Here is a 72089-nt window from a genome sequence, read left to right on the forward strand (position 1 = left end):
GCATATAGAGTCATGAGCTCTTAACCCAAAGTGATTCATGTCATCCACAAATTTTAGCTTTTCATATCATCAAGAGCCCCAAGCTCATGACCCAGAGTCATTCATGTTAACCACAACCTTGAGCTGTTCATAGAATCTAGAGCCCCCAGCTCCTAAATCGGAGTCGTTCATGTCATCCACAACCTTGAGCGTTTTATAGAATTTAAAGCCCTAAGCACATGACCTAGAGTCGTTCATGTCCACCACAACCTTGAGCTATTCATAGAATCCAAATCCCTAAGCACACCACCTAGAGTCATTCATGTCATTCACAACCCTAAGTTGGTCATAACATTTAGAGCCTTAAGTTCACAACCTAAAGGTGTTCATCTCATACACAACCATGAGCTGTTCGTAGCATCTAGAGCCTTAAGCTCACGACCTGAATTCGTTTAAGTCATCCACAACCCTGAGCTGTTCATAGCATCTAAAGGTTTGGCCTCACAACCCAAAGTCATTTAGGTCAATCACAACCCTGATTTGTTCATAGGATCTAAAGCCTAAAGCTCTCAACCTAGAGTCGTTCATGTCATCCATATCCTCAAGCCTTTCATTACAATAAGAGGTCTGGGCTCACGACCCAAAATTATTCATGTCATACACAACCCTGAGCTGTTCATAGCATCTAGAGCCCTAACGTTACTACCCAAAGTCGTTCATGTCATAGCATTTAGAGTGTTGTGCTCATGGCCTTGAATCGTTTAGGTCAACAATAGCCATTGGCTATTCATAACATCTAGAGCCTAAAGCTCTCAACCCGGAGTGGTTCATGTCATCCACAACCTTGAGCTTTTCATAGCATCAAGAGCCCTATGCTCATGAGTAGGAGTCATTCATGTTAACCATAGCCCTGAGTTGTTCATAGCAATTAGAGCCTTGAGCTCAGGACCCGAATTTGTTCATGTCATCCACAGCCCTAAGTTATTCAGAGCATCTAGAGCCCTGAGCTCTCGACCCAAAGTCATTTAAGTCAACCACAATCCTACGCATTTCATAACAATAAGAGCCCCAAGCTGATGACCTAGAGTTGTTCATGTGAACCACAGTCCTGAGTTGTTTATGTGAACCACTGTCCTGAGTTGTTCATACCATATAGAGCCCTAAGCTCATGACACTAATTTGTTCATGTCAACCACAATTCTGAGTTGTTCATCGCATCTAGAGCCCTGAGTTCTTGACTTGGAGTCATTTATGTTAGCCATAAGCTTGAGCTTTTTATAGTATCAAGAGCCCTAAACTCATGACCCGGAGTCATTAATGTCATCAACAACCCCAAGCTTTCATCACTTCAAGAGACATGAGCTCACAACCTGGAGTTGTCCATGTCCATCATAGCCTTGAGTTGTTCCTAGCATCTATAGCCTTGAGCATATGACCTAAAGTCGTTCATGTCATTCACAACCTTGAGTTTTTCAAACCATATAGAGCCCTAACTTTATAACTCGAAGTCGTGCTTGTCATCCACAACCTTGAGTTGTTGATGGCATCTAGAGCCTTGAGGTCACGACCTGGAGTAGTTCACGTCAACCACAACCCTATGTTTTTCCCACATCCAGTGAAATATGGATATAAATCAATCATTGTAGTGAAGTGAGCCTCAGGGAAGAAGAAGATCTTTGAACGCTTGAACGTGGTGAACTCTTGGTGACTGCGAACTCTGTTCTTGCTAATAAAGTCATATCATATTTTAATAGAAGTAGTTGATCACGGCAAGAGGAAATAAATGATTTATTAGCGATTTCAACTGCCTTCGATTTAGTTGTTATAAAAAAAACTTTTTAAAAAAAATTTGCCAAACATATTTTCTGAATTAAAAAAAGATTTTTTTCTAAAAAAGATAAGATTATTTTCAAAAACAATTTTCAAACTAGGGCTTCAATTTTCTTAAAATGATACATCATTCTAGTCTTACACTTTTAACTTGTTAGTTTATGATACATATGACCCGTATTCTACTATGATTTGTAGTAAAGAAGCTAAATTCTTTATAAAAAAATGAAAGCTACTATCTTACTTTGGGATAGAGTTTGAGCTTCAAGCCCTAATAATCACCAACCTTTTAAGCTCCTTTTCATATATGCCTTGAAGCTTATTGTGTGGCTATTGGTCAGTTTAGTTTTTCCTCTTCTTTTTAGGAAGTGCTTTAATAAAGATCCATTTCAAAGTTATTTTTAGCATATACTTGGGACATACTTTAATTGAGTCAATGCTATACTTTTTATCTTATAGTGGACTACAACTTTTTTAGGAAATGGTAACTTTGAGATAGAGGGCTTGAGTCTTGTCCCAATTGGATCCTTCCTATAAGTACCATGTCAAGTAACAACCTAAACCTGAATCAAGTGGGATTTTCAGGGTAATCCATTGTTTTCCCTTCAAGGACAAAAAAATATCCACATGCTTTTCATTACCTATGAAAGTGGAGTTAAGAGAGGATATGACAAAATAAAATGATGGTAAACAATGAATTCCAAATATAAAAAATGATATTGGCTTTAGTATTATTGGTCAATTCTCAATCAAAATAAATTTGCATGAACTTAATTATGATTAAGTTTCATTTATAAAGAAATTAAACTAACATCGAGTTCTTAATTAAAATATTCACTTCCACTTAACTATGGTTAAGTTTCATTTATAAAGAACTAAACTAAGGTTAGGTACTTAATCATAATATTTTCTTGATCTTAGTTCTCAGATAGAATATTTATTTGAACTTAACTAATATCAAGTTTAATTTACAAATAATTTAACTAGGATTAAGTTCTCAATTAAAATATTTACCTGAAATGAACTATGATTAAATTATAATTTATGAAGAGCTTAAAGGTTGAGTTCCTCAATCAAAAAATGCATTTGAACATAAACTATGGTTGATTAAATTTTATTTACAAAGAATTATTAGGTTAAGTTATTTGAAATTAAAATGTTGATATTTATGTTTTAATTCTTAAATTACATTCGAATATTAAAACTTTAAACACCAAGTAAAATTTCAACCCTCAATGACATATGACCTCATTACAAAGGCAAATTCTTAAAGCAAAACAATTGTTTTACCATTTTTTTTCTTGAAACTAGTTCATACTGCCATTGGTTAGTGACTTGGATGGATAGTCATACATAAAGTATTTTGAATAGTTGATTTAAAACTTTCCACAATCACCACTACATGAAAAACCAATAATCAAAATTAAGATTGTTAATTAAAAATTATTATACAATACATGATGGTAAAATGACAAGATAAATGTTTGAATATTTGTTTACTTACTCATATTCTTGTTGATGAACATCATGCAACCGTTCAATGTCCCACTATTGGTCATCTTTAGATCACCATTCTCCCCAAACATACCATGAGTAGATAATACACACAAAAAGAACCTAGCTTAAAGTGTGATAATGCCCTTCAATTGATTATTGCAGTTAATAATTATTGGTTAGTCATAATAATATAGTTTCCATGAGAATTGTATTTATTCCAATTCATGATGAACAATAATAGAGATAATTAAAAAATTGCAAATATGCAATTTATTACTTTGAACACACTTCACTACCTAAATTCTCATATTTTTAAAAATATCAAGTAACAAACATCATTGCATAATATTATCCTACAAATCATAGGCATTATATATTATCGATCATTCATTTGAAACATATGTTGATAACCTCAAATTATGTCGTTCTTATGTCCTGGATCTCATAGGGTGCATATATTTATCCCTAGACATCTTTAAATCTATTGTAGCGGAAACATATGACTATAAAAACCATTATTAACTATTGATTTAACTATACAATATTCATACCTATGATTTGGATGTTCCCAAATCAAAATCCAAATGATGAAGAAGAAGCTTGAAGAGTCTAGAGGTTTTGTACATTCAATCTTTTGCTTGATAACTCAAACCATGATCTTGACACTTTAAAGTGTAGGCAATGGAATGAAGTTTTGGCTCTTTCCCTCTCTAAAGATGGAAGATGACTAACTAAAAGTCATTAAAAAGCTATAACCCATAAGGGGGCATTTATAGGGTTGTTCACAAAACTTAAATTACTTGAGCCTATTAAGGCTTGAGTCAATTAATTTAACTCAAAAAGGGTCATAATTGATTAATTAACCACATAGGACCATCTAATTAATCAATTAGCCCAAACTAAAAACCTTGTTTATTATCCCCTATACAACCTTGCATAATTACCAAAACATCTTTATACACAATAATGAACTTAAAGCCAATCCAACTCTCATAAATCATGTCATCATGACATATAAGCTTAAAGTGGGGACCACTAAGACCCATAGGAGTACTAGCTCCCTCATAATCAAATTTTGAGGTTGATTCAACATTTCATTAAAGAAAATCAACTGCACTCCAATATCCTATGTAAATAACAATGAGATAAAACTTAGTTCTATAACCCACTATCCATTGCATGTAGACTTCCATGAACTAATGTTCGTAATCTAACAATTAATGTTATCACTTATCAAGATAACATTTCCAATCCTTGAGTTATAGATACCACTTATTATATGATCAATTGACATACTCTAACTTCAAGGAGCATATGTCAAATTCCACTAAAGAAATTATTGTGGTCGCACCAACCTCCATTAAAATTGACCTAATCTATAAGAATATATGACCACTTTGGGTCTCATCCATAGGTCAAAGTCTCTTGTTAATTTAAACACAGACTTAATATCCTCTCAAATTTGAGAGTCCATGCAGTATAGTAGCTTGGTGAATTATGACATTTCATAACCTTGTATCATGATTCATCATAGCTCATGTCTAGTGTGCATCATATACTATAGTGCAGTTACCATGAGAACCCTATCCGACGACCAAGATAAGTCATTCCTCTAATTAGGGGGTAGTGCACTACATTCTCTATTGGATTGTTCAAATTCATGAATCAATTGTGGATAACTTATCTACTTATAAAGAATCTATGACTTGTATTTTCTGTGCAATTCCTAATGTACCAAAGTCATGTACAATGTAAGAGACATGTGTTGAATACTCAAATCAATGTCAATACACTAAAGGGATAATAAGAAGATAATTAAGTTTAACTTTGTTATATCATGGTTTGTTTTTAGGGGCTCTATCCTAGCAGTTTCATACTTCACCAACTGTATGCCTATCGAATTATCAATAGAGTTGTTAATCCAAGTGATAATTTTTGAATTGTTTATTTCTCAAACATCTAACCGTTCTGCATATTTGTCATCCTTTCAATTCATAGGTTTGTATAAAGTGTCAATAATATAACCCCATATTTTTTTTTTGCCTTTTTAAAAAAAATTTCATCACATACCTCCAATATGAATAATTTTTTCCATTCAATTTCATACTAATAGATTGAAAGGAATCATCTCATTCACCAGTCATGACAAATAAACAATAAATAACCACACCAAACAAAAGAAAGCAAATACGAACCCATGAAAACAAATACGAAATTAAATACTAAGATCAAGTAGGAAAAGAGCAATGTGATCACTCATTACAACAGCCCACGATCAAACATGATGAGAAAAGAATTCCATGATCAAATAGACATGAAAGCAATGTATAAGATTAAGCTTTCTTTCATGAGATCACAAATCAAAAGTCCCATTAAAAATATCAATTTTGCTCTGATATCATGTTGAAAAAAAAAAAAAAAAAGATTGAAAGAGAAAAAAAGAGAATAGAAAAGAAAATCTAAAATTTCTTGTTATGAATTCTCTTTAAAAATAAGTATAACACCATTAGAATTTAAATAGACCTAATAAAAGAAAATAAAGACTAATTTACCTTTACTTCTAAAAAGAAATAAAATTATCTTATATAGTAACTAAATATATAATTCTAATATAGTAACTAATTATATTAATAACTTTTAACAAGATCCATCAATATTAATGATATATTGTTCAATTCGTAAGAAAAATGGCACCTACATCAAATAGTTAGTATGGCTCAACTCTAGAAGTGATTGACACCGATATTTGAGACCTAGACATTCTACAACATATAGGATTTGGTCTTCCTCTGATATTAAAGACTCCGCTAAAGCAAGGGTGGATAAGTCCCAAGGGATTGAGGAATTTGCAGATGTGGTTGCCATTGATGAACAATGAGTTTGATCTTTGATACCAACATCAAAAGAAGAATTTTGGGAATTTTCTGAATGTTTTATTATTACTCAAATTATACAACTTTTATATAGAAAAAAAATATAATGTATATATGTTAAAAGAAATTAGAAACTCATAGGTAGCTTCTTGAAAGTTTCAGCTCTTCCTTCTAGTACTACCACATGTCTCATGTCCTATGCATCTTCTATACATGCTACCAAGGAGAACTTCCTACAACTTTGCGTCTCATGTGTTTGCCAGGTAAATTTTGTGTGGGACTTGAACAAACCTCCGACGTCAAAGGGGAAAAATGTGTTTTTATGTGCACATAAAAAAATAAAAAAGAGAAATCTTCTAAAAATAATTAAAATCTTACATACTCTCGACTCAAAAGTAGTATCCATATCATTAAAAGTTTTATTTATTTATTTTATTTTTTATAATTTTGATTTAAAAAAGCCTGAAATCTTAATTATTTTGTGTTCAAGGTATTGATTTTGTATTTTACAAATCCAAATTCCTCTTTTGATTTTTTTACCTAAGTGTGAACCAAACCACGCTTTTCCCCAAAGAAAAATGAGATCCATAATAAAAAGAACGATAATAAGGAAAAGTTTCAACAACTTCATATAAAATCAATTAACATAGCAATATTGTCAAATGATCAAATGAATAATTGTTGAAAAATATTTAAAGAAAAATTAAATTTCATCATTTTGTTCTATTTCAATAAGCCCAAAATCCTTAGACTCGGCTCACTTGCACCCCAATTTGATAAAAAGTATTGACTTAGCTCCCCCAATTGTAGACAACTATTATCTTGTACCACAGCAGAACTATCAACTTTAGCCCAATAGTAACATGGGCCTCCGAAGTTTGTGCAATGGCATGGGCTCAGTCACTGGGCTTGATGGGCCTACTGGGCTTTCTAGTTGAGACTTTTTGGAATGGGCCAAGTCCAAGTCAATATAGTCCATGATTATGTTATATACAATATATTTTAAACCATGTTGAATATTTGTTTGAATAGTTTATAACACTACTACAATACAAAAGTGTTATTTGGAAAAGCATATATTAGTTAATTTTTAGTTAAATGATGAATGCAAAATTTTTATGATTTAAAAAAAATATTAATTTCACCGACCTCCCTTCAGGTTTTAACTAAATACAACCAGCTCTCCCTAATTTAAACATTAGTTAAATATCTCCCTCATTTTGAATTAGACGGGAGGGAGGTGACTAAAAACAATAAATGAGAAAGGGAAGAAAAATATTCGATAAAATTTCAAACCAATAGAAATTATAAGCATTTAGTCAAAACCTCGAAGGAGGTCAATGAAATCAATCCTAATTTTTTATTGAACCCAAAAAGATCTAATCAAAACCTAAAATTGGATTAAAAAACCTTGTTAATCCAATATAAAAAATAGGTAAAGTTTTGATTAACTTTAATTTATTCTAATCAATTTCCAAAGAACAAGAGTGACCCATTATTTAAATTGATACAATTCTCCATATCATGGATTCTCTTTGACCAAGCATGATCTGAATCCAGCTGAGAAAATTGATCTAGAAAAAAAAAAAAAAGTTCTTTAGGGGTTTTTTGTACCATATCAAATGTAAAAGGCAAATAAATTTTTAATCCACATCACTACTCCTTGTTAAAGTTGAAAAAATATATTCAAATCCTCTTTTCTTAAATGCAGAGGGAAAGCCCAATAGAAAATCATCGAGTTCCACACAATTCATGTGAAGTCCTAAAAAACTAAGTGAAAAGGACCACAAGGCCACTATTAGGAACACTAAAATGCCAAAAAGTGACATCTCAATCAGCCCAAGAAAAAAAAAGGGGTAATAGTAAAACATAGATGGTGATTGGTGAGGATATATTTTAAAGTAGGATTATGGAATGGTGAAATAGCTAATGTGGCAACTCAAAGGGTTGGACAAAGTGAGGCTTTTGTTAGTATTTGTTAATGGGAATTTGATGGTAGTGGTAACTTAGTCATCACCTAGCTTTTACAAAAAATTTAAGAACCCTACTCATCTATCTTGTCTACAAGTGTGTGTCAGTTTTCCACCTTTCAAGGCATTGGCCTAAAACCCCAAGTTGTAAAATAAACCTCATTCTGCTATTGTGCCTTCTTCCTCATCCATAATGACATGGAAAAGAGATCCAAGTTAGAACATCTCCCCTCAACCCCCAAAGGGCATTTCTGTAATTTGAATGATAATAAAGGGGTATTTTGGAGTTGGAACATGAATTATAATATCAACTAATTTACCTCCTTGAACCAAGTATCAACAAACTAATATTTGTCCTCATGTCCAATGCAAGGGTTTTTAGTTTATTATTATTATTATTTTTATAAAACTCTATATAGCTATGAAATTTATTTTAAAAAATATAACATTGAAAGCTTAAAGATATGATATCACTTAATAAGCAATCATTTAAAAAAAAAGACGAGGTTTAAATGTAAGATTAATTTGTCCTCATGTCCAATGCAAGGGTTTTTAGTTTTTATTTATTTATTTATTTTATTTTATTTTATAAAACTCTATATAGCTATGAAATTTAATTTAAAAAACATAACATTTTATATCCACGTCAAAATCGTCAAACAAAAATGATTATTTTACTATAAATTTATAGATTGTGTTTATACTTATTTTTTTTAATAAAAATAATTTTACTTGAAAAAAAAAATGAAAGATGAAAGATATGATATCTGTTAACAAGCAATCGTTTAAAAAAAGACAGGTTTGAATGTAAGATTAATTTTTAAAATGATGTTTTTTACATGTGAATTTAAATAAAAAAAATTATGATTTTAATTTTTTTTTTATTTTTATAAATATGTCATAAAAATATATATATTTTTTTAAATTCTTAATTTAAATAGTATTATTTAATTTAAGTAGACTATTTTAAGTGGAAATGTGTATCCAATTAATCAATATGATTGTGAAAACAATATATATACTTATCTATTGGCCTTGGAGGGTTGGGTCTAAATTCCACAGCGAAACACTATGTCTCCCTCGTTTGGATGAAAACTACTGAAGCTGAGTTGGCTTGTTTCGGGAGAATTCAGAACCACTGGGGAATTTCTTCCCATGCTTTTGGTGCATGGAGCTCTGGATCCTTTTCACAGAATCGTCAGAAAACTAAAGATGTTCATGGTGATGCATCTTCCATTATTACTTACCTCATAACGTGGATACCCCACCAAGAAAATCCACTCAAATTCTCACTCATTTCAGACCTGATTTCTTTCCTTTTCCCCCCCACAGGAGACTTGGCTTGAATCATACGGGGGGTCTCTAGTATCTATAAATCAAGCCTAGTTGTGTAAATGGTGTTTTTCCTCAGTAGTATACAGAAAAGTGTTGTACCTTTTGATTGTATGATAAGATAAGTCTAACAGAAGTTCCATTAGAGCTTCACTGTAATAAGGTCTTCCTCAGACGGTGCTGATGATTTTGCAGGTTTATCATATATACCATATATACATGTGTAGTTATTGGAGAGTATGAGAAATGAATCGAATATGGATAATTAACTAAAGGGCAAATGAAATATAAATTTGGTATGTTAGTGCAATGACCTAACTGAAAAGATATGTCATTGAAAGACAAATGCTCCTATCTCTATCACCACAGACTTGAGAAGTCTATGTCTACCATTAGGAACTAAATCATTATTAATTAAGAATGAAAGCAAGATGATTTTGTTTCACTTTATGCTTCAAACTGTATCCAGAACCAGATTTGCTGACCAAACATGGGCATGCGTGACTCGAATGCACTCAATTCCAATATGGAATTGGTCTTGTTGAGACTTCTGTACACATGGAACGACACAGTCATCGGCCTCTCTGCGCTGGACCTACCCCTTTTCTATATGGAAATGGAGGACGCAACTATGGGAAAACTAGTGGCTTTAAGTGACGGAAAACATGGTGGATATATGGCCCAGATGGGGTATCCCAGCTCCTGTTTGTAGTGGCCTCAGACGCCGATATTTACCAGAATGAAGGTCATACACTCAATGATTAAGTCCTTTATAAGATGATCATTATTTCCATGACATGCACAATCCACCAAATGGAAAACAAAAACCTGATAATTTGTTAGGTAGATTTCGAACTTTCCATGTATAAGATGGATTGATAAGTGAATTTGAATATTGAGTAGCAGGTTAAAATGGGGTACTCATTAATAGTGGTAAAGCAGTAGAAAACTTTAAAATGCAGACGAAGATACAAGAAAGTTGTGAGCTTAGTTGGGTCACGACGTAAGACCAACCAATGAATTTCTACAAGTGTGCTTGTGAGCCTGGACTAAAACGCCTACTTGTCTGCCTTAATCAATTCAAATGATGCAAGAAGTTCGTTCAGTCCATGGAATTCAATCCATTTATTGTATTCTATTTCTGTCCAGCATGATGTTGATATATAGAAAATGTAGCGGTGGAATCTGACTCCTTGACGTTGACAAATAGGGGTAAATAAATTGAGAGAAAAGCAGCAAATTGGAGGCATGGCTGCAGATGATAAGCCATCTCCGGCACACAATTAAAAATTGACACCAACTTTTCTTGAGCACAATAGTGTATGCATGCGTAAGACTATCGAAATTGGCTTCATGGGGCTGCTTTAGATAAGTCAGTGCATCAACAAAATACGCACAATTGCGTTTCACAGTCATGGTTAGGTGACCATATTGAACCATTAATTTGAACACTCACACCTTCACCTGCCTGTTTTTTTGTTTTCCAATATAGCTGGTTTCATACGTCGGGATACCTAACTCTAAAAAAAATGATTATACTGACAGCTTGGGCACACCAAATTAGCTTTGGTGCAAGCTTTGGCGACTTTGCCCGACTAATTGGACTATATGGGGGTCAAGCACTTGTCAGTTCTTCCATGCAGTGGTGCCTCTACCCCACTCCTCTCTCCAATTGCCGTCCATCACGAGCTTGTCTTCTTTCTTTCTCTTTTTCAGCTTTTATTCTTTCTGGGGAAGGGGTTATTGGCTCATGCTTAACAGTTGTATTCCTTTTAACATGCATTTAATTTTTCTTTTTGTTCGCCTTTAAACTGTTAGTGTACAAAAGGGATGGATCTGATTTAGGACTAAATATTGGAGTTCAATAGAATATATGAACATCTGTCATGAGCTGTAAGTTCCCCGATGATTCGATCAAGTGTGTCCTGCCAAAACTAAAAGTGCTACTACAACAAGACATGGCGTTCAAACCTAATTTGCACAAAGTAGATTTAGTACGTCCCAATATTATATATACACCTCAAAATTATGGAAAATGGTTGGTTACTTTTATCATTTCTCTTAGCATATTAATTTTGTGACCAAGTGATGAAGCAGAAGAGGGTTGAAGATCGGCCTTATACAGATTAATTAGCAAATTAACTTCATTACGTAAACCCCCACAGAATCTAGCGGTGACAGTAGAGCAGGAGGTTGGCGGACTCAATTCAACCTCGTGCAAACACACATCCCCCACCATGCATTTCCCAGAAACATCTCAACTACTCTTTCTAAGGTGTTGGCCTACTTGCCATGGAGGCTGAGGGTTCATCATGATGGTGTCGATATTATCATGGCCCTCTTGTTGGATTTGAAGCAAGTCAGCCGCCTCTTATTTTGTTTCTTCCTACGGAGTTTGATCGGTAGGAAAATTGGATTAATTAATTTGTCGTTAGAAAACGCTTGTAATTTCATTGTCAACAGAGACTTGGAATTGAATTAGAATCATGTATTCTGGTCAGTTTTCTTGCTTTTACTTGTTGGAATGACATGGCCAAAAACACTGCTTGTCATAGACTTATCAATATGGGCTGCGCATGACTATTAGGAGATCCTTTTTCAGCGTACATATATATGCTTAAGTCCCTCTCAAGTAAGACAGTTGAGCATTTAGCTGATATGTATCTGTTGGTCCAACTAACTCTACATATCCCAATCTTTGATCTACTTTTAATTAATTTCGTTTGGTTGCCAAGAAAATTATTAAAGCAAAAGTGTGACAAAATTAGGAATATTGGCTTGATATGGTTAAAATTCCGAATTAGGTGCCTTTCTACATAATTGAAGTCTAAATAGAGATTAGACATAGTGAATCTTTTGAGAGGTCTAGGATGACTAGCATATAATTTACGTTTCTGGTGGATAATTCGAATGTTGTGATTATGTGGAAAACCCTAAAATCGACGCGGGACATGTGTTCCCATTGATAACTAGGGAATCAAATACGCAAAAGAACATACTGTATAGTACCGTATTGCGGTTGACGGGAGAAAAGGAATTCATACGAAAGAGAAATGGATGAGTCCGATGATCCAATCCAAAGTTTTGCATGGTGACTAATATGTTAGAGTAAATACCTTTTAGAATATGGTGTGAGGAATATTTGCTTGGCTTTCCAGTTGGAGAGGGAGAAAAGTAAGCTGGCACATTAGGATATAGAAGAGAGATGTCTTAGCAACTTGAGTGGCATAAAGTCTATAAAAAAGCAGCATTATTTGCTCATAATTCAACATTCACTTGAAGTGGTGATCCTTAGAATGCAGATGTTTCCACTAAGGAGAGAAAACTCTCGAGGGAAATGGGAACAACTAGGGAATATTCTTATCTCTTTATAATAATTGAGCAACAAACATAAAGGTGTCGGATGCAAAAACCTAATCATATGATGAAATAATTCATGATTTATTCCATAAGGCGACTTTAACTTCACTTATTACTAGAATCATCTTCTTATTCTTCTCTAAGAGATTATACCCCATGGATACTTTGAAAAACCTTTCCAATATAAAGAGCATACGAACAAAATTTATGTTTACTTGTGCGGGTCGTCCATCTCAATAACATATATATTAATTATATTAGCACTTCAAAAGATTAAGTATGAAACAATTAAAGGAGACGTGTCAAGTGAAGAAGCATTATGGAACTCGACCTACATTAATCCTAGAATTAACAAACCTTAGATATTTCTTTTGCATTACAGACTATAAAGTGGGAACAAAGATTTGTGTGACAGACTCCAAATAATTAAGGTAAAGTAAGGTTACAATGTTGTGTAATAAATGAAGGACCACATGGGATTTGTGCATGCAATGAACTCAGAAAGATAGAAAGAAAAAAGCCACCAAATCGTATCATCAAAAACATGGGCATAAAGTAATATCTGAAATAAGATTATTGCTGTGCACTAGGAACCAAATTTCATGGGTAAGACTCGCGAGTCTGTTTTTGTGCCAAAGAGGCCAATCCAGGAACGGTGTCAAATCTGTCAAATCATGACCAACCCAGTGAGAGACAATATGGATATTAGGGAGGGACCCCATTTGAGAGAATTCACAATTCACACATTAAACTTTTGACACAAGAGAAAGTAAATTAATTAAAAACAACCTCTCCAATCCCAAGGTGCTTCTTATACGGCATTTGAAAGGATTTTGCCATGTGGGTCTTCTCCAAAATCTCCACCGTTCGTACCACCCTCGCCTCTTCTATATATTCTTCCACCCCCCTCCTCTTTTTCAGTCCAAGGACCCTCCTCTCCTCTCCTCTTCCTCCAATATCGACTTCCTCTTCTTTCATCTTCATCTTTGCACTCTCATTTTTCTCATCAATGGCAAGCTTAGAGGTGTCCAAGGAGGTTAGTGTTGAATTTAATTGCCCAAGTGTTTGAGACGCACATACATATATGTAGCTTGCTAGCCAGCTTCTTCCATTTCTTCTCTTCCCACTGAGAAGTGATCAGCACATGCATTTCTGCAATATGATATCAGTCCTGATTTTTTTATGAAAAAAAAAGCTGAATATATCAATTTTTGGCTTGAATTTGCTTATTATTTATCTTTTCAGGTGAAGTTCAAAGCAGGAGAAGAAGCATGCACTCTTGATGGAACAGTGGATTGCCGTGGCAACCCTGCAATCCGATCAAGGAGTGGAAAATGGTTTGCAGGAATCATCATACTCTGTAAGCTCCACAACATCTCACCAAAGACATAAAAACATAAAGTAAAATAAAGAAAAAAAATATCCATAAATAAATACATAACTGGCTTTGATTTTCTTTTTCTTTCCATATGTCACTCTTTCTATTATATATATATTTATACGCACTATGTAGACTCCATTCCGTAGATGATCCATATCCAACCTAGGCTTCCTAGCTACAAAGTTAAGTCTAGTATATTATATATATATATATATATATATATGAATTATAACGCTTTGAGACCCTCAAATAATTTTGACTTCTTGGTTATGAAGTCTTTTAAGTATAGAAGAAATAAAAAAGTGCCATTACACAAGCTTTCTGGCTTATGATTTCTCTTACCGGAGAAATGGGTCCCAACAAGCAAGGCTCTTAGTCTTAAGGAACATACTCTTGCCTCATTTTTTGCTTAGCTTTAACGCACTAAAAGAATATACATACATGTAGATATATAGTGATTGAATTAATGGAAGGTTTTATTCATTTTCTGGGTGGCTCGTGGAAGCTGTTGATCCACTAGAGAGAGTGAGATTCAATTACTATTTGTTTGTTCAACTGGAATAAAAAAACGCCTTTAACAGATAGGAAGGAGACGTGTGTGACGTGCCCTTTTGCAGTAAAAACAAAACCCTTTGTTTGCATTCTTAGGTGAAGGACATGAGGGAGATGTATAAGACAGCTGGTTTTTAGGGAGGGAAAGTTGCAGAGTGAGGGAAGCATGCACATAAAGAAGAAGACGTGACTGACACGTAATCAGAGAGTTCCCACTGCATGGCATGGGTCTGTGCCACGTGGCACGTTAGTCTTGAAAACTCACCTGCATGGATTTTTTATTTTTCATTTATTTGGAACACTTTGGCATCAGATTATCAGTCCCAATGCGTTCCACCTAATGGGTCTTTGGAAATAAAGTTTTATAAGACAAAGAAATCAAAATGGAACTTAATTTATGGAATTTATTCATAATAATATTTTGTTTGGGTCCGGTGAAATCTAGGGTTGTTTTCAAGTGGGCTTAGTTTAGGGGGCTGGGTGTCCTTGTAAGGCACATGATGTTTGGAGTCAAGAGGTAATATCTAAGATCAGACGTGATGGGACGAGTTGATACACTTATTTGTCCCACAAAACAGAAAAAAATATACATCTTCTTGTTCATATATGCTCCTGTTGTAAAGTCCTGGCTTTTGTTCTATTAAAGTAAATCAGAAACTTTTCCAAAAGAAATTCAGGAAAGAAGAAAAAAAAAAGTTTGGCAATCTTTCACCTTAAGTTTAAAGTGGCCATATGAATTAGCAAAATGACTAAAGGGTAGATTTTGTGGATTTCCAATTCTACATGTGAAACATTCTTTGTTATTTGGGAACAATAATACTTATAATATTCTCTATTTTGTTCTTAAGGAATCTCTCATAGAATCAAAGGTTGAAAAAAACACCCCGTTTTCTTCCTTCTTCTTATCATATTACCCACAAGTTGGGCTATAATGACATAAAAAAGTGGTCACTTGGATAGAATATTAGTGGAAGAGGAAAAAGAGGAACCTTTTCCTTCCCTAAGGTTCATCTGTTTGACGAAATGGATGGCCAAAAAATCCACTGCAACAGTGGGGGTGTGTCCTAATTGATGTGCTCGCTTCACAGTTCATGAAAACATAGTGCATTTTTTTGGAGTCCTTTTCCACAGTTGTATAGAGATGGTTCCTGAAAATTTATCTTGCCCTGGTGTGCTTATCAAGTTGCCAATATGTATACCTCATATACCACATGAATGGTAGCTTATGAGTCCTACTTGGATAGGGACTGCCAATTTGATACAGTTCTGATCATATCTTTTAGGACTGCACACATGGAAAGGGAATGGAATCAGTTATCAATAGGACAATTTTATTCTTTTCCATATAGATTGGTTATAGCTTTCAATCTCATTTTAACTCAAAAGGGATTGATTCACTGAAAAAGAAACAAAGGAAAAAAGAAAAAAGAAACTTCTCGGTACATTGAATGCCTAGGGTGTCTGTATTTTGAAGCAACTTGAAGGGAAGAATAACCTTTTTATGGTCCTCTATTATGATCTCTAATGACCCATTTGTGAGGATTCTTTCATTTTTCAGAAGGAAAAAGGAGGGAGGTGACCTTGAAAGTTTCAACTATGGAATATACAAACACATTTACCATTAATTAACACCTAGTAAATTGGATTTTACAACTTCTAGGACTTGAGAAATAATGTATGAATCCCCATGATTAATGCATTCAAAGAAAATGCAGTTAGTTTGATGTGAATTGCTAAAAGTTTCCAAGAAAATCAAGGCTCTAACTGCATGGTTTCCATTTTTTTTGTTGATTTAATCAGTGAATCAAGGTCTGGCAACTCTAGCATTCTTCGGGGTTGGGGTGAACTTGGTGCTGTTCCTGACCAGGGTCTTACAACAAAACAATGCTGATGCTGCTAACAATGTCAGCAAATGGACTGGGACTGTCTACATTTTCTCTCTTGTTGGGGCATTCCTTAGTGATTCTTACTGGGGAAGATACAAAACTTGTGCAATCTTTCAGGTCATCTTTGTCATAGTAAGTATAGCCTCCCATTGTCACTCTTTTCTTTTCCTACTTCTTTCAGTTTAACTTAAATGAAAATCTGTCCCAGAATTTTGTGCAATCCATTGCGAAGTAACTGGTGTATTCTAATTGTTCTTATGTGCATTTTGTGACAGGGTTTGGTGTCATTATCTCTGTCATCATACATTTTCTTGGTCAAACCTGAAGGCTGTGGAAATGAAGACTCTCCATGTCCGTCCCATTCAAGCTTGGAGATAGGGTTATTTTACCTATCTATCTACTTGGTTGCCCTAGGAAATGGAGGGTATCAACCTAATATTGCTACACTTGGGGCTGATCAGTTTGATGAGGAAGACCCCAAGGAGGGACACTCAAAAGTGGCCTTTTTCAGCTACTTCTACCTAGCATTGAACCTGGGTTCCCTATTCTCAAACACCATATTGAGTTACTTAGAGGATGAAGGGATGTGGGCTCTGGGGTTCTGGGTGTCTGCAGGCTCTGCCTTTCTAGCACTGATTCTCTTTCTGGGTGGAACCCCAAGGTACAGACACTTCAAGCCCAGTGGCAACCCTCTCTCCAGGTTTTGCCAAGTGATGGTTGCCGCAATGAGGAAATTCAGGGTCGAGATGCCCCCAAGTGCAGAAGACCTATACGAAGGAGATGGAAAGGAGTGCTCCAACAACAGCATCAGAAGGATACTCCACACAGATGGATTCAAGTAAGAAGATATCTCATTATAATTGATCTGATAGAAGATGTATGACTATTAATAAACTTAAACATACAATGCCTAACTTGTGTTCGTGATCTGTACGTTGTAGGTTCTTGGATCGAGCTGCATTTATCTCATCTAAGGATTCCGACAACCAGGAGCAGGGCTTTTACAACCAGTGGCGACTCTGCCCCATCACACAAGTTGAAGAAGTGAAATGCATACTGAGACTAATCCCAATATGGCTGTGCACCATAATCTACTCAGTGGTCTTTACCCAGATGGCCTCACTCTTTGTGGAGCAGGGTGCTGCCATGAAAACTACAGTCTCAAACTTCCGAATCCCTCCTGCAAGCATGTCTAGCTTTGACATCCTGAGCGTGGCAGCTTTCATCTTTCTCTACAGGAGAGTTCTTGATCCACTGGTGGGCAGAATTAGAAAGACAGACACTAAAGGGCTTACTGAGCTACAAAGAATGGGAATTGGACTGATTATAGCTATAATAGCAATGATCGCAGCTGGAATTGTGGAGTGCTACAGACTGAAGTATGCCCAAAAAGACTGCACAAACTGTGAAGGGTCGAGCTCCTTGAGCATCTTTTGGCAAGTCCCACAGTATGCATTCATAGGAGCTTCGGAAGTGTTCATGTACGTGGGGCAGCTGGAGTTCTTCAACGCGCAGACACCTGATGGGCTAAAGAGCTTTGGAAGTGCTCTGTGCATGACATCAATCTCACTGGGGAACTATGTGAGTAGCCTGCTTGTGACAATGGTGATGAAGATCTCAACCGAAGATCACATGCCTGGATGGATCCCGGGAAATCTGAACAAGGGTCACCTGGACAGGTTTTACTTCCTCCTAGCCACCTTGACAGCATTAGATTTGGTGGTGTATGTAGCATGTGCAAAGTGGTACAAATGTATCAAGATGGAAGACAGAGCAAATGAGTATGGAGTCTGATGTAAATGATACAGAAAGGCTCATGTTATGGCATTATATGGTACCAGAATATATAAATAAGAGGAGGAGATGGGGTTGCAACAGATGCTGTGTACAGGCTCTCTGTTTTAAGAAAAGGTGCTGTTAAGAGTGAGCCCCTTCAGTTCTTCTTCTGGCTGCTGCATTTTGTTAGAGTTAGCTTGCCCAGAAGTGGGTCTGAAGATGGGTTACCACTTCTGATTTTAGGGCTTTCAGATCTTCCCATCTCATCTCCATTTGTTGGTTCTATTTCTACTAAATTTGGTTCAAATGTGAAAGAGTTGGTTCTCTTTGCTTCTCCTATTGTACCTTAAATCACAATTCTGTATATGGGGGTTGCTCTCAATAAAACAATCCAGTTCCTCTCAACTTCGTTTTGCTACTAGGCATTTTAAAGATCCATCCCCAGCCCAAGTTCCATGAAGGCTCGGTTCTATTCAGCTTGATCGCTCTTATTGCTTGGCCAACCTAGAGTTAGCTCATAATCCAAAATCTTATTCAACACTTGAGAGAATGGAGGAATTCACAGGATGGTTGAGATTTTAGACAAAGCCTTCTTGGCAAACGGAGGAAATACAGAAGATTGCTAGCATACGTTAATTGTTTTTATTTTTTAAAACGAAAACATTTGCAAGAGTTAAGAAAGCCAATTTTGTTTCCAATACCAACCTGGCTCCTTAACTTTGGGTTTTTTGGGCAGGAATTAAAGGTACCATGGTAGCACCTTGCTCCAGAAGGAAAGAGGCCACTTGCATAAAAACAATCAATATGGGTTACTTGAGATGATAATGACAATAACAAATATGTATCCAAGGGAGAAATATATCCAATAATTGGGATTCAAGACTTGGATGCTGATGACCCAGAACAAAACTCTCCTTGAGTCCGTACCATATTGACAGATCCATCACACCAGGAAAAAGTAGCCCAAACTGAGATCATAGTCACAAATATTCAGAGCTCTGATGGGAGAATAGGTGGGTTTAAGTATGCTGGCACCAAAGCTGTGATTAGGTGTAATTGGTTACAAATGAACTTTACAAACCTTGCGTTTGGCTTGGCCGCCATCATTCTCCTTTCCAGTTAAAGAAAATTGCCACTGATAACCAATATCTGGAGGCAAATTTGGTATCAATCAATCAAGAGGAATATGCTAAAGAACCTTGATCCTTAATCAGTAATGAAAACCGAGAGTAGGGAGTTTCTATCTGAGTTGACAACCTTCAACTCCATCCCAACTTTGGGAGGTAAGCATAGAGGACGTCCATCTCTGAATTCTCCTAGGAACAACCAGACCAATAAGAAACTGCTCAAGGTTTTGACTAAATATTCAAGGCTGAAGCCACCCAATCCACTTTCAGGCTAGCAACAGTTCAGAAATTTTATTGGATGGAGACGCCAAAGTTCAAGTAGTTGATTTTTCCTAAATTCCAAAAAAATAATGGCAACTCTACAAGATACTTCATGGGATTCCACTCAAGCTCAAGATCATAGTTGGATGTTCAATTGGTGTGTCTTATAAAAGTTTATGGCTCTAACTTCTAATGTTTTCATCCATCCACTGCTTGTTTCTAAGATTTGCATAGGAATAGTTCATAAGCACTAAGATAGAGCTCTGTGTTAAATTAACAAAACAACCATGCAGGTAATCCCAAATCCTTTGCCACAATGACCGGATGATTTATTATCACTTCCCCATCAAAATACAAAATAAATAATTGCGTACTCCTATTGGAACTTTATTATTCAAATGATTATTCTATCAAAAACATCTCAAATAAATACCAAACTTTCCTCAAACTCATTAGAACATCATCCAATTTCACAATTTTACAGAAGAAACCGAAACACCTGATTGTTACTAATTAAATCAAAACCAAAAGTTGCATTGAGATACCAGCTACTCCAATTACTAAAAAGAGGAGAAAAACAAAAAAACGAAAAACGAAACCTCTTCATAAGTACAAAATCAACCTTGGACCTTACGAACTTGGATGTGGTGAGTAGATTCAACACGCCAGATTGGTTGTGCTCCACTTTGAACAAGAGTCACATGCTCTCCCTCCTTCATTAGGCCCTTGTTCTACACATGAAAAATTTGGAGACACTTAACAACATGAAGTAATGATCTGAGCATAAAGAGAATGAAAAAAATAAGAAAAACACTAACCACTAGTATGCTGAGGGCTCGAGAGAAGGTCTCCTCAGCATCATCTGAAAACTGCATAAATATAGGCATCACACCATGATAAAGCACCAACCTCTGCTTAACTCTTTCTCTGCCAAAATTCATGTCACAAAATTTTAAGAAAAAAGAAGGAATTTCTAATTCAGCACCAGTTACCTTCTTCTCCAATATACAGCAACCAATTTTTTTTTTTTTTTCTCTATCTTATATATATTTTTACCATGTACGTATGTATGGCATTCCCTGAAGCTGAAACTAAGAAAGAACCTAAATAAAACTAAAAAGCCATACAAGCTCCATAGTGGAGATGAATTTTCCCAGTAGAACACCAACAATGTAGGACAACTACCGGAATTCTAATTTCAAAAATAAAACATCATCAACCTGGTGATTAAAGAAAACAATTAAAACACCATCTTCATATTCAGTTTGTCCTTAAGCAATATTCCTATACTCAGTACATCTACCAATCAATTAAGAGAAACAGCCATCAGTTATCTCAGTATTAAAGTTTTTACCATGGCTTCTATAAAGTTCAAGCAACTACCTTAATTTCAAAAACTTTAGTTCACTTTTAATTGATGCCTGAAATACTCTTAATTCTAGACCTTTTTCACATGACAAAATATAATATTTTTTCAGGAAATAACTTAGCATGTAAGAATTTAGACTTTCCACCACCAGCAAACAAGAAGAAGATACTTAAAGCAGCTAGGCAATGCAAGTAGCAAGCAAACTACAAGAAAGTGTAATATCAAACCTCTTCCAAGAAACTACCAGCAGTCATTATGTATCTTCCAATGATCCCAAGGTATTTTTTTAATCTCTTCACATGTGAGACATGTAAGGGCATGTATAGTCATCTTGAACTTTTTTAACTCAGAGTGCTTCTTACTCTTATGGGGGAGCATAAGAATTTGGCAATTCCTTGAGCCAAAAATAAAAGGTTCATATAACTCATTCTTAGCCACAGCAAAGGTAATCTTCAGATAAAACATACACATGATAAGCATCATAATTTATTGCCCCACAAAATTTATCTCAAGTATCAAATATGAATTTCAATTTCAGATTGAACAAATCAAGAGGGTCCCTACAAAATATGAATCAGGAGCATGAAATAAGCCAAACTATCCTCTAGAGTCCAACATGGCATGTAAATAGCTATTTTATTGTCACTGCAACACAACTTCCAAACCACTACTTAAGTAAGAGTACACATGCATATTTCAAATTCTGTCTGGATCAAACTACACACATATTTAGTATTAATATCATAAATGCAAAGATACACCTGCATGATAACCATTCCAGAGCAAAAACATCTGGAAATAAGTCTGTATTTTTACCAACATAAATGCCATTATCCAAGTTACAGAACATATAAGAAATCAAAATCAAATCATTTAATAATACTAATAATAATAATAATAATAATAATAATAATAATAATAATAATAATAATGATTATTATTATTATTATTATAATCCATGTAATGTTATTTGGACTTACTCATTAGTGAAGGCAAAGATTGTTGAGGAAGGCCGATAATGGCTTAAAGTTATAGCCATGGATCCAGTTCTTGTAAAGACAATGATGGGAGTATTAAGAGTGTTAGCCATAGTGGTGGCATGGAAAGCAAACATTGTACCCATATGACTCTGTAAAAGAATACCAAGAAAGTAATCAGATGTGATGGACTTAGATATGGAATATAATACACAGTGGTTAGGACCATATCAATCAGACCTGGACCAGACATCAACTTATCATAATGGATGAGTCAATGTTCATCAGGTTCAATTACACGTTAACCCCCTATTGGTCCAGTCCAGGTAACAAGAGAGAAAAATAAAAAATAAATAACCAAATAAAAGCTTCAGCAAATAACACACATGAGGTTGACATGGTGGTTGGGATCCCACAAATGCATTAAAGATTAAAGGTTTGATTTCCCAACCCTCAGCCACACTTTTAATACTGTTACAAATGAACAGTTTATGGTGCAACCTGGACTGGTTTGAAGGTTAACCAGTGCAATGGTCCCAGAATCCAATCCAACTATGATTTCACCAATTAGAAGAGACAGTTTATAAATCATTGTTTCAATTTCCACAGAGCCCAGCATCATGTGTTCAAAATATATAAATGATGTTCTGGGACTAAATGGACATTCCAAACCTCATAACATTAAGGAAACATGCTATGGCTTGTTATCATAACCAATACTTGCCTTGTAGGGTATAGTTTGACTTGGAGGAGTTGTGCTGGTTGATAGACTAGACTCAGTCCTCAATGCCACAGTATGCATTACTTTAACAGCTTTCAACGGATACCTTGAGAAATTGTTACAATTTGATACATTTGATATAACAGTTAGGAAACAAACATACATCAAGTAAGACATTCAAAAGAAGAAGTCCTAAGTGTGTACTTCAAAGTACAACAAGAAACTGAACCAGTTAGGCCGTTGTTCAGCATGAGCATGCAATGCTATAACAACAATAGCAATTCAACCAAAACAAATAGGAAGTAAATGCAGAGAATGGACAACTGGATGCCTAATGTTGGTTCATTTTAAATCAAGGAAAACTGAGAGGAAAAAAAATCATGGCTTTTTTAATATTAGATAATTAATTGACTTTTTATTTCTTCCAAACATAAAGATCATCATGCAATTGTACAATGAGAAATTTTGATCAAGGAACCCAACTTTACTCGAAGGCCTCAGAATCTTTTGTTACAGCTAAGTGGAAGGTAAATTCTCCAGTCTAAACCCAATAACAAGGTTTGTTTTTGGGATTTTTGTTTCCTTTTCCTCTTCACAGAAAAAAAAATCTATTTTGGAAAGCAAGAAAAAGCTTCTTCCATCAACCTGTACTGCCAAACTTTGATTTACAAATTTGGATCTAACGAAGACTATTTGGGATGTTTTAGCATCTTAAACAATTCAAGTAGATGGCTAATCTAGAAAATGTTTAGGTATTAATTTCTGCTTACATGAACTATAAATCCAGACCTAACTGTAGAAAAGAAAGAATCACAGAGGCATGTACCAGACCTATGGAAAAGTTAAAAGAGGAGGGATGGACTTTGGTGAATAGATGCTTTTGCATAAAGGCAAGGAGGAATCTGGTGAGCACATCCTACTTCATTGTACCAACGCAAGAATTTTATGGCAGATGGTCTTCTCCTTGTTAGGAATTTCATGGGTGCTACATTCATCAATTAAAACCATATTACTAAGTTGGCATAGACTTCTAATTGGGAAGAAGAGGAAGATAGCATAGAAAGTTGCTCCTTTGTATTTGTTTTGGATTATTTGGAAAGAGAAATAGGAGGGCTTTTGACAATGCTGTATGATCAGATCGAGAGCTTAAATCCAATTTTATGTGTAATTTTGTGGAGTGGGTTAAATGGGGTTTAAAGGATGGATCCATATCTTAATTGGTTAGGTAACAAGTACGGGAAGGGAATGTCTTTGTTTTCTCTGTTCTTGTTTGTTGCCCTGTAAAGTAATTGTATATATCCTGTGTACTTAGTGAGTCTTTTTTTTTCTGGTGCTATTTAATATATTACTTTTTTGCCTAGAAAAAAAAAAAAACACAATGTATTTACACCCTCTTATGCCTTTGATAACCAAACATAAATAAGTTAGTCTAGGATAAACAACAAAAAGATTTCAATTCCAGATACAAAACCAAAGTGGAAATCAGTCACATGATTGGCTTCTCTTTAATCAAAGTGAGAACAATCCCCAAAAATAACAGGGCATGTTTAGTTCAGTTTTTTGAGAACTGTTTTCTATTCTCAAAAACAAGCAGACAAAAACATAAATATATTAGTCTGTTTTCAATTTTTAGAAAATTGTTCTTACAGAAACAAGTTAAAAAATGGGCCTTTTCAAACAACAGTAAATTGATGTTTTTATTATTTTCAGAAATCTTTTCTTAAAGTTAATAAAAACCATAAACAGTAAATGGGTTGATGACTTTATAACATTTGGCAACATTGACAAGATTAGTTAACCAAAAAAAATTACAAAAAATATTTTATATTCTTTTTTTCAAAAACCATTATTAGAAACTGTTTTCAGAAAAATGAATCAAGCATGTTCAATGTTTCTGCTCACACCCTATTTCTCATAGAATCATTACGCACTTTAATAACACACCACAAATGCAACTTTAAGTAAAAGAAAAATAAAATCTGGATTTTTATGCAACCTTCCAAATAAGAGAAAAATAAAATCCAGATTTTCATTTAACGAAACATTAGACTGTTTTAACTAAGAAACTAAAGAAAAAAGTTAGTACTGCTAGCATAAACAAATTCAAATTTGGTATTGATGCGACTAAATGCTAGCCAGGGCGACTTACTTTCCATGGGCAGTTTCTCCAGAAAGCATAACTGCATCAGCACCTTCTCTTACAGCAATTGCAATATCAGAAACTTCGGCCCTTGTTGGTGTAGGATGATTAATCATGCTCTCCAACATGTTTGTTGCTACAATAACAGGCTTCTGCATGCTGTGACACCTTCTAATGATGTCCTCCTATTTAAAAGTTAACATGAGATTTAGTTTGTTTAATTGGAAAAGGGAATCAGGAAAAGAAATGAACTCACACTGATTGAAAAGGCTGATCACCATTTAAATGAAAAGGATTAAATCCATATTTATTGAAGAAAAAACACAATGTAAGCTGAATGATGTTTGTATATTCATCTAATTTTGAAAAGGCTGATCACAATTTAAAGGAAAAAGATTAAATCTATATTTTATTGAAGAAAAAACACAATGTAAGCTGAATGATGCTGGTATATTAATCTAATTTCCCAGAAAATGGCATAACTATAGAAGGAGCCTTTTTTAATCATTTTTGTTGAACTACCAATTTTCCTAAAAGGCTACGCTTGTAGGATTTAGGTTCATAATATATATCATACTCTCCAACACCATTCCTCACATGTAGGCATGATCTCCCATCAAACAAGGATTAGAAACAAGAGAGAAAAATTCTTTTCTTATTTCTTCTAAGGTCTTGATACAAGGCTATTAATTGAACAAAGTTTTTGACTCTAGAATCTAAACAAGGATACAAGGAATATAACAAGAAAACAAATTAATACTGACAAAATTTTAGGATCTATATAATATTGTACAACTATACGATACTTAACTATGGAAACTATATTACATGGTCAACATCCTAAACCCAATATTTCCAACAATTTTGAAGAACTCAAGAACTGTATCAACAAAGTACCATTATTTTTCTGCCACAAGAATGGTAATTGGGGCCTTTCCAATATGATTTCCAAAATCTACTATTCCAAATATTGGTTAGAGCCTTAGTTAATGAAATAGAATATTATTCTAGTCTTGGTTTCTGAACCTCACAAATCCAAAAAAGAATGAGGTAAAATAATATGCTTCTGCAGGTTGAGGATGGCAAATATGGGCAGTAAGAGCAGTTCAACCTACAATGCTTTCGCCAGGCTAATTATGATTAACCGTGTAGTTTGACAACACAAGATTTTTCACATGAGAAGCAAAGATTTGCTGAGCCTACATTTCAACATCTTCATCTTTTATTTATAAGCATCTTGAACTGATATCCTATTTGTTTTGAGATTATTGTAGGATTCTAAATACTAATTTTCTAAATTTCTAATATTTTATATTACCTTTAGGACCTATTTTAAATTTCAGTTACTTTTCAGTCGCTTCCTATCATGGCTTTAAATGTTGAAGCAGTTTCACAATGGTTACTATTAATTAATTTTTTCAGAATATCACAAAAAAAAGGGCTAAATGTAAAAGAAAAGGTTATTTTTGCTTCACTTCCATATGTGTATGTGCACACATGTATGGGCATGCAAACAACAAAACTACTATGGTCTAATGTATGCAGATCTGTTCATATAAAATGTTTAACTTTTTAGACAATGTGTTATTAACAGAAACTTTAAATTCTAACTTCCTCAACATTAAGGGTTTGGTTTCTAGAAAATAGAGAGGAAAAGTAGAAGGAAAGAAAAAATAAAGGAAAATAAAAAATAGATTTGAAGTTAATAAATTATTTTTCTATGGTTCTTCAAACTCATTTCACTTATTTTCCTTTATTATGTAAAGATTAAATAATTTTAAAATACATAAATTTCTAACTAATTTTAATTATATTTGATTTTATTTCGTTTTTTTTTTATAGGAATTTTATTTTATTTCGTATTTTCCATAGTAGATTTTTAATTATTTTCATTAGAACCAATCATAGTTGTTGATTTTTTCTTTTTAAATGCAAAGCATTTACATGTGATGAAAGTTAGCTTTAGATTTATAGTTCAAATCATAATTTTTAGTGAAGACATTTTATGCATATGCTAATCATCTATAAATTTTTCATCTGGATGTAAACAAGCCTTTGAACATGGTCCTGTGTGACTTGTCCCTTGGACTGGCTCCATTTTATTGAATCAGTGAATATCCAATCCAGCTACCTCGGCATTTGCTTGACAACACTGATAGTCATTCCTCAAACAACTTGGTTTAGGTGACTCGACAAGTTCAAAAGGGCAAATGATGGACTAACATTATTTAACTGATTCAACATGAGGGAAGTTAAATAGCAAAGGAATATCCAAACAGAAAAGGATTATAAATAAATAAATAAGAAATAGAAATAAAACGGCCAAAGTGGTTCAAAAGACCATATGACATAAATGAGCAATTAGAAAACATTCTCACTGCTTTTAGAAGCCATTCTTCCTTAAGGTTGGTTCTAATTACATCCTAATTCAAACTTTTGAGGATAACAATATGTATAAAATATAGGAGTGTAAAGGGGAATTTGTCTACATATTATTAGCATCAAGTTACCTGCAATAAAGGGACTTCCTCAATTGGAAGTTCAGCTCCAAGATCCCCACGTGCAACCATTGCCTATACAATCAAAACAACCAATTAAGATTCAGTTGACCATGATGACCCAAAAAATAAAGGTGAGTTGCAGCAATTTTCCCAAAAAGATAAGTACCCTAACCCAAATTCTTGCATCTTACTACAATTAATTAATTCAAGGCATTTCCAATGCACAACATAGAAGGAATGCATCATAATTAGCCACTCAATGTGTGTAGGAAGCAATGTTTTAAAAGGTTAAAGGCAATCTTGAGGCATTTTGGCCAAATGAGATGAAGTGTAAGTTTCAAGGCGGTGTTGGGATTGAGCCTAAGAAAGCATGATATGTTGTAACAAATAGAGATTTATTTATAAATTTAGTTATTTATGTTTCTTGGTTTCCCATCTATTATCCTATATGTATTAATTGGTCATTTAAGCATACACGCTCAAATCACTTGCATTGTGCATGACTTGGGGGAATTAGGAGTTGCACAAAAGATTCGTGTCATCGGTTCCTTGTAAAGTGATGAGTGGTCCATAGTCAGTTCATGGATTTACTCATGGATTTAGACAATCTATCGAAAACTATAGTGCACTACCTCCTAATTGGAGGGATAACTTGTCTTGGTCATTAAGATGGTTTTTCAATGGTGAGTGTAGTAGTGTATGATGCACACTAGACCGAACCTAGGATGAATTATATCATAAAGCTATCAATTGTCATGATTCACCAAACTACTATATTGCATGGACTCTCAACCTTGAGAGGATATTAAGTCTATGCCAAAGTTAATAGGAGGTTTTGACCTATGGATGAAACCCTAAGATGGTCTCATATCCCTATTGATTGGATCACTATTGATAGAGGTTGGTAGCAACAAATATTCTCAATAGAGACACCATAATATCTCATGGGATTGAGACAGTGTATCTTCTTGGATGATCCAAAGCACATGTGATCTAGAAGACTATGGTCATATCATTTCCTTTAGTGGAAATTGACATATGCTCCTTAGAGTTAAAGTATGTCAATTGATCATATAATAAATAGAATCTATAACTCAAAGATTGGAAAGGTAATTTTGATAGGTGATAGCACTACCTTATTACATTATGGATACCAATTCATAAGTTTGTATGCAATGGATGGTAGGTTATGGCTCGAGGTTCGTCAAGTTGTTATTTGCATAGGGTATTAAAGTATTGTTGATTCTCTGTAGTGGGATATTGAATCAACTTCACAATTGGATTCTAAGGGGGCCAGTACTCCTATGGGTCCCAGTGGCCTCCGCTTTGAGCTCATATACCATGTTGGCACAAGTTAAGAGGGTTAGATTCACTTTTATGCATAAGGTCATTTTAGTAATTACGTAAGGTTGCACAACGGATTGTAAATAAGGTCTTTGGATTGGACTAATTGATTAATTAGATGGACTTATGTGATTAATTAATCAATTAGGACCCATTTTTAGCTAGATTAAGCGACTCAAGCTATGTGAGCTTAAGTCACTTCAGCCCACTAGGAGAATCCTATAAATAAGGATTAAGGTTTCCAATTGATTGTCGTCTTCCACTTCCAAAAAGAGAGAGAGAGAGAGCCAAGGCATCGTCCCTCCCAAAGTCCACTCTTTGGAGTGCCAAAGTCGTGGTTCGAGTCATTAGGCAAAAGACTTTGGGTGTACGAGACCTTCAGATTCTTCAAGGATCATTTTCACTACAAGGATTTGATCTGAGAACATCTAAATCATAGGTAAAGTTTTCTATAGCACTATTCATCTAGATCCTGTTAATAAAAATTGAATTTTTATGCTTGTGTTGTTAAAATTTAGAGTCGTAGGGAGTTTTCATGTACTTAACCTAACCCTAGAATAAGGAACGGAGAAATCTGGGGTTCTCTACAAGCAAAATAAGGTGTAAACCTCAATTTAAATAATAATAAAAAGAAGAAATTTTAAAAAATCAAAGAAATACTAATAAAATCACATAAAAATTAAATAATAAGAAAGTCATGCAATGTATAGTAATCAAATCAATTGTATATTATTTTCAATAGCTTCTAATTTAGTCTTTTTTTTTCTTTGTCTTTTCTAAAATCCAACTCTCTCTCATGCATTTGTCAAATAATCAAATCCTCTAATGAATTATAATTATATTGAATTGCTACATTATCCTCTCCATCAATGTTAATATCAATCCATTTTTCTTCTTTATCCATTAATTATAGTGATCCTTTTTTCTTTATCCATCAATAATAAGATAATGATTATATACAAGTTTGGTCACTACAATGACCAACAATTCTTTTATTTCTTCTTCCCAATCTCTTCATGATTGGTAGTCAACTAAGCTCTTATTTTTTAAAAGGTAACCTTAATCTTGGATGCAAAACAAAACTTATAAATTTACACCAAAACCCCATAAAAGCACAAGTCATTACGACCAATCAATATTGAGGCTTAAGCATCTTAAAAATGTATACAAAAAGCCTATAAAGGCCCTAAACCCATTAAAGCCTTTTCAGTATTACAGGCTTAAGCCTTAGTAGCCTCAAGGCTATAAGCCTCAATCGGGTGAGGCTTAAGCCTTGGCTACCCTCTATTAAGGCTATAGCCTCAAGGCTAATTTGCATAGCCTCACCTTGAGGCTCTCTTCAAAGAGTAAGCCTTAATAGCCTTTTACAACATTGGTAGAAAGAGAGTGGGGGTTGGGGGAGATGAACAAATATCAAAATGAAATTACACATGATTTTAAAATTCTTATTGTTAAACCCTCAATAACTTTTAGCAAAATCCTAGCTTTTTCAACACTATTGGACAGGATAAATTCATCACATCCATCATATTTCTAAGAATTGTCCAAGTCATTCAATGCCCTAGATAAGAGCTCTATTTTAAGTCTCCTAGAATGAATTTGAGGTAATGGATCAGACACTTGACAATATATAATTAACTCGATAGTTGGAAGGATGACAAGCATAAGGGGAACATATTGTCCAATCATTGGTGTTGTGAAAAATCTAGGTATGTGTACATAGGGATAAGAAGTCCTATACCAGAGGCAATTTTTACTTTAGTGACGGTGTTAGTATAAAGTTGAACTAAGACCAAGACTCATGCATCATGTGGTAGTTTTTTTCCCACTTTTACATTAAAATATTAAATTATTGTGCTTATCTGAAAAGAGTTATGTTGAATCAACCACTTCATTTTTTAATGCCTGAAAATAAGTACTTGCCTACCTAAGCTGATCAGATCCAAGTAACTAGGCTATACTGCCAAGTCAAACCCAATCATGCATCCAAACTTCAGCTGAGCTCAAACATCAATCATGATTAACTGAGCCAAGTCACTATTGTATAACCTAGCCTGGCTCAGCTCATTTACACCCTCACCCCTGGAGAAAGAGGAGATGCTTCCAGAAGACTCACTGAGATAAACAAACAGATTATTAAACTCTCCGGAATTGTACCCATAATACAATTATACACCAAACTGGAAAGGGCAATTTTTCTGTTCTTTTGATAGGTAACTAAGAGGAGTTTGATATAATTGCAAATAAGGAATTTTTCTGTTCTTCTAACCAGAAGATTCTCATCAGTATCTTCTTTTCTATCAGCAACCAACCAAGGAAAACTTCATCTTTGCAAGGAGAATGGGCTTCCCAAACAAACTTACAGGGAGGCCCAAGCTCAACAGAAAAAATGCTCAGCTATCCCTTGGCTGAAAAGATTTCTGAGGAAACTGAACTTCCAAAAGGTGATCATCTTCTGGAGTCCACAATTCTGCAGCATGGCTCCTTCAAGGAAAAAAGATAGCTACATTTATTTATATATTTATTTGTTGATAGGTAAAGATAGGTATGTGTAAATTAATAATAGGAAAAAGTACACCAAAGTACACAAGATGTATACAAGGAGCACCTAAAGGAAGGCCTCAAAAAAGATGAAACAAAAAAACCACCTTGACTCTTAACAAGACCCCACTCAATCTACAAAATCAAACAAAGGCACTGAGCCTTCACTTATGTATATGCTAACCCAAGTTGAAAGATTACAAAGGAACAAAAATTTTATCTTCTAATCAGTCTATTCCTTATTTTCAAAAGCTCTTTGATTTCATTCTTGTCAAATTGTACAAAAAATGCAAGGGGGGGACGACTTTCCACACCTTTTTCCTTTCCTTCTATACAAAGGAACTTGCTAACTTAACGAGGTATCTTTCACTAAATAAGGGAGCACCCAAACTCCTTTGAACAAGGAAAAAAAGAGATGCCCAAAAAGCCTTGCTTTGGTGTGGTGAAGTAGAATATGATCAATAAACTCCCCCTTAAGTTTGCAAAGAAAATATTTATTTGCAAGCGGAGCCCTCTCTTCTAGAGATTATCTAAAGTCAACTTTTCCCCAACTAGCTTCCCATGCAAACAAGCTTACTTTGGACAGGACCCACAAATTCCATATCTCCAACAAAAAATCTAGTATCAGGGAAGAATTTTGAGTATACCTCAAGAATAGTTTTCCGAGGGCTCCTCCAAGTATCCATAATTGTAAAGGTCATCTTCCAAACATTAAACCTTAAGGCAAAATCTGCTCTTGGTAACAGTTCACTAAAGAGAACTTTTTTTCTTTAAGGACCTCTAAAGCCGTCTTCCAAAAGGAGCTCATTCATGAGAGGCACATTACCCAATCCCAATCACACTTTAATCTCAACCTTACACTCTACCTCTCATTTAATCAAGTGATCATTCTTAATTCCACCCCAAATCCCCTTCCAAATAAAATTGCTCCTGATTTTCTGCAACTTATTAGCAACTCCTACAGGCACTCAAATCCACGGGTGACAATGAATCATGTCATGTCAAGTTCGTATCATGTCAAGGTAAAAAATAGTGAAAATTTACTTAACCCAAATACGACCCATTTAATGATAGTGTTAGAATGACCTAACATGAGAAGGATCCACTTATTATTTGGGTAACACCACACAATCCGTTTAACTTGTTTAATAAATGGATTAAGTTGACCTATGAATGAGTTAACATAAATGACCTATTAACACGATTCTAACCTATTTAACTTATTAACACAAGTCTAACTCGTTAAACCTATTTAAAATTTTAAATTTATAAATTTATTATTTTAAAATATTTTTTAGTTACTTTAAATTTTAGGTTTTAATTTTATAAAAATCTTAATTAATTTAATTATATAAAAATACTATATCTTGTACAAAAAGTCTAGATTTACCATGTCTTTCAAAATCAGTTTTCAGAAATTTTAATATTTAAGGTAGTAAAAATTTATTGGTACCTTAATTTTTTTTAAACAATTTTTAAAACCATTACTTTTTCAATGTAAATTTGTAAAATTTTTTGCATTTAATATTAAAGTTATTATTATTTTTTTAATTATAAAACCAAAAAACATGAAGTGTATCCAAATAGAAACTTAATGTTACACTTGTTTATAATTTTATTTAACGTTTTAATTATAAAATATTTTTAATCTCCATAATGAAATATATAAAATATTATTTAGTTATTTAATTTTTTTAACTATATGACATTTATAATTAAAAAATCATTTTTTAAATTTTTCATAATTTTGAAATATATTAAATTAATAAATTTATATGGGTTAAAAGATTATAAATGGGTTGTATCTTAAACAGGTCACTTTGGCACGACTAAGCAAACAAGTCATTTTGATAAGAATAAGAAAATAGGTCAAACAAGTTAAGTAGTCAAACCCAAACATGACTCATTTATTAAATGAGTTATATAGGTTGAAAAGATCACAACACGAACACGATTATACCTAACACAAACCCACTAAAATTCGTGTAGTTTTCAAGTTATGTTATTGTGTCATGTCAAATTTGTCGTCCCTACTCAAAATGGATATGGAGATAATCTTTTTATAGAATTATATCGTTGTCTTTTTGTTACTTCATCCAGCACCCATAGAAAATTTTTGGTTGCTTTGACAATGAAAGAATTTCCAGATATCCAACATTTGGGGATAAAATTTGATTTGACAACTACACCCACACCCACATGTGCACCTATGTACTATAGCTCCAAATCATTAGATTGTTCTTTTGATTGAGCATATGCAAGCTTGGGAACAAACTCTCCAGCAAAAGGAAGAGCTTTTACTTTAAACGACTTCTTTCAGCATCTTACTCATCCATAAAGCTTATTTTTATTCTTTTTCTTTTTCGCGGCCGAGGGGGGTGGGGAGGGGGGTGGGGGGGTGTTGGGGAGGGACACTCTCTTCTATGTGCATAAATTGTTCCTTTGCTTATCCGTGGTTCTTTGCTTTAAGGAAATCTTTCCATCATCTGTACTTCTCCTGCTTTCCAATGAATGTCATTTTCCCACAAAAGATAAAGCAATGTGGCATTGAGGAGTCAAAAGGAGAGGGGGGGGAAAGAAATATAACATTTCCTATTTGTCCTGTCTAACAATAAATACGTGAAGCATAAAAGATCCATGAGGTGACTCTTTATGAATACTGAAAACTAACCCCATCAGAAGCAGAAATAATGGAATGAAGATTTGGTATGGAATCTGCACTTTCAATTTTCACAATCACATGAATATCTGCACCACAGCCTGCAGAAGAGATTTAACATAGTACAAAAGAAAAGTAAGATTACCCATTTAAAATTAGATCTCGCGGAACAGATGAAAATGGAACAAGCACTTTACTTCTGAGGTAATCTTTCAACTCATGGACCACTTCAGCATCTTTCACAAAGGAAACAGCATAGAAATCAACTTGGTTGTCCACTCCAAACTTGATATCTTCCCAGTCTTTGTCTGTTGAAATGACATGAGTAATGGGAAAAGATTGGATATTTTTTACAATTCAAATAACACGTAAGTAGACAAATAAAAGTAAAAGAAACATCATATCAACTTCGTGGAAAATAGAAACAGAAAATCACCTATTAGAAAAAACATAAGAACAAAAGATAACCTGTTATTGAAGGCAGAGTTGCACTTTTTCCACGCACATTCAAGTGACGCCTTGATTTCAGCTCACCACCATCAATTACTTGGCACTTAACCAAATCCTTAGACTTTGATTTCACAACTAATGACATCATTCCACCTAGCACAAAATCAGAAAATAATTCATTAAATCTTGTTTACAAATAAGCAATATGGCCAGTATGAATTTTTTTTTTATAAGCAAATTGCTTGAAGAAAACACAGGTTAGGAAACAACAACATTAATGATTGTTCAGAACAATAGAAGGAAGAAAATTCTATCACCAGTGAATTGGATTTACAAGTACAGCACATTTGTCAAGTTTGTAGTAATTTACTTGATCAAAAAAATATGAATATACAATTACCTAGGCAAAACCTGATGTAAGTGTAACAAACTTCAATTTATTAAATGACAAGAATTGGCCTATTGTAGAAGGGATGTTCAGGAAATGCAGACAGACAATTTATTACATCTATCATGATCACACTCGAGCAATATTAATCAATTTCCTATTACGGAAATTACTCAATTCAACTCTAATCAAATAAGCCCCCTCCCAAATATTTGGATCAGCAACAACACCAGTCAGTTCTCAGATATGGCTAGTTTTGCATAAAAATAACATTAGAATCATTCAACAAATACAAAGAACTAATAAAATAATCATCCAGAAATAGATCTAAATCTAGCCAAGGAAATTAATAACTCGAGGAAATGGCAGGTACCCCTAAGACATATTTATCCCTTTATTCTGTAATTCTGATCAATTAAGAAGTTCTTCCGCTTTGTTATTGGGTTTTTGAAATTTACTAAGTCCCTGCTATATATGCATGAACACCTTCTATCAGAAACGGCTAAGTTCTGCATATGAGTGCACTCATGCACCAATGTAATGCTACTTTGAGGCATTTATAGTTACCATCAACAAGAAGTATATCTCCAACCTCCACGTCATTCACAAAGTCATCATAATTTACACTGACAGTGTTTTCTGAGCTGACTCCTCTTTTAATAGTGAAGTTGAATTCTTGTCCCTCCTTAAGCATGATTGGTTTAGGGACATCTCCACTTCTGACCTCAGGACCCTGGGAAGAACGTAGAAGCATGATATTACAATTATTACTCCAGGAACAGAAATAAGAAACAATATTGATGAGAAAGAAAGTTGAAAAGATAAAAATGAGTTCATAGAAGAAGGAACAGTTATCAAAGACAGTTTGTTCAAATAAAGAATAGTGCATGGCAATCACTATTAAAATTCATCTGGTCATTAGTTTTTTTATGAGTATTAATTAGTCATGGTTTATAAATAAAGACAAAGTACTTCGTTCTATGCCCTAAAATTACATATAACATGTTAAGCAACATTAGAAGCGGAAATATTTATCAACTTAAAAGATACATAAAATAAGATAAAAATAAAAAGAAAAGAAAAGAAAAGAAAGAAAGTCAACAAATCTTTTTCTTACTTCTATTAAAGCATGAGTAATTCTCATACAGTACTTGACTATTTGTAATCGCCAGTATCAATTAAACTTTCTTACTTGTATGTTTAGGAGCTTCAACAATTGAATCGTACAAACTTAAGCTGTAAAAGTATCATTTATGCCTCCTAGTCTGCATATTGAATCATAAACTTTTACTTAATAATTTTAATTGAATATAGTTGTTTCTATTTTCCATTCATAATGAGTGTGTACCAATGATTTTTTAATATCTGCCAAATGTTAAAGTAATACACATTCTTTAAAATGTATGCAATTGTAATCCCTTTTCAATCTCAAATTAATAATCATTATTGAAGAGGAAAAAGAAAGTTGACAAAGAATTAGAAACATTTATTGGCAACCAGCATACCTTGGTGTCCAGCATTATGGCTATAACCTTGTCTTCAAATTGAGCATTGTATTCTTTGACCAGATCAATGGTTTTCTTGTGCGATGCATGGTCCCCATGTGACATATTCAAACGTGCAACATTCATTCCAGTTTCTGCCAGTTTCCATATCATTTCTCGTGAACTAGTGGAGGGACCAATAGTACATACTATCTTCGTTTTCCGTCGAGGATTCGACATTATCCTCTGATTTCCCAGAGTGGAATCACTAGATTGAAGTTCAAAAGGAGTCTTCACCGTATCCTAAAAAAATATGAAATTTCCAAATTATAGATTGCAAAATATGATGAATATCATAAAAATATAAAAGGACAACACAATAAACATGATCCTTAACACTCTTAAAACAGATATACTCTCACCATAAAGTCATAAACTGTATTTTGATATGATATGTTCTTTTCATGGGCGTTGGAACCCAGGATGTAACCAAACAAAATCCTTCTATATGTAAATATCCATGAAACAATAATGACACAATCTGATTGTGATGCAACAACAAATCAAATGGGATTTGTTTTAGACATTCTTTATATTTAAACTTTAAAAAGAAAAAAAAAAAAAGGTTTGGTATTTGGTTTAATTAACAACAAACTAGGTAGTCAATGATAGCAATCATCAAAGAAAAAAGGAAAATAGTAATAACAAGGTAAAAATGTTGAGTTTTAGAAAGAAATTACCTAGTATTAGAGTCACAAATTACAGATTCATTTATTGATTTTGATACACTACAATAGCAAGTAACTGTAACATACTGATCATGCTATTGCAGCAAGTTACAGTAGTTCTATTGTACAGAGGACCGTGTACTTCTTGGAAGGATTTGTCATCCTTCTTTGTACTTAATATTCCAATGCAATAAAATTGTTGTTTTCAATTAATAAAATAATAATAAAGATTTTTTTGCCTTTTTTGTTTAACTAATGGTTAGAGTTGGTTTAATTAAGGACTAGGATTGATCAATGTTAGGGATTTCTAATTTATAAAAGATGCTGTAAGAGTAATGAATTTTTTGCCTTTTTTGTTTAACTAATGGTTAGAGTTGGTTTAATTCAGGACTAGGATTGATCAATGTTAGGGATTTCTAATTTATAAAAGAGGCTGTAAGAGTGATGAATTTTGAATTGAGAATTTGATGACCTAAGGCTTCATGTTGGAGACGCCCTGGATTTTTCTTCTCTCTCTCTCTTTCTAAATCCTCTTCTACCAAATTCTGCATTGGCCTTCAACCAATATCAATCTTATCAGCATTGCCAATTATAGTGGATTCTTATATTCCTGCTTTAACTATTGGTTTTTCATCCTAATATCTTAAAACATTTTTGCATTACTGATAGGGTTTGATTTTAATATAGTAGTTGAGAAACATCAAGTGAAGCCTGTCTTTGAATATTAATCTACTAAGTGGACTAATCAGATTGAGAGGCCAAAAACCCTTTTTTTTTTTTTTGACAAGTAAGAGAGTGTATTAATAAACGCTAAAAGCACACAAGAGTACATGGGTTGTATACAAAGAGCATTAAACAAAAAACAAGAAAGAGGGTACACACAAAAAAACACTCCCTCGTCCAAGCCCCAACCAATCTATGAAATCAACCAAATGTGTATATCCTCCGCCTATATACATCCTAACCCACATAGAGAAATTATTAAGTAAAATATTGTTTAGCCTTTGATCTAACAATTCCTCACATTCAAAGACTCTCCTAATTCTTTCCTTCCAAATCATCTAGCAAATACAAGGAAGAATAGCTCTCCAAGCCTTAATATGTCTTCTATCTATAAAAGAACCATGTCATTCTAGGAAAGTCTCCCCAATCAACTCAAGATAAAACCCACCGAATAGTAAAAATGGAGAATGCCACCTGCCATAAAATTCTCGCCTAGTCACAATGAAGGAGGATATGATCAATGGACTCTGACTCCTCTTACACAATGCACATTTGTTGGCCAACATCCACCCTTTTCTTTGAAACTAATCCAAAGTCAAAACCTTCCCCAACAAGCCTCACAAGTGAAGAAACTCACCATCGAAGGAATCTACGAGTTCCATATTATCTTTAAAGGGAAAGGGGTGGTATAATTTGTCTCCAACAAAAAGGAAAGCCCTCTTCCAAAGAAGACCTTCGTTATCTTCCTTTCAAACTACTCTCTCCCCCTCCTCCCTCTTCACTATCTATTCTTGGAGTTTAGAAACAAACCGCTCCATGACACCTAAATCTCAATCATTAAGGTTCCTAACAAAATGAAAGTTCTAATTACCTCCTTCCCCACGTTGCTCCAAAAAATCAGCTACCCATGTCTCCTTCGAATCAAATAGGGCAAACAAGGATGGGAAAGTCTCACATAAGGGCTCCTCACTGCATCACGTGTTTTTCCAAAACTTCACCCTTCTCCCATTACCCACCTCAAAAGAAATCTTCCTATTAAAAAATTCTCACTGCTTCCCAATCTTTTTCCAAACCCCAACCCCATAAGGATTTCTCACCACTTCTGACCTCCAACCCACTTCTTCCTCCCCAAACTTTCCCCTAATGATTTTCTTCCACAACAAATCTCTTTCACTAGAGAAGTGCCAACACCATTTGCTAAAAAGGGCCTTATTAAGCAAAAAAACAAAACGAACCTAGTCCTCCTTACAAACAGTTAACCACTTGACTAAGTGTATTTTGTTCTCTAAGACCCCTCCTCCCCACAAACAAACAAAAAAAATAAAATAAAATAAACTCCTTTTGAATCTTCTCTAATCTCAACCTTACAATTCTTGAAATGGTAAACATAGACATAAAATAGAGTGGTAAATTGGCTAGAGTACTGGGAAGTAAAGTGAGTCTTCCCCTTTTTGAGAAGTGTTATCTCTTCCATAACGAGAGCCTCTTACAAAACTGTTCTTCAACCCCATCCCAAACCATCATAGACTCGTATGAGGCCCCCAAGGGAAGCCTCGGGTCAGAAGAAGATGACTATCCCACCTTACACCCAATTTCACAAGCCAAATTGTCCACCTCCCCCACTAAAATCATCTCGTTCTTCTCCAAGTTAATCTTCAACCTCAACATGACTTTGAACCACATAAGCAACCAACATAAGAAAGTTACTTGCTCCTAAGAGGCCTCACAAAAAACAATGATGTCATCAACAAAAAGGAGATGAGAAATCCCTTCGCCCCCACCCCCACCCCCTCTTCCCACATCCTTTAATCCTAAAATAAAACCACTATCCTAAGCTTTCAAGAGCAATCTACCAAGGGCCTCCATAGAAATCACAAACAGGTAGGACGAGATAGGGTCCAGTTGTCTCAAATCCCCTTAAACTTTGAAAAATCCCATAGGTAAGCCATCAATTAAAACAGAGAAATTGGCTAAAGGGATACATCATTTTATCCAATTTATCCATTTCTAGCCAAACCCTATCCAACCAAGATCTTGAGGCCAAAAACTTTTTATTCACACAAAAGAGCAATTAGGTAGGAACCTAGAGTTACCGCATGCATGGTAATACAAATGAGGCTAAGGAGGCAAATCCCTTCATTGCTATGACTGATGAACGTTTCCATAGGATGTGCATATGCTTACAAAGTGATATTCATTTGAAAGCTACTAGTACTAAAACAAAACAGATGCTTTAAGACCTAAAAAAAAATTTACTAAAACTTGTGCTTTTTGCTACCTCATTGGAAATAATAATCACAAAATTTCGGAATGCCCTAGAAGACTCCATATTCTTGTGTTGTTCATTAACTACAAAAAGGAGAAGAAAAAGAGAAGTCACATATTACCTAATTTTGATTATTTACAAATAGTTTGAAAAAAATTGGGCCTTCAACATTTTTCAATTGCCAACTTTACACAAAACTTAAGCTTGTATGATTTAGGCCCACATTGTATATCATGCACTCTAACTAGCATACTTGAAATTTTGTTCTCTCATCAACGCCTAACACCACCACCTAACAACCTTCCGCCAAATCTCCCAAAAAGGAGAGTGTAACCAAGAGTAAGAACTATTGGCTCCAAATCTAGGTAGAGTACACCATATTTTCCAATATTTGCATGTCCTATTTCGAACATCCCACATGGCCTAATTGTGTGTGTAATGTTTTCAATTATGTGTCTCCTTGTCATCATTATGACATAACCACATGCCAAGAGCGATGCAGCCTAATAGCATGCAGACAAGAAAGTTCTCCCCCAGCATGTTGCCAAGTGTCTTTCACCTCCAAACAAATGCACCACATGGCCAGCTTCAAACCCTCCCTTACATTCGCCATCTCCATACCCCCTTCCTACCTAGCAATATTGCACTATTTGGGGAAGGATAGTTCTCCACTAGCATGTCCCCAAGTGTCTTTCACTCCCAGACATGCACTGCATGGCCAGCTTCAAACCTTCTCCTACATTCATCGTCTCCATACCCCTTCCCACCTAGCAATATTGCTATATTTGGGCAAGGATGCCTACTTCTAGATGGATGCCTAAATACTTTAGATGCCCATAAAATCTAAACAAACATGTGTGATAGATGAAGGGGGTTCCACTTATTTCATCACTTGGTAGAGGCAATGTCATGCGCCTTTAAAGGCAAAAGGCCAATGCGTTCTTCCAAGATGTTCTCTAATATCCTTTCAAAGGTGTCATCCTTGACATAACATCCTAATAGTAGTACACTTATCCTAGTCAGGAATCAATGCCCACTAGGTCGAAAAAAGGTCAAGGCTTTTGGGACTAGTGAGAAGATCCTTTTCTGATGGCGAAAGTTGGGGATTCACATATGTGCATTTGGGAAGCATCAAGCCTATTTCAGCAAAAAAATGAGGGAATGTGGATTCTTGGTGTCTATGAAAAACTTGCTACCATCAGAAGTTTCCCCCTATCATTCAGCAATTGGTAGAGAGTTAGTATTCAGGAGCATTATAAAAGGCTCCATTTCCTAAAAAGGAAGACAAATAGAAACCTTGCTCTACTAAATTCTCAATATTCTCTTTGAATTTGAAATTGTCCACAACATTGTAATCTTCTCACAAGACCATTGTCACTCTCAACCCTCTCTTACCTCTCACTTCACTCCCTCTCCCCCCCAAAATTGGACACCTTACAATCTCAAGTGACTAACCTCCTCCAATTTAGAATCCAATACAAATAAAGTATCACCATCAAGGTGCTAAACCAAAGTTTCTTATCCTTTAGCTGTGAAGTCACTTGGACTATATTCTAGCTCGTTTATTCGAGCTTTAAAACAAGCTAAAAAAGGAAACCCGTGAATAAACTGACAAAAATCTGCAGTACAACTTGTGCCAAGTCTTAAAACCTAATGAATGAGAAGATACCAATGACCATTTTAATCCTATTGATCACACCTAATCTTCAAGGAGAATGACATCACACCAAAGAGTTCAAGAAAGAGGAAATCTAACACTTTGTAGGCTAGAGTTTGAAATGTTAAACCTTGATTAAAATAAAGAGCACACCACAGGAGCAAGCTGGCGATTAACATGAAGTGACATCTTTCCATATATTGCAGCATAACAGTTGAAATGATAATGATGGTGGTGGTGGCAGCATTTGTGTCAATTTTGAAAGAAGTTGGTGACCAAGATGACCTGCCCCATGGATGATGTTCACATTCCCATCCAAGTTGCACATTGAAGTTCACACCAGCAGCCACATCCAGGACATTGACCCCAAGAACCATTCCCCAACACAAATACAAAGAAACATGGGTATGATACTTCTTAAGTGCATACGCATCATATGGGATTTGGTAAAGGGAATTAAAAGTAATATTCCAAATATGTGCCATATTAGGCTTAAGGGCTTGGGAAGAATTCTTAAGAAGCATCTTAGGATGCTTGTTAGGATTCTATGGTAATGGAAAATGGTATGACAATCGCATAGAGGCTATAACAGCTAGAAGGATAGGATCAGAATCTCGTAATGAGTAGTTTGAGTTTAGCACGAGGGAACAATCACCAAAAAATAAAAAAATAAAAATCTCCATGAGTCCAACTAGTGTCTCCAAGCATGCAGCCTCTATCCTTTTATCTTTATTTCAGAAACTGTTATTTTCTAATTTTTATAATTTGTTCATGCTGCAGTTGCCCAGTTGTTTAATGAACTTCTTACTAAGTCTTCTTCCCTTAAATTTAATCTTATTTCTTAATATCAGCAACATGTATCACAGTTCAGTGGGAGGCCAATGCAAAAAATTAAATAAATAATAAATAAAAATAATACACCCTATAGTTTCCATATGTGCAATTCCATAAAACATTCATCACAAGTTAGTAATTTCTTTTTAGAAAGGAAATCAGCACAGTGACACGCATTTTAATCCATTAAAGTTAATCAAATTTATGCCCTTTTTTTTCAGTAGATACAAATATTTTCTGTTTTTCTTCTCATGTTCCAATTCCCTTAAAGCTATGGTTTTGTCAAGTACCACCAAAATAAATGCATATATCTAGACTTGAAACTATGAAACATCCCCTTTAAAGTTGTTCAGTTATTGGTTGAGGAACACCACCTCTGATCATTCATCAGCCAACTGTCAAACTTCTACCAACCTAAGTGCCTACATCCAAAAAACCGATGAAAAACAAATGAAGCAATGTACTATGGCCTGAATACACATGCCATATAATACAATTTAAAAAGACAATGGAAATACTCAAGTTGGACCTGCTCTCTCATAGAAAGAATAATTGCAACCTATCTACCAAAAAAAGTTACTATTTGATTTTACATCTATAACACAGACCAAAATCTCAACGAGTCATCGAGTCTTGAAATGAGATCTTAAATATTAAGTTATACCAAGAAAATTTGAACCTCCAATTTCATTTTTACATTTCTTCACTGAGAATTGGATGTTTCAACCCAAATATCAACAAAGCTGATATCATGAGTTTTAGCTCACAATTTCTTGCAATTACTCACAATCCAATATCATTAAGGGAGGGAGGCTTACCCTGATCAAAAACACATTATCAAGCCTTCCAATTATTTCATGTCCTCATTTGTCATTCTAAGAAAGGTCAGTGCAAGACTCGAGAAGATCCAAAAAGACTTTTTGTGGGGAGGAGGTGCTCCAAAGAAAATACCTCATTTAGTTAATTAGACCACAGTCTACTTGGGAAAGGACAAGGGTCTTGATATTCGCAATCTTTCAAGCTTAAACAAGGCTTCTCTTGGCAGTGGAATTGGAGATTTACTACTGAAAGGAAGTCCTTATGGAAACAAATCATAATAGGGAAGTTCGGCAAGGAGGAAGGGGGTTGTGTTCGAGAGGGTCAAGAGAAGGATATGAAATGGGGGTGAAAGTCTTCATAAACGAGTGTAAAGGCATAAAAACAAATCTCACTTCTCAATTGGGAATGAAAGAAGGGTTAAATTCTCAAAAGACTTATGGTATGAGGATTTACCCTTGAAAGAGCTTACTCTATATCGCATCTCACAAAGATGGATGAGTGGGAAAGTTGTGTGAGCAGGTGGAGGAAGGGGGTGGTTAGAGCCCCCAATTTTCAAGGTAGTTTAATGATTGGGATCTTGAGGAAATAGAGGCTTTCCCACGAAAATTGCAATTGCTGTCAGTTAAAGGGGACGAGGAGGGCAAAATGAGATGGAATGAATCCAAGAACAACAATTTTTAGGTTAAATCCCCGTATTCATCCTTGACCAAGAGAGATAGTGAGTCTTTCCCAACAAGTGTAGTGTGGAGCACATGGGCACCAATGAAGGTTGGTTTCTTTGTCAAGGAAGTGACTTTGGGTAGAATTCTAACTCTTAATTAACTCTGAAGAATAGGGTGGACTTTGTCAAATAGGTCTTATTTGTACAAAGGCGAGGAGTAAATGACAGGTCACTTGCTTCTCCACTATTCTAAAACAAGTATGTTGTGGCAGTTTATATTCTCTCTCTTTGAAGTGGTTTGGGTAATGTACTCTTCAAGTAGAAGGACTTTTTGGGTTGGCATGGCTCTTTTGTGGGGAAGAAACGAAAAAAGGCCTAGAGGGCTACATCCTTGTGCTTGTTTTGGACTCTTTGGAGGAAAAGGAACAAGAAGGCTTTTAACAATGTTGGGCAATCAAACCCAATTTTATGCATACTTTTGTGAATTGGACTAGGATGTACATAGAAGACCACTTAACTATGACAAATTTTGCAAATTGGTTGATTTTCAAGTAAGGAGAAGGATTTTTTTTTTTTTTCTCGCCTAGATTAGCCATCTATTGTGTACATCGTTTGTACATTGGTACGCCTCTTTTTAGGCGCTTTTAATATATATTCTCATTTGTCCATAAAAACTAATAAAATAAAATAAAATAAAATCAGTATCATTAAGAACTACTTGCCTGCAATAAATTGCATTTGTTTTGCCCTCTTTAGTACATTCTACTTTCATCAATTTTCAGCATTTCATTTCTCTTGCTCCAAGCATTAATTAAATAATGGTCAGAAGATGCCAACAAAGTTCGGTAATAGATAAAAAAATTTATTCATGAATCTTTATTTCACCATTCTCTCCGAAGAACCCAATCATTCAACTTCTTCAAACTCTTTTTGGTAATTTTAACTTCTAATATGACAATAAATTCATGTGAATATATGATATATACTCTATGGATTTAAAATTATATCAATTATTCACTATTTCTTCTTAATCTGATATGAAATGATATTAAAAAAAATTAAATTTGAAATTATTTATTATTAGATTTGTTGGTACTTAAATAAGGTAGTTCAATAAAGTAGACTTCTATTTTATTTTATTATCATATTGACACTAAATGATGCATTACTGATTTTATTGAGGCTTTGAGAGTCTAATTTGACATTTTTCATGTTTTGGTGCTTAGTTGGGTTATTTTCTCCAAATCAAATCTGTTATAAAGAAATTGTCAACAGCTCTGTGTTTCTGAAACCCAATATCTCCATTAATATTGAGATTTTAAGAGCTTGATCTCCAAACGAAAGAGAATGAATAGAAAGATTCAAGAAATGAGCTAAGCTAAACTAATCCAAACTTAAACCTCTCTGTATTTAAAACTTCTCACTCATAAGAGACAATAAGTTCACAGAAGAAACTCGAATCCAATAAATATCCACTCCAACACCGCTTTTTTATGGGTTAGGCATTACCAAGTGCCACTTCACCACTAAAATCATTCACCAACATCTGTCATAGACAAAAACCAGTGATGTCTCAATGATGCCAAATTACAAGAAACTTTCAAACACGAAAATTGCTTGTACAATCCAAAGCAAAACTTACAAAGATGAACTAGCAGCAAGCAACTTTCAATGTCACTTTCTATGAAAGCACCTTCCAAAATTGCTTTCTTTTTCAACAAAAAATTTCGTTACTATTTTATTAGTTTTGGTCTGCAGCTTACACTCCAAAGTAACACCTGCAAAATTCATTCCAACAACACCTGCAGGCTAGCCACGTAAAACACAATTCCTCACAAAAGCTTCAACCTTTCAAAATCAGAACCAAATAATCCGGTCGTTTCCCAAGAAAACGAATCAAAATCGCAAAAATCCTATTTGTCACCTCGATCAAACCAAGGCCTTCGCTTTAACAGAGCACAACAAACCACAAAATAAATCTTCACAAAAACAAGAAAACAACAGAAATCAGAAACTCACAAAAGTTAAAGGACCGTTCTGGGAAGTGAGATCAGGCATCTGATCATGCTCCGTGATCTTCATGGATCGAAGGGCGGCCACTTGCATCCGCTCCCATCTCCTCCGCGAATGCAACCCGGCGGCGAAGTCGGAGACGCTTTTCGACCAGGAAAGACGATCGGAGGTCGGGACCGCGTGGAATTTGAGCGGTGTCATTTTGGAAGAGACGTTGAAAGCGGCCATTGAAATGTGATGGAGAAGAGAAAAAGCAGAGAAAGGAGAAAGAAGAGAGAAAAATGGTTATAGAGAGAGAGAGGGAGAGGGAGAGGGAGAGGGCGAGGGTGAGTGTGAGTTTGTTGTGTGGCGGTGTTTACGAGAGAAACAACACAAGGAGGGGAGTGAGCGTCGAGGCAGAGATGGAAAGCGAGAGTGTGTGCAGCATCTGGACAGTTGGAACCCTTCTCGGACCCTCGTTTATATCCCCTCATGGACCAAAAGATCTCCGCATCGCGCGTCTGGAAGCCACTCCACTCACTTTTGCCTAAAAATAAAAATAAAACAATTAATTAAAAGGAACTCCGCTCACGTGATAAAACGTGCCCATTTCTCTCTTTTTGGTCGTCCGTTCTAATTCATAAATTAAATTTCTTTCGCTATACATATTTTTATAATAAAAATAAAAACGACTAAAAAGATAAAAAAAAATCTTATGTAAGACCCGTCACCCCTTAAAAATTTTTTGAATTATAAAAGTAAAAAACACTAAAAAGGTAAAAAATAAATAAATAAATAAATAAATTGTTACGCAACTCTTTGTTACCTTTTTTTTAACTTTTTTCTATAAATAATTTTTTCCTTTTTAATATTTTTTATTTTAAAAAATTTAAATAAACATATATAAATTTTATTATTGAAAGTAAGTATGGTGAAATTTGTTCATTTTTTTACTAAATAAAAAAATCAAAATATTTTATTTTTCTTATTCTAATCAAAATAATTTATTGATATCAATTAATATAATTAAAAATAAACTTGTTATTAATTGATTTAATTTAATTCTATTAGTTGATATAGACAAATCATTTTTAATTGAATAGAAAAAAGTCAATATTTTAATTTTTTATATTCAATCAAAAAACAAATATTTACATCATATTTGATAATTTAATAAAATAAAATAAAATTAAAAGAATAATGAAATTATTATGTAAATAGTTAAAAATATATAATTATTATATTTTAAAATTAAAAAATATAAGAAAGCTTTTCTTATTATCATAATAGCTAATATTTACATGCGTTCTTATTTTCTATAACAATAAATTAATTATTATTTTCCTTTTTTATCCCATGGTTTAAAATTTTGAAATAAAGGCGACTTATTATGACTTATGAGATTGTCCACCTTGTGCTGGATATTAAGAGGCCCTTTAAATATTGGACCATGTTACCCAAACGCCTGCTAGGGTAGTGGTTGTAATAGTTCACACCATGTGTTCTTTCCATACCCCTCGTGCATGCCTTCATATTTTGCCACGTAACCTGCTAACAAAATCCACCTCACCATACCGTCCTACCAAAACCCACCCTGAAGTGTGGTCCCCACTTGCTAGGTCAGATAAAAGTACAAACACGCCGTGTTTTCTGAAAACCTCTGTCATAGTTGGCAGTTAGGAGAAGCGAGTTTGTCTTCGAAGTACTCGAGGGAGTCAGGTGGGAGTTTCCAATCATCACATTTTACTCCGGCGCCAAACATGAGTATAGTCTCTTCTCTCTCATGTCCGGTCCATCGAGAGCATCGACTTTTAGAAGAAAAGCACGTGCTGTGCTATGTGCATTGCCTTCTGGCAAACTTTCCAAACACTCAATGTTTTAGTGCCGAACCGGGGGCTTGACGATTATTAGGAAATGGCCGATATTAATTAGTGGCATAGCCAGCAGTTTAGCTAACGGGCAACCGTTCAAATAAATATGGGGATCATGAGTTGTCATGGTCATGTGCTCTCCTATAGGCACTAACCAACTCCACTAGTGATCTTAATGCTATTAAAATCTGTAATCCATTCAGAATGCTGAAAACTCGAAAGAAAATTAATATTGATATAATAAACGTTTTAAATTAAAAACCTCAATTTATATCGTGGCATACGCTGCAATAATGTGGTATTTATCTTTTTATCTCTCCGTGTACTCTTCTTAATTTTTGTTTTTAAAAATAAAAATAATAAAAACAAGTGTTCCTAACTTTTCTAACACTTAAAAATTTTTATTTTTCAAATATCAGAAAAACTAAAAATCCTTCTAAAAATCACTGTTAAACACATTCTATGTAATATCTTATATCGGATGAAAAAGTTTTTTTTTTTATATAAGTTGTAAGCACGTCTTAAAACCACGAGGGGTCCGTTGAATTCAGAACGGATAATATCTACATGATTGAGAGCAAATCCTTTATGCATTAATTGTTTGATTTTATTAATATCTCAATGTTATTAAGTATTATATCTATTTATTTTTTATATAAAAAATATCTATAAAATTAAGTATTATGTTTCTTCTTATTTTGATATAATTAGGACAATACTATTTGAAAACTAATAATTTTAAAAAAAAAAACTAGTAAATTGGTAATTGAATAGAAATTAGAGATTTTTGGTTACTAAAAAATTATTAAAAATGTTCTTAAGTTAAGTTTCTTTAATTACTCATTGATCTTTACACAATGTATGTTTCAATTTATGAATTTGTGATGGAAATATGTATTCTATTATTTATATTGATTTATTTATTTTTAGATTTTTGAGGTTGCAATAGAGCATCAAATTTAAAGGACAAAAATTAATATAAATTTTGTTATGTGATATTTTTCAATATGTTGGTTGTTAGTTTTGATCGTACTAATGTTTTTATTCCTACATAGGAAGATGGGCTCTTAAAGTTAGATCAAAATCAAAAGTAGAGAAATTTTGGACATGTTTGGTTGATGTTTTTTAAAACTATTCTAGAAAATGGTTTTTAGTGTTTTCAGAAACAAAATTACATCTGGGAACTAAATTTTGAGAAACAGTTTTTATTCTCAAAAACCCAAAAAAACATGTTTGGTTGAGTTCAGAAATAAAATAAAATAAAAAAACATGTTTAAAAGTTAGTTTTTATTTTTATTTTTTTAATTGAATGTTTTTGTCCTAACTCCTCTCGATTTATGAAAAAATATATAAATAAATAAAAATTCAACAAAAGATAATAATAAGAGGGTGATGGATTTGAATGAGAAATCAAATTGTACTTTTAGTTTTTTATTTTTATTTTAATATTTGATTTTGTTTTTATTTTATTTTAAAATTTGATTTTGCTTTTATTTTATTTTAATTATAATAAATAAGAAGATGAAATATTGTATTAATAAACCGTTAAATATCATAATATATGAGGATTGACATTAAGGTGATTCTCTTCATAAATGGTTAGATTTTTTAATAAAAAAGACAAAAAGATAAAAGGTTATAATTTAAATTTAAAACTTTTGTTAGCACTCTAAATTAATTGTAGAAATATTGCATGCAATATTTAAAGAAAATATTGATAATTATGTATAATAGGACATATTTTATTATTTTAAATATTAATTCACAAATATTATTAATTAAAAATTTTATGATTAATTATAAAAATATATTTATTTGAATTTTTTTTAACTATCTGTCCTTTTTTTCCTACTTTCCACCAAACCTTATCCCTCCAACATCTTTTCTAATTATTTTAATTTTTAAAATAAAAATAATAGATGTGTTTTAAAAATAAAAATAATTTGACAATTAAAGTAATCTATAAATGTAAAACCTTTTTCATATGTTTATTTTTTTGTAAAATAATTTTTTTTTTAAATTATTTTTATCAACTTAATATTTTAAATATATTAAAAAAAATTATTGTATCCATTTTTAAATTAATGTTTATAATTTAAAAATGAAAAAAAAAAAAGTGTATCAATTTTTAATATAAAAATTATTTTTTTAATATTTTTTATTTTTTATTTTTTATCTTTTAAACCTTTTGCATACTAACTCTCTCTGAGATCTCTCCCACAATCTCTCTCACGATCCCTCCCTCTCACTTCTCATGGTTGCTACTTCTACACAATCCATGCTTCTTTCTTCCTCTTTCATCCCATCACTTTCATTCCTCTGCTTCTTCTCTTATCTCTTTCTTACAAATACACATATTTGCCCACCTTTGTCATTCCAAATGAAGCTCATATTGTAGTAGTCACCATCACCAACATTGTCGCCGTCAATTTTCTCATTTAGAGAAGGAAATTAGGAAAAAAAAAATTAGAACACAAATTTGAGGGTTTGTTCTTTGTGTATGGATTTGGGATTTAGTTCAATTTACTGTATGATGCGTTTTTTTTAGGGTTTGAGAATTTGTAATTTGTACTTTGCTTGTGTTTTTTTTTTTTTTTTTTTTTTGTTCTTTATGATTTTTTGTGTTTTTTTGTTCAGATCGCAATGTAAAAAATAGGAAAAACAACTTGAAATTGTTCTCCAAAACCATCAAATTGAGAACACGGAGAACAAAATTAAAAACATGGGGAACAATTACTAAACGTGGTTTTGAGTGTTTTATGTTTTGAAGAACAAAAAATAGTTTCCAGAAACAACAACCACCCTTTATCTCTCCTATTAGTTTAATTAAAGAGTTAGCTTTGGAAAAAAATTTCTTTAAGTAAGATATTACTATAATGTCAAATGTATTAGGTGAAAATTGTTATTTTTAATCATATGACTAAATGTTCCACATAAATATTTTATTCGGTTACATGAGATATGTTATTATGAATGTGACATTCAACAAAAATGGATGAAGTTGAGTAGAATTTGATTTTTATGCATAACACATTTAAATATTGTATAATTTGTTTTTTAAATTTTGATATAAATAAAAGAAGTGCTCTTGAAGAAGGAAAAAAACTATAGGTCACCTCAATCCAATCCAAATATGTCCATGGCTTTAATATACATTTCTTTTAATATTTGGTTATCTACAAAATATTAAGATACCAATATGGGTGGATGACCACAAACATTGCTAAAGGCAAAAATGTAGTGCTAAAGGGGTTAGACTGTTGTCGATCCCTATACTTGTGCAACTAACTTTCTATTTATGTGTATCATATTTTGAGGCTCATCAATTAGAGATGCACTCTCGAATAGCGAATGAAGATTTGTATATTGCATATGCAATTGATAAGTTTACAAAAGCAAATGGGAATATTATTATGTTACAACAACACGTAGAATTCTATATTGTTGCATTCTTAGTATTCATTTCCTTGAATTAACACCTTATTTATGTAGTTACTTGTAGATGGCAACCAAAGACTTACACTTTCCATCTATCTCAATGGGAGTGCATGATTACATTATAGGACATTGTCATTCTTCTTGGACTACTAGTGGACAAAGTTGTAGTTATTGGTAAAACATTTCTAGATTGGACACATGCATATCATCCAATTAGGGCTCATTCATGAAGATAGAGACATAGATGGGCAATGTTTTCATCCTAACTAGTTGAATAAGAGTTTCCCTACTTTGGCATCAAATGATGATGAGAAGTCTATTTGGTGTTATACAAGGGCATATATCTTATAGCTCATTAGAGGATTTTTTTTTTCTTTTTTTTTTTCCAGGAAGTCTAGAGACAAAGTGCTTCTTATGTTTTAATCACCTTTTAAAGGATTTTGAGGCTATTGGTAGTCATAGTTAGGGTAGTGACTATACTATTTGACTTCACTTTATCGAAAGTTCTATTAAGCATCTAAGATTCATAAACATGATATATTTGTCTTGTTGATTTTACTCTAGTTTTAGGTATGGGATAAGTTCTTTTTTATTACACCGCAACATTTGTCTCTAGCTCTAAATGATGACCAACTGTCTCTACCTCCATTGGTCACATGTACACATATGTATCATTACCACCCATTTTAATATTATGAGGATATATAAAGTTAAATACTAACCATTATTCTTATTTATTTATTTTTTTTTATAGTTAGAGAAGTGAGTTCCATACTACTTCGACATCCATGCATATTTTATCTCATTATAGGTACTAGCTTGATCAACTTAGAACAAATAAGGTGATATAAATTTGATTCATTTCTAAAAAAATTCTTTAAAGAAATTTCAAACCCCTAAATACACTGGGCTTCTTTCTTGGAAATAGATTATATGACAACCTTATGTTGTTGATGTGATAATTGGAGTCCTTAATTATTGCACATCTGGAAAGGATATATGGTGTACTGATGTTTCTACATAGTTGGGTGGCATAGACTTCATTAAGTTTTGCCACAACTTGGGTTTTACAAAGAGATTCTTCAACCATGTGATAATGAGTCTATCTTACATAGGTGTTATTTGGGAGGTAGACATGATGTTAAATATTGGATTACTCGATATCAAGACTACATTTTACGTTAAGGGTCGACATTACCATATTAGTAGTGGAGATGGCTATAGGTTCATTGGGGTATCATAACCCATACATGGTGTGATATCGCTCTATTACTCAAAAATTTCATACTTAAATTGGGTTCTTTAAAAAGGTACCGATAATTTTAATATGTCTTAGCCTTTTATTGAAGTTTATTTTGTTTTGATAAAAATTCAACTTTAACTTACAGACTAGCAACATACAACATATATATCATATTGTGCGTCTAGATGAGATGATTATTTGAAGATTGTGTACTACTATTAGAAGCTATACATGAGATTGATCACTTAGATGCATTATCCAATGTTGTTGCTTTGAGGTAGTTGCAACCCTCAATCAAAAGGTGTACAAATGATAAAAAGGGTTCATGGGATAGAGGTTAGGCATATAACATGTTGTATGGAATTTTCATCAACATATGTGAACCATGCATTGCTAATGGTCCACCTGTTGTAACACATGCATAATCGAATGACATCATCCCCACCACCTCATAAATAGTCGGTATCCTCCATTGGTCCATCTTTACATGATTAGATTCTAATCATTCCTACCTCATCAAAGTTCCCTGCTACTTGAATGAGGTCAAAATATGTGCTCTAATGACACATATATAATTTATGTAATATAAAAGCATCATTCAATTTAACTTAAGTTGATGCTAAAATCTTAGTTATGGATTTAGCATGTATTTTGAGCTTAATTTCAAGTTTAAGGGAGAAAAAGGGTGCAAGTTGCAAAAGTCATTTTTAACCAAAGTAGATAAGTGATCAATTATGCCTAAAGAGAGATTCAACACTTGTGAGGCATGAGAAGTGTCTATGCAAGGGCAAAATAAGGAATTTATGAGCATTAAAGACGGAAAATTAAGGTTACGGAGAGAAGTAGAGGGCAAACAACCATGAAGAAGGAGGTTTAAAGCAAATGTAATCAAACTTAAATATAATTTGGAACTCAAACTTAGTAGCAATACATACCCCGAATTTGACATAATTTCTTTAGGGCAAACCACATATGGTTTTAAAGTTCAAGAAGTTAGAAGTTTAATACTTTAAACAGTGCACAAATTGAAGATGACATGGAGAAGTTATGATCACTTGAAGACAATTCGGCAAAAGTGAAAAATCATTTCAAATTTAAAAATGTGATTTAAAAAATTGAACTTATGATTTCGAAATCATGCATTAATTGCTACTTTAAGATTTTGCTCTTTCCACCTCGAGAATTGCATTTTTGGCACTCCATCAACCTTAACTAGTCCTCACAACAAGATTTTAGTTTTTTTTTTTATTTATTTTAAAGTAATTATGTGGTAGTTTTAGTTTTTTTTTCTTTTGCTTTAAAAACTCCAATTTTAGGTTTTAGAAAAAGGAAATTAGGGATTTCTTGACTATTCTTAAGGGAAAGGAAAACTCTGAAGGTGTTTTTTTCGTTTGTTTTCTTTATCCTTTATATTAATAATAAAATATTGTTCTTTGAAATCAAGAACAATTCTTCATTAATTATTTTTTTATGATTTGTATACATGAGAACACACCCGTAAGAGGCTAAGAAGTCATCTTAGTTTGAAACATGAACACCTAAGGTTAGATCAACAAGGAAATAATCAATGAAATCGAACTAATAATGAACTGAATGAAAAGTTAAGATACCGATATTGAAATCAAAATACTTTTTAAAGTTGGTTTGACTTAAAAAATGATATAATCACACATTTCTTGATATCAAAGGTTTTTTGCTATAGATGTTAAAAGACCTGGTCCACTAATAGTAATATCACATCACCTAAGATCCATAAATAGAATTTGACATTTGCTAATGATTTCTTTAACTTTACACTTTGTCATTTCACCTATATGAAAATTCTTTTTAATGTAGCCAAAATTTCAATAGATTCCTATACTTTTACAATTGCCCCTTTTTTAAGTGTTTTTTTTTTTTTTTTGCTATAGACGTCAAAAGACTTGGCCACTAATGGTAATATCATAAAGCACAACACTCAAGATCCTTGTGAAATTTTTGAACTTGACATTTATTTATGATTTCTTTAAACTAAATTGTGACTTGTGTCATATAAACTTTGACAAAAGGGAGACACTATTAGTTTATCTTCTAATTTAATAAATGAAATAAAAATTTTGATAATTAAGATTTGTTACAGTAAATAAAAAATGGTGAATGTGATAATTAAAAGGTAAGTGGTCTTCTTATTTTTGGTTTTGATAAAAAAAAAAATATTAACTTTTATATAAGATTGAGATATTAAAAAAATTAGTACACCAAATTTTAAATGTTTGAAAGTGATTTTTAAAGGAAGAAAGTAAATTTATATTTTTTTTGTACGGGATGTTTTACTTTTATATGAGGATTTCTAATTTTAAAAACAAAAAATAAGAAATGTATACACACAAATATTAAATTATTATTTTTTATTAGAAATAATTAAAATTTATCTAAATATATCCTTTTAAATCTCCTTAAATGTAACTTTTTAATTATAAATAATATTTTAAGGGGTTAAGACTATCCAAAAGTATATTCAAAATCTCCATAAATACTAAGACCATGTTTGATTGACCAGATATAACATGAGATAAGATAAAAGATGAGATATTATATCATATTCTATGTTTGGTTAGTGGTGGAATATAATAAACATAGGATAGGATAAATGGTGGGATATATTATCCTTTTTTTTTTTCATCCCTTTCACATGGGATATGTGTTGCCATTGACCACAAGTTTGGTATGTTAATCCCATGGTAAAATATGGGATACACATATCCCATGTATTAAAAATTCATTTTTTTAATCGATTTTTTGTTTTTTAATATACTCATTTTACAAAACATTTTTTTATTATAAATTAATTTTATGATTAAAAAATAAAAAATAAAAAATATCTATAAAATAATATTAATATATAATATATAAATTATTTATATATATTAAATAACATAATTAAAAAAATTTATTTGTAAAGTTTAAATAATTTAATCATAAATATTGTTAAACATAACAAAATTTTCATTTTTTTTAAATTGAAAATATTTAAATGTGACATAATTTTTATTTTAAACATTGAAAATAATATATATTTCATATTATTTTTTATTCATTTCACAAATTAAATATAAATATAATATAATATAGCATATCTTATTAGATATGTTACTTTAAAATATTATGTCCTTAAGATATGTATATCGAAGGATATCATATCCTATTAGAAATCATATTCTAAGATATGCATATCTTATTCCGTTGACCAAACGTAGCCTAAGTACTTAAGAAACAATATTTTTAAGGGATTAAAAAACTCTCTAAATGTATCTCTCAAACCCCATAAAACGAGGTAATCAAAACTTTCAAGACACTCGAAAAGAACCAAAGTTAAGGAGACCAAACTTAAAAGAGATTGTTTCGAAGCTTCAAGAGTTTTTAAAGTCTCACCTTATTAAGCCCAAATTGGAAGATTGAAAGATTCTCAATTCCAAATTTGAAGATTTAAAGAATTCTTCAAGAAGACTTTGACCGTTAATAAAAAATATATTTGAAGTCTTTTAAATACAAAATGTCAAGTGTCTAACTCTCTCACTTTAGTGTTGTTTCATTTTATAAAGAAGAATTATAGAATAAATAGAGATTTTACCACATTCATTTTCAGTTTGAGGAGCTACATATTTGGACCAACTACTGATCAACCTTGATTAGGTTAGACTTTAGTCATAGACATAGAGTCAATACATTTGAATTTATCAATCCAAACTTAGAGACAAACAAGGAAATCTTGAAGAGTTTGCAAAAAAAAAAAGAAAACTAACTATTTATAAATGATTTTGAAATGAAAGATCTAAGAAAAACAATATATTGTTTTGGCCTGTAGATTGAGTATCATTCAAATAACTTGTTAAATCATCAATCAATATATATAAAAATGTCTTGAAGTGTTTTTATATGGACAAATCACATCCACTCAATTCTCTTCTAGTTGTTTGTTTACTTGAAGTGAACAAAGACCTATTTAGTTACAAAGAAAAAAATAAAGAATTACTTGGTTTAGAAATATCATTACTCAATGCAATTGGTGCACTAATGTATCTTACAAATTGTATTTGATTGGACATATTTCCCTGTTAATATACTAACAAGACATAATTATACCCTAATTTGAAGTCATTAAAAGACATTAAGATAGAACTCTTGAAAGCATGACATAAGATAATAGAATTAGATTTCATTAATATTAAATTTATTATGATTTGTAGTTTCCCTTGTATCCTTAATTGTATTATTTATTATTTGGTCTTTCATGTTTATATCACTTGCGTTATACATGACTTGGGTGCATTATTAGTTATATAGAAAATCTAAATTGTAGGTTTCTTGCAAGATAATGAATCGTTCGCGGTTAGCCATGGAATTGAACAATCCATTAAAAATTACACCATGCTACCTCCTAATTGGAAGAATGACTTATCTTGGTCATTGAAATGAAATTTTCCCTTGGTGAGTACACTAGTGTGTATGGTTACATGTTGGACAAAGCCCTACAACGAATCATGACAATAGCTATTAGGTAGTCATAATTCACCAAACTATTATATTACATAAGCTCTTAACCTTAAAAGAATATTAAACTAGTACTTAGACCTTTAGTGACTTTAATTTATGGGTGAGATCTTAAGGAGGTTATATATTTCCTATGGATTGGGTCACTGTTGATTAAAACAGGTGACAACATATATTCTCAAGATAATCATCATGATATCTCATAAGATTGAGATAATGGTTTCCCTTAAGTGATCCTACAAACTTGTGATTATATAAACTATGGTCATAGTAATTCCATAGTGGAATTTGATATATGCCTTTTATGATATAAAACATATCAATTCATCACAAAATAAGAGGATTTGAGACTCGAGGATTAAAGAGGTAATCTTAAGAGGTTGATGACATCTACCTTGTTGTATTCTGGACATCGATATATGGGGAGTTTCCATGTAATCAATTAATAGATTACAAACCTAAACTTTATATCTCGTTTTAACATCATAGGATATTAGAGTGCAATTGACTTTTTATAGTGGAATCTTAAGTTAACTTTATAATTGGATTTTGAGGGAGACAATATTTTTCTATCGGTCCTAATGGTCCTTACTTGAGCCCATATTCCTTAGTGGCATAGTTTTAAAGGGATATTTGGGTTTTTTTTATTCATATGTATGCACAAGAATGTTTTGGTAAAAATGTAAGGTCTTACAAAAGCTTATGAATGGTCTTTCTGAATTAGGTTAATTAATTCATCAGAGCCTCATAAGACTAATTAATTAACTAGGATCCAATGGACTAGATTAAATGACTGAAGTTCAAGATAGGTTAGGGTTTAAAAATCTAATTTATTCTATCTTTTGAATGAAAGAACCTTAACCTCCATCTTTGAGTGAAAATTCCATCATTCTAAAGTGTCAAGTCTAAGAAAGAATAATTGGGTAGAAGATCGTGAGATTTTTGAGATATGCACCATCTTTTTTTTTTAATTGTAATTGATGTAAGAACATCTAGATTAAAGGTAAAAGTTTTAAACCCTAAATCTAAAATTTTGTCCCATTTCTTTATCACTTTTGTTGTCTAGATTTAGCATCCCTAAATGTTTAAAAAGCATGATCCACTAGTATCCCAACGCTTTTATTCAAAAGAATAAGATCATGAGCTTATTTTATTCATAAGAATCAAAATTATAGTAGATTAGGTATGCAAGATATCTTTCATATATTTATAAAACTCAATCTCAAACAAGAGATGTAATTTACACATGGAAGTTATGCAATATTATAGGGATCAATTAAACAAACAATGATAATTATTTTCTCAAATCATTTAAAAATATTTGTAATTAATGAAATAAGTTATGAATATGTATGATTAAGATTTATGATTCATCATATTTGGGAGTCACGTGAATTATACTTTATCAAAGACAATCCAACGTATTATATGAAGATAATATTGTATGTATTGTATAAATAAGAGAAGAATATTAAAAGTGATCAAACCTTACATTGTGCCAAAGTTCTTCTTCTATACACATGAGTATGAACAAAGTTGTGACATCAATGTTTAACAAATGAAATCAAATTATAATCTATCAAACTAATCATAAAAAAAACCAACATTTAAGAAGTTTTTAGAACGTGTGTGTCATTAATGAATGACCATAGTGTTGCCCATAATAAATTTTATGGGTGTGTAATGAATGATAAAAGATTTACCCATAATAAATTTTATCTTTTTGGTAAAGAAATGGTTTGATTTTCCTGTATTTTTAATTTTTAATAATAATATAGTTGCAAATTAGAGGATGAAATGATGTGATTGGTCCAAGTTGAAACATTGAGGAGCTCCTTCTCTCCAATACTTTCCCTGGTTTCAGTTCCTGGGTCGACAACCACACTCGCCAATGAGCCCATCACAACCCATTTGATCCATTGCAAACCAAATATGAAGCTCTCCCTCAAAAACACAGACGACCAGCGCCGCTACCCACTCATCAAAGCCAAGATCCCCATCACCGTCTTCAACCTCCCTTTTACCACCTCCGTCGCCACCACCCACCCCTCCGCCGTCTCCTTTTCCCTCTCCACCAACTTTTCCTCCGGCCCCTCCCTCAAACTCTCCACCAACACCTCCTCCGCCACCACCACCTCTCCTCCTCCATTATCTTTCTCCCTCAAGTCCGGGACCGGCCTCTTCGGCTCCCCTAAGAATTCGCCGCTTCTCATCTCTGCCCACTTCACCCTCTTTCCCTCCCCCAACCCTAATCCCACTTTTACCCTCCAAATCAAGCCCCGATTTGGTGACTTCTCGCTCCTCAAAACCACCTTCTCAAACCCTACCGCTAACCCTAAACCTGATTGTAAATCTTTTTCTGGCTCTGATTCGAATGGTGAGGTTGAGAATGGGTTTGTGCCGGGGGAACCCTTGGGTTGGAGGGAGCTGACAATGGGGTCTTGTAGTGGCAAAGATGGGCTTCAAAACCCTAACCTTAGCCCTAACCCTAACGTTAATGGTTTGTTTGGTTCGGAGGTTTGGAAGATGGATTCTTGTGGTGGGAAAGGTGGGATTTGGTCTGGATTTGCAGTTACGGCGAGGACAGTGTTACCGGTGACTAAGCGGGTGGCAGTGAATTGTCGATGGGGCGTGAATTTTCCGGAGAAGGGGACCAAGCTGCCGTTCTTGACTGTGGATAAGGTTGAGATCGAAAGGGTCGAGGAGGTGAAGGACGTGATGGTGAAGAGTGTTAAGAGAGATTCAGGGGACTTGGAGTTGTTGAAAGGTATGTGTTTTTGGATGAAGAGAGATTTGGAGGTTTTGGAGAAGGAGAATAGGGAGATGAAACAGAGTTTAGAGGAGATTCGATTGGGACTTTCTCCGAGGAAATATGGTGGGGACAGCATTGGTGTCGGAAGGAAGGCAGTGCCTCATTCCGGTGAGAATTCGGGTGATTTTGAGCGCTGGAGGAGCAAGAAGAGCAGTGAAGAAGAGAAAGGAAGAAGGGAATCGAAGAAGTCTGTGACTCTGGCAAGTGATGTGGAAAGTGAGTTGCAGAGAGCTATCAAGGCTGCCTCATCATAGCTAGGTTTGAAATCCAAGCAAATTTCATCTACCTTGTTTCGCTATTGAACGTGTATATGGGTATTAGAGAATGTTTCCAGTACGATCAAGCCACATAATTCTCTTGAATTTCATGGCATAGTCAAGGGATCAGTAGTTCTTTCTATGAATATCCTAGTTTTGGTTAGGAAACGCTTTACAATATATTTCAAGCATAGATTCTATAATATTTTGGCCCACTGCTGCAGTGTTTGTATATGGTGATCTAATTTTATATATGTAGGTGTTTGAACTTTGTGCATCCTCTTTGATGGTGAATTTCGAACAAGTTGAGACATTGAGTTTGGTACCTTGGATGGGTTTTAGTTTTCTGAACTCATCTTTGTATGGTGGGTGTATGGATGATGGAAGGCGAGTCCGGGGGTTTAGTTAATTTCTTTGAAAGGCAAGGTGTTCAAACCTCCGATTCTTGAGGGTTCATCCTGTTGCTCTATCCCTTTTGCAAAGAGGATAGTTCCAAAAGGAAAATCACTAGATTTCATCCTTATTTCATTTTTATCTTCATTTATTTCCTCTTTCACTGTGGCTTCTCTTTGAGGATCCTTGACATGGATTCCTCATGATAGAATTCCATATTTTCATAATGTACTAGAACAGAACCTGGTCACACATTGATGAGAAAATGATGATAAATTTGATGGTAGCCAGTACCCATTAGCCAGATGCATGGTAATTAAGCTTGAGAATGTGGTTCATTTATTTGACCAGAAAAATATGGCTGACGCCTCTGGGCTACGATCAATGCCCCTCGTTTTCAACATCGAGGTGGCCTTTCCTACAAACCTTGACTAAATAGTGGAAGACGGGACCATTCAAACGTGAATGTGTGAAAAACCAGGGTGAGCATAGGTAAGGGAGCTCCGTCACTGCCTTACAGCATAGTTTGCTTGGCCATTCGTACAAGGTACTCGTCGTCGTCTCCTCATCTAGACAGTGCAGCGCCACGCTATTACTATACCTCAAACAGAACTTAAAATATCCGCTTGGAATCTCCAGTGATGTCGGGGCGGCTTGTGCCGCACCAGCAGGCACCATTGCAGCGACGGCCATGACCACACTCAGTACCATCAAGCCCTGTTTCATCCACCCCATGCTTGCAGACACCTCTTCTTCTTCTTCTTCTTCTTCTTCTTCTTCTTCTTGGCTTTGGTTTGAGGAGAGAGAGGTGTGTTCATATATATATATATACACGGAGTTTGTATGAAACTGTCTATGGGTATTTGATTTTGTGGGAATGTTTTGAAGTTAAATTAATAAATGATGGGTATGTTACATTTTGATTAATTTTGAAGTCAGTTGATGCCATAAAGTTGGTTAATTAATTAGAGGGTTTGACCATAAGGGAGGCAGAAGTTGACCGGGGATGGACTTCCAGGAATATATAAAGTTTTTAATTATTTCTTTATGCTATATTTGGTGGAAGATAAAAAAATATTAAATATATATATATATATATATATATAAAATTAAAATTAGTAAAAAATTTATATATTTTAAAATTATTTAATCTTTTTATATATTGAAGAGTTAAATAAGTAAAATGAGTTAATTTATTTTTTATTTTATTTTTTTCACTCTTTCTTTTATTTTATTTTTTTTCTAATGTTTTTTCTCAAATTTTCTACAAACCAAACATAGTCCAGATATTAAATTTTGAAAAAAATAAAGGGAAATTAAATAGAAAAGAAATGATAAAAATAAAAATTTAATAAATATAAAATCTTTGTTTTTTCTTCTACATGCTACTCAAATTTATTTAATTTCTGATTTTTTTTTTAAAATGTAACTAAGACTTTAACAATATATAAATTTTTTAATAATTTTAATTATTTATAATTTTGTTCCAAAATTTTCAAGGTGAATTAAAAACGAGAATTTGGTTTTTATTTTTATTTTTTATGTTTATTTATTTTTATTATTATTATTGTCATTTTGCCTTCTTCCTAATGCTCTCCCCCAACAGTTGGAGCTCATTGCCATAATCGTTTTAATTAAGTAAACATTAGAAATAGGATGACTATGTTTGATTGCCCAAAATTTTGAGCAAAAATACAAAGAAATAAAATATAGAGGAAAATTAAAAAAGAAAAAAAGAAAAAAACAATAAAAAATATTTAATTTTAATTAATTATTATTAAATGTTATTTCAAAATCATTTCACTTATTAAAAATGAATGATAATTAAATATATTTAATTCAAACTTTAATGAATTAAATTAACTCTTTAATTTTATTATTTTATACTAAACTTACGTCCCGATGTTCAAAGCTACTACAGCATTTTCATGTTATTTAACTGGTGAACTTCTAAATAAATGTAATGTAGTGCGGATGCCACGCTGAGAAGGCAAATAGGGTGAAAGTGTTAGAAACTGGAAATTCTATGTTTGTAAAGTGTTTATGAAAACCATTGATATTTTATACGATAAAAGTTTGTTTTGGAATTTGAACGCTTTTAACCTGTTTCTCTGTGTTTTCAACTTGTTTTATATGTTTTAACCTGTTCCTATGTGTTTTCAACTTGTTTTATATGTTTTAAAAATAATTTTTATATGCAGTATTTTATTTTTAATTATTTTTTATATTTATATAATTATTTTTTAAACTAATTTTTATAAACAAGTAAAAACAACTGAAAATAATTAAAAAATATTATCTGAAAATATATATATTTTTATTTTTAAGAATGGAAAATTGTTCTTTATTTTTTGGTGGTTAAATGTATTTTTTATTTTTTTGTTTGGAATAATTAAAAATTATTTTTCAAAATAGTTACCAAACAAGTCCTAAGGTTCCATTATATCTTTTGATTGCATCTAATTAATGTCTAGTATTCACTGATTTATACATGCATGTTGTGGTTCATGTAATATAAAAGAATAAAAGAAAAAAAAAAAAAAAACACTTACATATCTAATATGAAATTTGTAAAAAAAGGTTGAGAATCTTTGAACATGCCTTCATAGTGCTCTAGATGATCGTCTTGTGGCACTAAAAGACTATGAAAGCCAATCACATATGCTCATAACTCAGAAGCCTCACACAAAATGCAAAAGAGAAATAAACCCTAAGGGGTAGCTCAGTTGGTCTGACCTTGGGTTTGCTCCCCAATGGTCACTAATTCGAATCTCCTCAGGGCCATTGGAGGTTTACCCGGTCATTAATTTCAGGGTCCCGTGGGATTAGTCGAGGTGCACGTAAGCTGGCTCGGACATCCACAGTTATAAAAAAAAAAAAAAAAATGCAAGAGAGAAAGAGAGGAAGACAACGATTAGAAAATCAAATTGCCTTTTTCACTAGTGTGCTTTAAAGGGTAGGGAAGCAAGCAACAAGTTCATTTGGATAGAGTCTCCCATCAAATAATTCTATGATCATGATGAGGCTTTTATCCAATAACCCTCTCATAAGAGGGTTCTATTTGATAATTCTTATATAAAAAAGCTACTTAATTTGATGGGCTTGTCCACTTTTGGGCAACTCTCATTAGATAATAAAGTTCTTCACCTCTAGCTCACTTATAATGGGCAAGATGATAAATGTGTATCTCTCTCCCATTAATCTCTTTGATGTCTTGGTCCATATCCCCTAATGAATCTAACAATCGCCAAGCATACAAAAGAAAATTGGGAGGATTATATCAAGTCTCATACATATAGCTCATCTCAAAATGTCTTGGTATGTCTTAAATTCATTTAATTGCATTGAATTAAGCATCTCGAATCCATATAAAAAATATTTCAAAGCCATGCTATCATTAGTTTCTTCATAATTATTGCAAAACCGAGTGTAACATAAGTTGTAGATAATGAGATAAGAGTCGGATATAACACTAAAATAGTCTAGTTGTTCTCTCAGTAATGTTCGTTCAAGTCACTTCTAATCATGCTCATATGTAACATACTAGAAAAGCATAACATACAATATAAAAGGTGATCATAAAGATCCATTACACACACAATAAGGAAACAAAGATCTATTCACTCACTTTTCCTAATTGGTTGTCAAACATATATAATGTGAAATAGATACTATGGTGGAGTTCTTCAACACGAGTGTATGTCACATCTCCAACATTGTGTGGATTTGTCCAATTGCATCATGCTATTGACTCAAGTGTCACATTGAGATCTTGCACCAAGCTTATACATAGGCTAACCATATGTTGTAAGTCTCTCCATACTCCATCCCCACCATCATAGTCATGAACCTCATCTTGGACCTATCCAAAGCCACACAAAGTATAATGATCCAAATATGTTATCTAAGTGCATTTAGTCATTATATCTCATCTTTGCTAGCTATATGTAGTGTGAAAGGTGATCTCTCATGTGAGCAAGCCAATCTCCATCTATTGACATACCTTTTCACCTATGGTACAAATCATATGGTGAAGCTTTTCGTATATCAATCAAATAAGTAATCGTGTCTCAATCACCTACAATTGAATAATGAATAAATGTAATATCCGATTAATAAATAGATGTGTCCAAGTACAATGGTCCATTGCAAGATATGATATGAACTAACAATCCATATAGTACTATACTCCTAAAAAGAGTTTGATAAATATTTATAGTTATTAACTTACTTAGGGGATTTGTAACCATGTGACTCATACATATGTACTCCAAGACCACTTCCTCCTATGCAACCATATATATTCTTTATGAAATGATAATTACTATCAATGTGTTTAATTCAACCATGATACTTAGGGTCCTTTACCTAAGCTAAAGTTTCCATGCTACCATAGTAGATGGTAACGGTCTTAGAAGCACATACAACCATATCAAAGTCATGAATGAACCTCTTGAACCAAACACCCTTTTGAACAACGGTTGGACAAACAATATACTTTGACTCCATAGTGGATAATGTTATATCGATTACTTTTCACTACTTCAAGATATGACAATATCATGCATTGAGCATAAAAAACATAGCCAAATGTCGATTTGTGCTCATATAAGTTGCTATCCCATTCAACATCACTTAACCAACCAATCACAAATTAGATCCCTGATAGCACAATACATAGTTGTCTTGAGGTATCAAAGTATTCACTTCGATGCTTTTCGAAGAGTGAGGCCAAGATATGCTTAGAACTTTCTAACTAACCCAATTGCATGATAGATATTAGGATATGTACATATCATAGCATACATTAGCATACATCAGGCTGCCAAGGATGCTAGCATAGGAAATATAAGCCATCTTTTTCTTTTCTTCTCGAGTCTTACGACATATATTTATTTTTCATTTTCTCTTTCTTCCATTTCTTCCTTCCCATACCCTTCATCATCTTCTTCAATTTTTATTTTTATTTTTCAACATTAAAACAAAAAAAAAAAGGAAAAAAAAAAACTTATGGGTCCATGGCCAGGTGCTATCATTGGTTGTGCATCAAGAAAATAGAGAAAAAACAGGGTTAGAGTTTTGAATAGGGTGTGGAGAGATTGAAAAAGATGATATTTTTTATATTTCATATATAGATTAATTTTATTTTGTATTAAAAATGAGTGGATGTATAAATAGTTTAGGGGAATGCATCAAACAATGCTCTTTATATCAAAGCAAATTGATCCCCAAAACCAAAACCAAGAGTGGTTTCAAGAAAACCAGATTTGATTCCTTTGAGGACAGAGAACCAAAACTTTGTCCAAGAAACATAGTGAGAAGCAGGGAAACCTACTGTGTGCCTTGTGGCTATGGCTGTTTACAACTTGCCATTCTGAATGATTTTGAAAATAGGCGAGTTGGAAAGGGACTCCCACCCAATCACTGGTATGTGTGGCAAATCTTGTTGGTATGGGCCATTTTCTCACCCAAACCATCCATTTCTTGTTGGGCCTGACTTTAAAAGAACCATAACCAATTTCAGCTAGTCTACAACTTTTTTGGGTTTGTGAGAAGTTTAGTAAAAGCTTTTACGATTCTTCCTCAAATAATTCGTCATATATATATATATATATTTTCTTTTTCTGAAGTATAGGCTGAAGGAATCGAGCCGGCCCCTTTGCCTGGCCCAGCCCAGTTCCAAGTAGTGTCGGCCCCATGCTGCGGTTGGAACGTCCTAGAACATACTGGCCCAGACCAGTTCAAAGTGGGTCGGCCCCAGCTGTGTGGTTGAGCCGTCCCGGCACGTCCCATCAAATCTAGGCCCACTTGGGCCTAGTCCATCTAACAGGCCCACATTTTGTGTGACTCCAGAATGGGGCCCGACCTCATTTAAGACTTTTAATCCCAATTGAAAACCATGGAAGTGAGCCACCAACACCTCGCGAGTCACGACCAGCTGATGAACCTTAGCCAATGGCCGAACCATGGTCTAACCGCTTATCATGATTCACAACCACCAACCATGCCAATGGCTGAACCATGAAAATTCTATTACCATTTTTATACTCTACGCCAATTTTGATAATGGGTATGCCAAAATATGTCAGAATAATAGCTTGTTCAGGCAAGAGTGAGTGAGGAGCGTATGAGAAGTATAGAGATTCTCTATTTATTATTATTATTATGTTTGAGTTGACGTATTTTCTTTTGGACAGTCAACTGAATCAAGCAATTGATATCCTAGTTGGGATAGATTTGGGTTAGTTGAGTGGTACAGGGTTTGATCAATTCTTTGAACCATCGTACAAAGCCCGATTTCAATCATCTCTTCTTGCAGGCAATTGGGACAGTTTTTGAAGGCATCAAGGCATCAGAAGAAAACATCATCATCATCATCATCATTATTGAAGGACATTCTCTCCATAAGCACCACGCAACCCTAAAGATGCAAATTGTAGATTCAAACAAACACATGGATGGATGATGGATCCACTCCAACTATAAGTTCAAGCTTGAAGTCCAACCATCTCTGGGATCTACACGAGGGTTTTGAATTTGAAACTGGAAAAATTTGTTGAGAGCTTAATTTGAATGATCTGGGGGAGTTTTTTTTTCTACAGTTCTCAATCATCAGCCCCACCACAATTTTCAATTTGTAACGTGTCTTGATATTGATACATTTCGTCTCATCCTTCCAACAACATCGTTGTCATCAACCATCTTCTTTGTCTCTTTTTAACATCTTCATCACCATTCATTGATCAATCAATTGTAAGTTTCCTTTCTTTCTATAATCTTTTAAAGTATATACATCCGGTTGATGTTTGGTTCATACTAGCTTTTTGAACTTTTACCAGAAGTTGTGACTTCCTACTGTTAATATAAACCATAGTGGTTTTCATACATGTCTTCCATTACCATATTCCTTGATCAGCATTATTTCTTTGTAACTATTATCCTACAATATTTACAAAAATAAAAAAATATCTTCAATTATTTTTTCTAGGCTTGAATTCATTGAATTCCTTTCTCTCCTAGTTGTGAGAATTTAGCATATATGCATGATTGTCCAGCTCTTCTTTAGAAAGCATAAAAGAACCAATTTAACGGTGATACTACCATTACAATTAGTGCTAGCAAAAAATATTGTTCAGAAAGACTTGATTGGAACGAGACTTAGCCTCTTATCACAAGGCTGCAGGCACTACAACTCACTGCATTCAAAAGGTTATCTTCTAGCCTGAAAACTATATAAATTTAGCTACAATCAAGGATTTTTATTTACCCCTCCAGAGTTTTCCCTCTAAGGATGCAATGAGATAAGTGAAGGGGATTAATTAATTTTGCATTTGCATTATTTAAAACTAGAGGCCATGTCACAGGGCATGGCACATGCCATGTATGTGCAAGTTACCAAAACATTGGCCTTAAAGGATTTTCACGATCAAAGTTCAAAGTCAAATTATTTAGCAGAAAATCCAAAATTGAATGTAAATACATTAATACTTGTGCAAATTTTCCCTCTTCAAGAGTCTCTCCAAACTCAATAGAGAAACCAGAAAAGCTTGATATATAGTTATCAATCCTCAATAGTATGTCATCTTCCATTACTTTTCTCTATTCAGTACTTAACCAAAATGAAAGGGATTTTGATGGGTCTCCTTTATGTTCAATTGCTTAAATATTACAATATGGGTACACAAATAAAGCATACCACTTAACTAATACAATGCAAACTAACTAGAATGATTTTTAACTTCTCTTGCAGGGAAGTACCTAAGGCTCATTGTTCCAATGGTAGATATGGAAAAAGAGGGAAAATTTCTGACTGAACACTAAATTCTAGAGTAGTTGAATTCATAGAATCATTTGATTATTAAATTAAGCAGGCATAGTTTCCAAACCATAATTCAAATTTGCAATCAAACTAGAAGGAAGTCAAATTTACCCAAAAATTCAAAATTTCTCCAAGAATCATTGATCTGGATTGACATTCTCTTACAACCAAACTAATGCAGTTAATGACGAAACAAACAAGTACAAAACTTGCCATATGATGGACGTCATTAAGCCAGGAAAATATCTATGCACAGTTGCACACTTTCAAATGCAGACAGGCGCTTTATTTAATTTCTTAGGAATTACATTGAAACTAGGCTTTTTCCTAACCCAAAATATGAATTTATAAGTACTTTTCACAGTCCCCCAAATTGCATTTTGTTATCTGACAAAAGTAATTAATTAATCTTAATGGCAGCAGACTCCTTATCAATAAATAAATGTATATATATACATGTATACAATACATCTGAGCACACATGTATACACACAATTGGATCATAAGCTCTCTCTGTCTTCAGAAGATTAAATATGGTTTTATTCCTTAATCAAATTCCATGATGGTCTACTGTATAATATTATAAATATTGTCAGATATTTTAAGGCATTTTTGTATATGATTTGTCTTGATTGAGACGAGGAAACAAATCATACTGTTCTTAATACTGTATAAGAATGATCCATGCCCACAGTTTCACATCAAGTTAATCTCATACATTTTCATTCACTTTAACTTCCATTATTTTAATGGGGGAGTACTATGGATTATTATCTTGATTCAGCATAATATTATACCTTAATGATGCAGATGACAAGGGAAAGGGATATGTTTAGACCTACATCAAGAATATCCTTCCAGATGATAAGATCAATAATATGGTGATGAATGTGACAGATATTAGTCCAGCTAGCTTGCTCATTACTCACTAGAAACGAGGAAAAGAAAACAAAAGGAACTTAATACACAATTTGATTGTGAGTAGTTAGTAGTTTAAGTCTAGGTTCATAAAATATATCTTCCACCTAGTAGGATATGGCAAGGAAGACAGATGAATTGAAAGGATATGTTATAGATTAGCTAAGCATTGTGACAGACAGTATGTTGAGTGAGTCTTCATGTTATAGAATTTGGTGGCACGCAGGGCCTCAGATTTATGTATAAACGATGTAAACAACGGTGTGGGGAAGTAAGATTGGTGTTTCTTGGTTATGACGTAGGCGAGAAAAGCTAGGTGAGAGACTGGTTCAACTCTTGGACTGATAAAACACAGTTCTAGTACTTAATTTTTTTATTCAATATGTAAGGGTTAGATTATGACCTTCCTGAACAGTTTGTTTTAAAGCTTAATTTATATTTTATTCTTGCATTGCGACCTCCTGAAATCATTCTTTAAAGGTGAAGAAAATCAGTTACCTTGGATGAAGGGGTCTTGCAGATGCAACAAAGACAAACTAACAAAAGATGGAATTTGAGAGAGATGATCATAAGCATCGATCGGTACTCCTGTTATGCATGACAGTCTACATCCAAGTGCGAAATCCCCCCTGGACACATGCCCATTTGATTGAACTTTGGTAGGGGGAGGGGGAGGGGGAGGAGGAGGGGAATCCCAGTAAATGACAAGGGAATACAAGAATAGGTATATGGAAGCTAATGTTTATGTGTCAGAAACAGAAAGTGTTTTAAGAGAAAAATAAGCTCTAGCTAAACATGAAAGGGCACTTGATTTCTTTACTTCAAATTAAGTCTAGTAGCCTTGAGACTGGAGAAGCCGATCGATGCTGTGCTGTAGCTGGCATTCACATAGAAAATGTAATTGCTCCATTCTGTTTCTGCATAGGATATAAGATGGGGTTTGTATATAATGTACAAGTGTTTGTTTCTATGTATGAAATGTTTCCAAGATAAGGTCGGCATTTCAAGATTCAAGAATTGGGCATATTTTCTTTAATAAGTTGTAACTTGATCAGTAGTGACCACAGGCCTTGTTTCTTGAAATATTTTTCATGCTCAAACTGCAGCTGTGGTCTCCAAGTGCTCCCTTCTAATAAAGTTCTTTTTTTTTTTTTTTCTGTAGCACTAAATTTACTTAGTTTCTGGTTCCCCTCTGTTCAATATATGGACTTGCATGAGACTCGGTGAAAGGATTAATTAAGAGAATCCCAAGTGGAGTAAAGGCCGGTAAAATACATGCTGGTGATGAAACAAAACAACCGGAACACATTGTTTGTGTCCCCCCTTTAACGGTTCCTATGAGTACTAAAACTTGAACCGGTCATGTACACAAAAAGTAAGGAAATTAATGAATTGAAGGACATCTACTAGGCAGGTTACCCCAAAAGCCAAGGCCAGGAAACTTCATTTGAATTCCCAATTGCCTGATTTTCAATAACATCTCACTAGCTTCCAATGAGAGAAAAGTAATGGCAATATGATTATTATGGAAATAGCTCCTCTTATTTTCATTTTTGAATTTGGTTTTCTTCATTATCTATTAGATTTCTCCCCATATCTAAACGAGGAGGAAATTAAATTGCATGAGACATTTGAATCAGTAAATATATGGGGCGTTAAAGCCAATGTAAGAGATTGTCCTTACATGGAGAAGATAGCTAGTTGTGTGGGCAAGTTAATTTTTATATGTAAGTGTCTTCCTCTTCTCTCTCTTCCCTCTCTCTTCCCTCTGCTAAAATCCAACTGCTTACTTCAAAACCTTGGTGATATGCTCGGTGTTAGGGTTCCCTTGTCTGCTAAGCCAATCTCCTATTTAACCCACTCCTCCATTTCATTCCACATCAACTCTTATCACCCGTCTTAAATGTTACTACTAGTGCCATGGCTGCTGAGCTTGGCCTTGTGTCCTTGACCCAGCTCCAGAAATTGGCTCAGTCTCAGCAGCATCAACGCCCGGAGGAAGAAAACCCTAGCTCAACAAGCAGCTCGTGGATGTGGAACCCTAAGCAAGCACAGACACAAGCACAAGCACAAGCACAAGAAGATGATGATTCATGGGAGGTAAGAGCCTTTGCAGAAGACACTGGCAATATCATGGGCACCACTTGGCCACCTAGGTCATACACTTGCACTTTCTGTAGAAGGGAATTCCGTTCTGCCCAAGCCCTAGGAGGTCACATGAATGTGCACCGCCGCGACCGAGCGAGGCTCCACCAAACCCACCCGGGTTCAAACAACCCCACTTCATCATCCTCCACTAACTCATCATCCACCCTCATAATCCCAACCCAAGAATTCATCACAAATGGTGGGCTATGCCTTCTCTACCAGCTACCACCTAACCCTAATGCCCTCTTCACCCCTACTTCCATAAATTCATGTATGGATTCCCCCTCCACTCTCCTCTCCATCGCCCCGTATCCTCCCAATAACTTGATCTCACCTTGCCCTCCATCAATTAATTTTTCAGCACCACCACAAGGCATCGCTCTCTGTCCCTCCAGCAAACCCGAGCCGTCTGCAGTGTCCAATGGCGACGACGATAATGAGAATACCAGCAACAATTACAACGACTCAGCCATGGAGGAGCTTGATCTAGAGCTCCGACTAGGACACAGACCCTCGCCGTCATAACAATATTCCACAATTAAAACATAGTGTGCAATTTATTGATGCTTACTGTTCTAGGCA

General features: G+C 33.7%; 4 protein-coding genes and 1 long non-coding RNA gene across 6 annotated transcripts in view; 3 read left to right on the forward strand and 2 right to left on the reverse strand.

Annotated features, from left to right (window-relative positions):
• Positions 1-13731: 13731 nt before the first annotated feature.
• Positions 13732-18841, forward strand: LOC100252219 (protein NRT1/ PTR FAMILY 7.3). The gene is made up of 5 exons (XM_002278338.4): positions 13732-13877; positions 14087-14201; positions 16575-16792; positions 16936-17498; positions 17602-18841. The coding sequence occupies exons 1-5, from the start codon at positions 13851-13853 to the stop codon at positions 18452-18454; spliced, it is 1776 nt and encodes a 591-aa protein (XP_002278374.3). The 5' UTR covers positions 13732-13850; the 3' UTR covers positions 18455-18841.
• Positions 18842-20187: 1346 nt separating this feature from the next.
• Positions 20188-46618, reverse strand: LOC100257566 (pyruvate kinase isozyme G, chloroplastic). Of its 2 annotated transcripts, none has more exons than XM_002278323.4 (12): positions 46106-46618; positions 36420-36701; positions 35482-35647; positions 34545-34679; positions 34274-34384; positions 34089-34177; positions 27542-27604; positions 25041-25216; positions 22895-22997; positions 22174-22322; positions 20643-20751; positions 20188-20555 (listed from the first exon to the last, which is right to left on the reverse strand). In XM_002278323.4, exons 1-12 carry the CDS (start codon positions 46325-46327, stop codon positions 20442-20444), a joined length of 1719 nt encoding a protein of 572 aa, XP_002278359.2. In that variant the 5' UTR covers positions 46328-46618; the 3' UTR covers positions 20188-20441. The 2 variants fall into 2 exon arrangements, with proteins under 2 accessions (XP_002278359.2, XP_010663632.1); XM_010665330.3 differs by having other exon boundaries at positions 20376-20555; positions 20643-20693.
• Positions 45471-45894, reverse strand: LOC132253069 (uncharacterized). Its single transcript, XR_009464850.1, has 2 exons — positions 45729-45894; positions 45471-45632 (listed from the first exon to the last, which is right to left on the reverse strand). It is a non-coding gene; the product is annotated as an uncharacterized LOC132253069 (long non-coding RNA).
• Positions 46619-58952: 12334 nt separating the features above from the next.
• On the forward strand, positions 58953-60506 carry LOC100242119 (uncharacterized). The gene has a single exon (XM_002280471.4). The coding sequence runs from the start codon at positions 59093-59095 to the stop codon at positions 60224-60226; it is 1134 nt and encodes a 377-aa protein (XP_002280507.1). The 5' UTR covers positions 58953-59092; the 3' UTR covers positions 60227-60506.
• A 10555-nt stretch (positions 60507-71061) lies between these two features.
• Positions 71062-72089, forward strand: part of PALM1 (palmate-like pentafoliata 1) — a 1367-nt gene continuing 339 nt past the window's right edge. The window contains exon 1 of the mRNA XM_002278290.5: positions 71062-72089. This exon is cut by the window's right edge and continues 339 nt beyond it. Coding sequence (XP_002278326.1) covers positions 71280-72032 — 753 coding nt within the window. The 5' untranslated portion in view covers positions 71062-71279 and the 3' untranslated portion in view covers positions 72033-72089.

This window comes from Vitis vinifera, chromosome 2 (genome assembly GCF_030704535.1).
Source record: "Vitis vinifera cultivar Pinot Noir 40024 chromosome 2, ASM3070453v1".
Classification (NCBI taxonomy): Eukaryota; Viridiplantae; Streptophyta; class Magnoliopsida; order Vitales; family Vitaceae; genus Vitis; species Vitis vinifera.

Coding starts and splice junctions, on each gene's coding strand:
- LOC100252219 (XM_002278338.4), top strand. CDS start 13,851: ATGGCAAGCTTAGAGGTGTCCAAGGAG. Junction 14,202..16,574: donor TGCAGGAATCATCATACTCT/GTAAGCTCCACA, acceptor TGATTTAATCAG/TGAATCAAGGTCTGGCAACT. Junction 17,499..17,601: donor CTCCACACAGATGGATTCAA/GTAAGAAGATAT, acceptor TGTACGTTGTAG/GTTCTTGGATCGAGCTGCAT.
- LOC100257566 (XM_002278323.4), bottom strand. CDS start 46,327: ATGGCCGCTTTCAACGTCTCTTCCAAAATGACACCGCTCAAATTCCAC. Junction 27,605..34,088: donor TTATTTCTGCTTCTGATGGG/GTTAGTTTTCAG, acceptor TTGATTGTATAG/GCAATGGTTGCACGTGGGGA. Junction 22,323..22,894: donor GTCAAACTATACCCTACAAG/GCAAGTATTGGT, acceptor ATTCTTTTACAG/AGTCATATGGGTACAATGTT.
- LOC100242119 (XM_002280471.4), top strand. CDS start 59,093: ATGAAGCTCTCCCTCAAAAACACAGACGACCAGCGCCGCTACCCACTC.